At 38.1% G+C, this 72,089-nt stretch overlaps 2 long non-coding RNA genes across 7 annotated transcripts; both read right to left on the bottom strand.

Annotated features, from left to right (window-relative positions):
• Positions 1–23,711: 23,711 nt before the first annotated feature.
• On the bottom strand, positions 23,712–30,233 carry LOC110390861. The gene is made up of 2 exons (XR_002433916.1): positions 30,173–30,233; positions 23,712–24,197 (listed from the first exon to the last, which is right to left on the bottom strand). It is a non-coding gene; the product is annotated as an uncharacterized LOC110390861 (long non-coding RNA).
• A 74-nt stretch (positions 30,234–30,307) lies between these two features.
• LOC110390860 lies at positions 30,308–51,554 on the bottom strand. Of its 6 annotated transcripts, none has more exons than XR_002433911.1 (4): positions 49,450–49,776; positions 37,956–37,998; positions 36,046–36,100; positions 30,308–30,365 (listed from the first exon to the last, which is right to left on the bottom strand). It is a non-coding gene; the product is annotated as an uncharacterized LOC110390860 (long non-coding RNA). The 6 variants fall into 6 exon arrangements; XR_002433912.1 differs by lacking the exon at positions 30,308–30,365 and adding an exon at positions 50,529–51,554 and having other exon boundaries at positions 34,413–36,100; positions 49,450–49,632; XR_002433913.1 differs by lacking the exon at positions 30,308–30,365 and adding an exon at positions 49,789–49,866 and having other exon boundaries at positions 34,413–36,100; positions 49,450–49,632.
• Between the last annotated feature and the right edge of the window lie 20,535 nt (positions 51,555–72,089).

Raw genomic sequence — 72,089 nt, 5'->3', positions numbered from 1 at the left:
AGCACCCAGCCTCTTAACAAATTTTATTATACCAGTAGCAACGGCCAGTACCAAGGTTTTGCCTTGAGAATTTCTTAAAAATATATATATGTGGCAATATAGCGAATATTAAAACAAATAAAAATCAGAAGTTATTTTCTGGCATCTTAATCTAAATATTGAATGTGATCCTAGCCTTCCCTATTAGCTACTGAAAAGAATATTTTGTATAATTTAGAAAATGAAGAAGCCAAACTGTTTTTCTTGGTGAAAATTACAGTGAAGCATTTTTCTTTGATTTTCTGTATACTTGCTGTACACAATCATATTTTTTTCAACCAGAATTAACCACATTGCTCCAATAAAATGTCTTTATTTCTTAAGCTGCACAAATCTCCTGAGTTACCCAATTTAGCCCAGGTGCTACTGCTTCTTCTATAATTGCTTTTTGCAGGTTGTTACATTAAATGTCACTACACAATTTGATTTCTCAACTCTTTGTTCATCTCTTAATTCCCTTTCTTTTCCTTTGCTTATTACTACACCTTTATTTAGAATTTCGTTTGAAACTCTTGAGGGGAGATATTACCTGACCTCATTCCACAGAAGAGCCTCCGTTCAAAAACATACAGTAAGAACTAACTATGCAATAATAGATTAAGTATTCTTAATGAGTTTATTTATGCTGGAAAGTAAATGTACTGAAGAAAAATACAAACAAAATATTTATAATACATTTGTGTATGTGTTTGTGCCTGTGCAAATGGATGCCTTCACCTATAGCTAAGGTCAAAAATGTCCTAATGACATTTGAGCAGTAAATGAGAAGGGAATGAGAAGGAAAAACTTTTGCTGAAGTCACATATAAATTCAAAATTAATAGGAAGAAAAAAAATTTTAATGAAATAATTTGAATCATTAAAGAAACAAATATATGAGACGCTGATAAAAAATACTCAGGACTTTGGCTCTGTTTAGCCAATATTTTCCAAACAAAAATAACCGAATACTGAATACCAACATTTTGAACTGTACAGATACCAGACAGTTAGAAATCAAACAGTGATATAGCTGTTGCTAGTACAACACTGAATTTGTAGTAACAAGCCCTAGTGACTAGACTGCTAGGCTTGAATTTCATGAATAAGTATGAAAGAAAGATGATGCCAATGAAACCATTTCTGCTCTTTTGCCCTAACTCTTTCACAAGCCAAGCCAATAAGAGGGATAGTAGCAACAGTCATCTTCCAACAAAACAAAACACTTTCAGCCAAAACAAACTTCTGTTTTAAAGAGTCTGGAGGACTTCCTAAATCAGAAAGCCAGGTATTACTGACATTAGTCAATACCAGATGTGCCTAAGACAAATTTACTGTGACTCTTCTTTTTACTACTTTGGAGTTTGAATCACATTGTCTTCATTCATCAAGGTGCACATGGTTACCAAAACTTCCAAGCTCATTATTTGCAAACATTAGCAGCAGTCAAATGCCATGCAGGCAAATTTCAGCGACAACTCATGTATTATGCAAAATAAGAGAAAAATCTTTACAATATGTCCAATATAATCTGTCGAGCAATGCAGTTTTAATTTTGAATACTCATAACAACTGTAGCATAATGTATTTTCTAAGAAATTACTGAGACAAATCTGAATATTTTATAACATTTTTTACTCCTTGTCTTTAGAGATAACCCATAAAGTGCAAGATTAATGGATAAATTATTTGGTTGGGTTAAATAATTGCAACAGCAGGTAGAGTTTGGTTACAAATTAAATAATAGAAGTAACTTTATTTATCTACTAACCCACATTCTGCTGCATAGAGATGCGATTTGAGAACAAACTGCCAACTTTTTAAATGCTGCTATGAAAAGCAAGCAAGTTTGAAAAGGAAATGATATCTTATGCAAGTAATGTTTCTGTAAATCCAGAGATGCGTAAAGATAAGCAAAAGAATACATTACCATATTTCTGAAAAATAAGTAATAAAACTATCATAATGAAATTTAGTCTTAGTCTAAGGAGAAATTCCCACAGGACATCAAACAAATAATAGGCAAGCTTATAGATAAAAAAAACGCTAACCAGTTTTTGGAAGAGTTAACTGAAGTCTATTTTTGCATGTTTTACATTGTTTAAACAGCTAAATGTTGTAATATTGCGTTTCTTGTTACAGGAATGCAAACTAAAGTCAACCTCCTAGACAGAAAGGGTTTTTTTATTATTATTATTTCATGTCACTTATCAGTGAACTGTCATTTAAAGAATGTGTGTAATTTAGGTCATATTACTTTGAAATTTCTTTTTTTTTTTCATTTTACCTTGAATCTCTTATTTGATAAAGATTTATTCAAGCCTTAATGAGTTCAGATTAGTCATAATTGGATGAGAAAGACAACCTAGAACTTGTCTTACAATATTTAATATATATGACAATATATTGGCCTGTCAATGAAAACTGATGGAAAGCCTTTTTTTTTTTTTTTTTTTTTTGGTAAATGCAGACTGATAAGTATAAGGAAGGTAGAAGAACTACTAAAATAAATACGTCAGGAGAACAAAAGCAAGTTACAAATCAGTTCAATAATTGTAAGAAAAACATTTCAAATTTCTGTAATATTATGTTTTCAGAATGTTCTTCTAACAGAAATATGTGGGAGTGGGAAAAAAGGGAAAACAAATTGAAAATCTTCAAGGCTTACAAACTGAATTGTCTGGCTGTATGTTACTACTAATTGGGTATGAATTTTAGTAGATCCCTCCATATGCTTCCCCCTATCTAGTTGACCAATGGAGGCCAGACAATGCTATCTTTTTGGATTTCAGTAGAGCTTTTGATACTGTTTCTCATGATATTCTTCTGGACAAAATATTCAGCCTACAGCTACACAAATACATAATAAAATGGGTGAACAATTCGCTGGTGGTTTGGGACCAAAGGAGTAACTGTGGTTATATTGGGCTGGTGGCCAGTCACTAGCAGGATTCCCCACGGCTTCATTTTAGGGCCAGTTCTCTTTAATGTTTTCATAAACGACTTGGATGTAGAACTAGAAGGTGTTTTGAGCAAGTTTGTAGATGATACTCAATTGAGAGGAGCTGTTGTCTTCTCCGAGGGTTGAAAGGCCTTGCAGAGAGATCTTGACAAATTAGATAGTCGGGCAAATACCAACTGCATGAAATTTAACATGAGTAAGCGTCAGATTCTGCACCTGGGAAGGATCAACCCTGATTATACAGACAGACTAGGGGATGAGGTGCTGGAGGGCAGTCCCTCTGATGACCAGTGTTAAAACTCAAGGGAACAGCATGAAGCTGCGATCAGAGAGGTTATGTTTAGATATAGGAAAAGGTTCATTACTGAGAAGGTAGTTGGGCACTGGAACAGGTTCCCCCAAGAAACTGTCATGGCACCAACCTTGTCAGAGTTCAAAAAGTGTATAGGCATGGCTGATAGAATAGACATATTGTCAGATTTTTGTGTGGTCCTGAATGGAGTGAGGAGTTGGACTTAATGATCCTTAAACGTCCCTTCCATTTCTATAATTCCGTGATTTTATGCTTTTGACTTAGTGCTGAATTTTGATGTAAATGAATCACATCAAAATTCAGCACTAAGTCAAAAGCATAAAAGCCAGTAGTTTGTACAGCATACAAAGAACTAAAGTAACCTGTTCTCACTTTACAAAATTTACTGAGACACTGAAAAACAGTCACTGAGAAACAGTCACTCTTAAGCTAGCTTAGACACAGTAGGTTATCATCACTTGGAGAAAGAGTATCCAGGAAAGCAAGACTTTTCATGTAACACTATCATCAACAGTTTTAGTTCAAATAAATTTAATTGTGACCATTTATTTTGATGGACACTTGCAAAGAGAAAAAGAACTGTGAACTGACTGCAGTGATTAGCAGTATAATCATAGAGTTAAATTATAGTATGTTTTGCTAAAACTGAAGTGAGCAGATGGGACATACATTACAGTTAGTAAAATGGGGTGTCTAATTAGTTCACTGCTATTAGTACCTACTTTATACAAAATATAATTTGTTAGAGTTAAGGATCCCTAGGAAGCCAGCATTTTTTTTTTACATAAAACTGTACTCATTCCTAAGCTTCTTGTACTAGAACCAAAAATGTACCAAGCCAGAACAATACGGAACCTGTCTGCCCATATCAGCCTCATAAATTTGTCCTGGTTTTAGCTAAAATATTGCTAATAACACGCCGATGAATTGCTAAGCGATTGGAGAACAACCAGGTCTGTGCCAGCCTGGGCCACTCATTTGGAAAGCACCACTACCTTTATGGCACTGCCAGCTTAAATCACAGCAGCGCTTTTGGTACCCAACATGAGGCTCAAAACTTTTGAGATAATAATAGATCTGACCAGAGTAAATTAATACAAAATTGTTTTAAGTGTTATATGAATTTAGTAGTTGCTGGTCACAATGTTATTTTTTCCATTTTTGGAGATCTTTTAGAATTTTTTTTGTTTTTACTTGCGAGGTATGATCCCTATTGCACTGTTCACCATTTCCAGGGGCTGGATTAAGGTTATCATTTTCCTGCACGGAAACTGATCTGGTATTTGTATTTGATATTGCAGTCATCTTCATATTTTGAAATCATATCCTGGCAACTATTAATATTTTCACTCTTTATTTTCTCTCCTTAGGGAGTCAGGATATGGGGGAGACAAAAGAAAATGTACAAACCAGTGTGTTCCTATTGCTATGCCTACTGAATGTGTTTCAGGTTTTATTTAAGGTTAAACAACTATTTATGAATACCCTCCAGGAATCTGCCCCAGGACTGGATAGTTATAAGCGACAAAACCACCCCACTGTGACTGGCCCAGAAGCTCTGTGCATCACTGTCATAGATAACCTCTGAAGAGGGTACTTTAAGGAACCAGAATGGTACAGGTGAGCTTTTGGTATTGTTGCCTTGGAGATGGAGGACAAAAAGCAACTGTCTATCTTGCCTGGTCTCTCAGAGGACCCTTCTGTTGGGTTGCTAAGAGTAGAACAGCAGGTAACAATCACTACCACAACAGTGCACAGGCAGCAATATCACACCAATCAGGACTCCCAGAGTCCCATTTGTATGCTGCTTATTCAACTGGTGAGCCAAGGAGTAATGGGCAAGACTTGTTCACCCCACAAAAAGTCCTGTATGGTCAGTGTGAAAGTCCAGTGGAGTGTGGACTACCATGGCCTAAACAAAGTCACACCACTGCTAAGCACTGCTGTGCTAGCACACCAATATGAACTTGAATCAAAGGCAGCCAAGTGATATGCCACAACTGACATCACCAGTGCATTTTTCTCAGTCCCTCTGGCAGCAGAGTGCAGGCCCCAGTTTGGTTTTACTTGGATGGGCATCCAGTATACCTGGAATCGACTGCCCCAGGGGTGGAAACACAGCCCTGCCATTTGTCATGGGCTGATCCAGGGTGTGCTGGAACAGGGAAGCTCCTGAACACCTGTGATGCACTGACAACAGCATTATTGTGTGGGGAACACGGCAGAAGAAGTTTTTGAGAAAGGGAAAAAATAATTTAATCCCTCTAAAAGCCAGTGTTGCCATAAAGCAAAGTAAGATCAAGGGACCTGCACAGGACATCAGGTTCTTAAGAATAAAATGGCAAGATGGACATTGTTGGATTACCACGGATCTATAAAATAACCTCTATGTTTCCAGCAACCAGCAAAAAGGAAACATGAGCTTTCTTAGTCTGATTGTAAACATTCTCTACCAAGTGACCTGGAAGAAGAATGATTTCACATGGAGCCCTGAACAACAACAGCTTTTGAACAAACTAAACAGGAGATAGTTCATACAGTAGCCCTTGGGCCAGTCTGAGCAGGACAAGAAAAAACATGCTCTACATTGCAGCCAGGGAGAATGGCCCCACTTGGAGCCTCTGGCAGAAAGCCCCAGGGGAGACTCAGGTTCGACCCCTAGGGTTTTGGAGTCAAGGATACAGAGGATCCGGGGCCCACATACTCCAACTGAAAAGGAGATACTGGCAGTGTACGGAAGGGTTTGAGCAGCTTCAGAAGTGGCTGGTACTGAAGCACAGCTCCTCCTAGCACCCCGACTGTGCTGGTCTAGATGTTCAAAGAGTCCCCTCTACACATCATGTAGTTGATGCCATGTGGAGTAAGTGGGTCACACTGATTACTCACTGAGCTTAAATAGGAAACCCCAGTTGTTCATAGTTATATTGTTATCATTAGAATTTTGTTTCCATTTTCCTCTTTTGTCTTACTAAACAGTTTATGCCTCTACCCACAAGTTTTATTTTCTTTCCAGTTCTCTCCCTCATCTCCCTTGGGAAGGGGGAGTGAGTGAACAGCTGTGTGGTGTTTAGAAGCCTGCAAGGTTAAACAACATCTTTTGGTTTTAATAAGCAGTGCCAAGAAGATTAGACGTTATATTTCTCAAAAACATGGCAATTTTTCTTTTGATTCCATACTCTTAACTTTTAAAAACAGCCAGTGTTACTGAAAATGGATAAGGCTAAGAAAGCAGAGTAGAGTTTTTAATTTTGAGCAGAGTTCTTGCTAGAAAACTGTGAGGTCAGTATGTACATTCTGAAAGACACGTCCCCACAGTTTCATTCTCTATCTCTGCACAAAATTTGGGACTTAGACGCTGATGTTCTCCACCAGCAAAGAGTTCACAGAAAGTTTCTCCAGCATGGAATTGCTGATTTACCTGTTCAGTAGTCTTCTCTGCAAGAAAAACTCTAAAGATTATCAGAAGAAATAAAATCTTGCATTCTAGCTCACGATGTGAAATCTTCTCCATACTCACACTGATGGCTTTCTAGATCTGTGTCAAGCCAGCAGTGTGGATAGTCAGCAAAGGTGGTTAAGAGCACCTAGACAATATGAACATCATCATAGCTAGTCAGCTGAGGGAAAGGATTATCCTGCCTCCTCTAAACAGTTTAATTTTATGTTTCTATAACTAGATAGATCACTCAGTGGATAATGTATTGGTTGGGTGGCCACAATCAAAGAGATGAGGTAAACAATTTAATTTCCAGCTGGAGAACAGTGACAAGAGGTGTTCCTCAGCTGCTGGTATTGGGACCAGTACTATTTAATATATTTGTCAGTGAAATGGACAGTAGAATTGAGTGAACCCTCAGCAAGTTTGCAGACAATACCAAGCTGTGGTATGTGATTGACACTCAGGAGGGAAAGAATGCCAGCCAGATAAGCAATGACAGGCTTGAAACATGGGCCAAAGCAAATGTCATGAAGTTCAACAAGTCCAAATGAAAAGTGTGCCACTAGTGGGTTGAGGCAATCCCAAACACAAATATAAACTGAGCAGAGAATAGTTTGAGAGTAGCCCTCAGGAAAAGGACTTGAGGATACTGATTGAGGAGTGATTCAACGTGACCCAGCAATGTGTGCCTACAGCCCAGAAAACCAACTGTATCTTGGGCTGCATTAAAAGAAGTATGGCCAGAAGTGTGTGGGAAGTGAGTATCCCCTTTTACGCTCATGAGATCCCACACAGAGTACTGCATCTAGGGCCCCCAGCATAAGAAGGACATGAATCTGTTGGACCAGGTCCAGAGGAGGGCAATGGAGATAATCAGAGGGCTTAATACCCTATGAAGAGAGACTGAGAAGGCAGCTCAACTTGGAGAAGAGAAGGCTCTGGGGAGGCCTTATAGGGGCCTTCCAGCACTTAAAGTAAGCTGATAAGAAAGCTTGAGATGGACTCAGGGAATGTAGTGACAGGGCAAGGGGTAATGGCTTTAAACCAAAAGAGGGTAGGAAACAATTGCAAAAGACCTTTCTTTCAGGTCACTATAGAGTCTTCCAGAGCTTTCTCTTCTCTAGGCTGAACAAAAGAGACTCTTTTAGCCTCTCTTAACAGGGGAGGTGCTCCAGCCATCTGATCATCTTTATGACCCTCCTGTAGACCTGCTCTAACAGGTCTATAGTAAAATATCATCCCATTCATTGTATTTACTTGCAAAAATGTTATTTTCTCTTTCACAGTTTGATTTATGTTGTCAAAGATATTTCTAGTCCCACTGTGATTAATGTGAGAGTAAAGATAAACTGTTAGACTGAGACACAGAGGATGCCGACAAAAATATATCCAATAATCCTTTTCATCTCATACACTTTTTCAAAGAGAGCTGAGAACATTATTAGGTTAATCTCTTATCATCTGCTGATAAAGCCTGATCTTCTGTCAACCGTGTAAACAGGATTATAAGGATTTTAACTGGAAGCCAATGATTCACTGCTATTATGCCTGAAATTACATAGGAAAGAAATAGCTGTAAGAGATGATTTACTGTCTAGGTTTGGATGTTTGCATACTTTGGTGTGTCCTAGATATCAGAAAAAAGTGATCCTTTTCCCCAAGATCAGTTCAGAGACTAAATGTTGCACTGCAGAAAAATATATATTCATCTGCCAGAACATTATTCTCCTCAACATAGGTACATGTATCCAACCTATCAGGTCAATTTTCTTGGAGCTATGAACAAAAACCATTATTATTATACAAAGGCAAATCTGCTCTATGTTCAACTGTCTGCTTTATCTCCAAGTAGGAAAGGAAAAAGGAAGCCAATATTCTGTAGAGCATAAGTAGCTGCAAATTTTCTGATGAAGAGGAGCAACTTTTTTATTAGCCTCACCCAGCAATTAGTTCATGAGGCTAGAAATCTGATGGGATTGCATGTATACAGATACTTCTTATTACTTATCCCCAGATCAAATCTTAGCAACATGCAACCCTTCCACTAGGATATTATGTACACTTACTTTTCTCTGTCTATACAATTTAAAGGCTACATATTACATGCCTTCTCTGGATAAGTGTTCATAAGGTTTACTCTAAAAACCTGGATAAAGATCAATGACTGATAAGACCTTGACTTCTGATCTTTTGATTCTTAATTACAGGTTTAATATTTCACTCTGTTTTGTTACAGAGCTATCTAGTCATTCTGAATTGTTAATAGCTGGTTACCATAGTAAAAATGTGAGGCTGAAAAGAATTTTATACTAAATATTAAAAAGAGGTATGCAAGTAAATTTTTAGTAATTTTTTATATACATTCATAGAGTCATAGAATCATAGAATAGCCTGGGTTGAAAAGGACATCAAAGGTCATCATGTTTCAATGCTCCTGCTGAGTGCAGGGTTGCCAACCACTAGACCAGGCTGCCCAGAGCCACGTCCAGCCTGGCTTTGAATGCCTCCAGGGACGGGGTGTCCACAGCCTCCCTGGGCAACGTGTTCCAGTGTGTCACCACCCTCTGTGTGAAAAAATTCCTCCTAATATCTAACCTAAATCTCCCCTGTCTCAGTTTAAAACCATTCCCCCTTGTCCTGTCGCTATCCACCCTTGTGAACAATCATTCCCCCTCCTGTTTATACTCTGCCTTCAAGTATTGGAAGGCCACAGTGAGGTCTCCCTGGAGCCTTCTCTTCTCCAAGCTAAACAAGCCCACTTCCCTCAACCTTTCCTCATAGGAGAGGTGCTCCAGCCCTCTGATCATCTTGGTGGCCTTCTCCGAACTCGTTCCAAGAGCTCCACGTCTTTCTTATGCTGGGGCCCCAGGCCTGGACACAGTAGTCCAGATGGGGCCTCACAAGAGCTAAGTAGAGGCGGGCAGTCACCTCCCTCTCCCTGCTGGTCACTCCTCTTTTAATGCAGCCCAGAACATAGTTAGATTCATATGTATTTACTCCACATCTAGATTCTCCAGAAGAAAATATTGCTGGAATATTACCAGAGGGAAAAAAATAGCAAAAAAGGAAGTAGATTTAGTCAGAATGTACATGCTCTTATATCTCCTCCTAGGATGCCAAAAATCAGTCAGTGGATCCTGCCATTCTCCAGAATAGCCACTGCTAAAACACCACAGTTAATTAAATCTAGCCAATTATTACATGTACTGTATTGCTAGCTAGGCTACTTAATCCTCTACAGTTGATGATCTTCTGAAAAACAACATCAGTGTTGTTATTCATTTGGAAACACATTATTACATCCCTGTAATTTCTCTGGAATTCTCCATGAAAATATGTAGAAATCTGTAAATCTCTGATGTCCCTCTGTTCACTACACAAAATTTAGTGGCAGTAACCTGCCTAGATAATGAGAGAATGAGAGTGACAATATAATGGTATGTAATCATAGCACAAAGAAAAAGTATCTTGGGGGAGGGAGGGAGGGAGGTGGGGAGATGCTGTTTTGCAACTACTTATTTGCTCAAGAAAGCTATATCAGAATGGAAGATTCAAGTAAATAGTTTGATTTCTTTTTTTAATGTGACTGGATAAAAGATCCATCTGGCAAATTGAGTAACTTAGAGCTGCAGTGACAAAGGAGAAGAGATACTTCACTGTTTCATGGCATCTAAACTTTGTGTTAAACACCTGAGTACTGTGTACAGTACTTGGGAATATAGGTATTACAGAATAATAGAACATCCTGAGTTGGAAGGAACCCACAAGGATCACCAAGTCCAACCCCTTGTTCCACACAGGACCACCTATAAGTCAGACCTTGTGTCTGAGAGCACTGTCCAAATGCTCCTTGAACTCTGGCAGCTGAGTGCCACAACCACTGCCCTGGGAGCCAGGGCCAGGGCCCAACCACCCTCTGGCCAAAATCTTGTTCCTAACACCCAGCCCCACCCTCCTTTCATGCAGCTCTATGCTGCTCTCTTGGGTGCTGTCGCTGTTTCCAGAGAGCAGAGCCCAGTGCTGTCCCTGTGAGGAGCTGCAGCTGCCATGAGGCCTGCCCTCAGCCTCATGCTCTGGGCTGAACACACCAAGGGCCCTCATCTGCTCCTCATACGTCTTGTCCTTTAGACCTTTCACCATCTTTGTTTCCCTCCATTGGATGCTTTCTAATAGTTTTGTGTACTTCTCTTACTGTGGTACCCAAACCCGCACACAGTGCTCAAGGTGCAGTGCAAAGTGGGACAACTCCCCTTGCCAAGTGGCAGTGTTGGCCCTTTTGGCTGCCAGGGCACACTGCTGGCTCAGATTCCACTCACCATCAACCAGAACCCCTAGATTCCTTCCCAAGAGTCTGCTTTCCAGTCTGTACACACATCCAGGGTTGCCCCCTCCCAGGTGTAGAATCCAGCACTTGCACTCATTATGCTTTCTGTGCTTGGTTATTGTCCAGCCCTCTAATTTGTCAAGATCTCTCTGCAAGGCCTTCCTACCCTCAAGGAAGTTAATACCAAAATGGAACACTGCAGTATGTTGAAGTATTACATTTTATCCAGGTACATAAGACAAGGACAGTGCTAAATCATTTAAAGTCTGTGCCTAATTATATTCTTGAGCCTAACTTTGCCTTACAACCTTACACAGTGCACAAAATGTTTACGTTTAAATTCCATATATCTAGTTCATCCTTACACAATGATGCTTTTTTTTTTTATCTCAATGAAAAGTACAGTAGTCAAAAAGGACTGGATTTTTTTTCCAGCGGAGACCAAATTTTCTTCCTACCTTTAAGAAAAGCTCATTGCATGAGCTGTAATTACTTACAGATGCAGCTCCTCTTAAAATTTACATGTGGTAAAGAGAATGATCTCTAATCTTAAAGTGAGATATTTATTAATCTTGTATCATGAATGAGCTCTTGATTCTTTACATCTGAAAATTTTTAAAGAATGAGAAATAAAAACACATATTCTTCCAAAACAGTTATAGAGATATGCTCACAAGCAAAATTTTTATTTTGAATTAATCCTACACTCACCATCCAAAACAATAAAGCCCCATTCTTACACTGGCATTTTACGGTATTGTGAGGTTTCTGTAAATTTTCTGTGTTGAATCAAGATTATCTCATGTATCTTCTTGAAATAATGACTAAATTCTCCATTTATATCTAAAAATATAAATATTTAAAACAAACAATGCTGTTCAAGAATAAATCACAACCTCGAACACTGCTCTGGCTATAAAATTGAAGGTAGTTAGGAATTTTACCAAGGAGTTAGAAGGAAACATATAAGTGTAGATTTAAAAGCAACCGATTTCTTACAACATAAAGTATTACTATTACTCAGATTTTGATATAGTGTAATCCAATCCACAGTATCTGTAATATATGTTTTATAAAATACTTTGCAATATAAGCATCTACTAAGGTAAAGGTAAAACTGGAATTTCCAGTTTTAATGATCAAAATCAACTGTATTCTTGAAGGTGAAAGATACACTGGTTAAAAATATAGGTCCCTTTGCAAAAGATTTCCTTTAAATAATGACATTCAATCATTAAAATCACATCCATTTAACTTGTAAGATGTATGCATGTCTCTGAAGAAGATGTTTAGTATTTTTACGTATGTGTAAACATTTGCCCAAAATGAGGACAATTTTCCAACAGTGTATGAAAATGATGATGCAGATGTCTAGACAGAAAACTCAACTACTGAGGGTCAGAAACATTTATTTCACACTTAAGGGCTCTGAAGGACACATTCTGCCTCTAATTTGATGTTCCTATATGAAAAGAGATAAGGTAAGAATAAAAGATGCAACTTGCAATTGGTTAGCAATTTTGAAGGAGGTAGAACTTCTGACATCTAAGTATTCCACACTGTGTAAGTATTCCACCCTGTGCCTCGGCTGAGTGTGCACCTTACCATGAGAGGTCTGGTGGCAATATATTTGGTGATCATCCTGACCCTACAACTGCTAAACAGCTTTCAGACAATGCATTCTTCTGCCTTTCACAGATCACAGTTCTTCTGGGAAAGCTAGCATATTCACAACTGGTTTTAGATATGCATCTAAAACACTACCAAGATCTGCTGGTAAACAAACAAAATCGAGGAAAAAAAAAAAAACCCAAGCTCTTCAACAATGAAAGAGCAAAATAACCAACAGCTCTTACTTCCACTGTATTCCACTGTATATATTTAATTCCAAACTTAAGGTCACTGTGTTAATGCAGCAGATAATGAGTTTGATCCAGGTTGCGTTATCTTCGTAAGAATTTTCAAGCCCTTCATAACAACAAAAATGACAACATAATATCATAATTCACTTGAATTATACCATTATTCAGTGGTGTAATTAAGGCAGAAGCAGTCATGACAAAAGGCCCCCAACACTCATTAGCGTTGCTCTGGCAACATTTTTGATGACTATAAAAAATGTAAATTTTTTGTAAATGCAGAAAATTACGCTCTCGCAAGTAGCGCTTTCAGAAAACCTCAGCAAACAAACCTTAAAAAAAACCAAGCAAATAAATGAAAAAAGTTACAGAAAAAAAATGGAATGCTGTAGACCACTATATTACTTAAATTATAAAAACTGGTAATAGTATCTTACACTAACGCTGCTGACAGAGCCATTAATCTGCATTTCTTGCAGCTCACCATATTGTGGTATTGAGTAGAAATATCAAGAAAATAACTGTTTAGCATAAGTATTGTCTCATATCTGGAAATACTTTACCAGTGCATCTGAACTGAAGAAATGGCATTGTCTGAAATAAGTACCTTGCATTCTTTAGCCATCTGGTCTTTTATGAATATTCATTTTGTCACCAAAATCCATGAATAAAACCTGCTACTCCAAATGACAGGTTAGAAAGCTGACATTTCTTTATTGCAACAGTGAGTGCATGGGAGAATCACTCCTCCTAGCATGCACACACAGGAGCTGGAGCACACAAATTATATACATTCAGCTTGTGAATATTCATGCAATTTCCGACAGTGCCCACCTATTCCAAGAACAGTTTAAAAAGAGATTGCAGGTAATCTTTAATATGGGGTTCTTGCAAGTCATCTTTGCTGGTTGCATGATCCCTCTGATCGTTGTTATCCAGCCAAAAGGTTGTGTGCTAAGTTGGCCAGGTCCCATTTTTGGTCAAGAAATTATTTACAAAAAATCAGCTGCAGACTAAGTTTCTAATATCACGTTGACCTTGTTATAGTGTCTATACTGTCAGCCCCAGCACATACAGTGTACCTCCTCAAGGCTTGTGGGATGCTGAGACTCTGCTTTTAGGCTCCAGACATTCAGCTTATCTAGGAAAAACAACCTTCCCTAGACAGAACAGCACTTTGCTGAAGGCTGTGAATTAATTGCCAGGTATCAATCTAATACCTAATTTGTTTGCCAGAGGAAATAAGGGCTATTTTACCAACCATTTAACTAATTCTGAATAATGTTCTATTTACCTTTAATGAGGTCTGATGTAACAATCATATTATCAGGAATGTCTCGAATAATTCTGAGGGTCTGTGATCTGATTTTCTTTCTTTCTAAAGGGACTAGTGAAATGAAAATTCAGAAAATTTAAGGAATAAACACAATTAATAGGCATTTCTCATCAGAGTGGAGTCCATTCTTGTATTTAGAATCATAGAATCTTAGAATTTTTTAATTTGTATTTTTAAACATTAATTTTACAATGCCCAAGAAGTTATTCTAGCTTTGGTATCTTGCAAACTTTGTATATAACTAAATAACAGCAATAATAAATTTCTAGAAGCATGGAGATGGAGAAATTAATCTTCTTGTTATTCTCTGTACTGTACCCCCATGGTTGTCAATATATAATGCAATACTGAAATTTCAATTGAATAATGGAAAGCAGTCCTTAACTTTTGTCTCAAGATTGTGCTTCACTGAGGCTGAGAAAAGGGGATCTGGGTTTTAAAATATCATGTTGGTCTGGGTTATTCGTTATGCAGCTGCTATGTCAGCTCATAATAATGTAATAGGACCAGTAGTTACCCGTGCTATCTGTAAATCAAACCTGTCAGATTCCTAATATTAGTTTTACCAAGTAAAAAGCAGAGTTTATTGAGGAAATTACTGTATGTTGAATCCACAAATTACCACTGTGTCTTTAAAAGTTATTTTAGGTAAGCTATATTCGGGCTACTCATCAAATTCTTAGAAAAGAAGCGAGTTAGCTAAATGTGTTATTTAAGTCACATGAAGGAACAATAAATCCAAAAGCTTCTAGCATAATCACAATTTTAGATAGCATTTAGACCAGCTCTTACAGAAAAACCATGGACACAAAGCTAAAAAGAGGCTAAATAATGTACGCTGAAGGAATATTCATGGAAGTATTCATAATGCAGGAGTCTGATCTGATAAGAGATGTGGACTTGACTGAATGATTTAGAATTGGATTAATCTTAATGAAAACTTATATCATTTTAGAGGCTGACTGCTGACAGCTTCCCTATTTTCCAGAAACAGTGAAACAAAATTCATATCAGATGCACTGGTAAAGCAGTGCCATCACTGGCACATTGGTACAACAGAGGCATCAGAAGAATGCTTTGGCATGCTTGGGTATATTAATTACAGTTAGGACGTGAATTCTCAGGAATTTTTTACTACCATCAGTAGACTCAACTGGGAGAAAGAGTTGGAAAAACAAAATTAAAAAATGCTTTTTCTGTGCCATGTTAAACCTTCAAAATACAGAAGAGCATGTTTTAATACTTTTTTACAGTACAGACAGTATGTTTGAGAATTGTTTACAAAAAAATTCTGCAAAATGTCTTTCAGGATATTACTGAATTTATTTTTACTGATTTCTTTATTACTAACTGAAGAAATAATTTTCAATGAGGAAATGGAGACTGGTGACAAGTGGTGTTCCTCAGGGATCAATACTGGGACCAGCAGTGTTTAACATTTTTGTAGGTGATGCGGACAGAGGGATAGAGTGCACACACAGCAAGCTTGCAAGACGACACCAAGCTGAGTGGTGCAGTGACACCCTACAGGGAAGGGATGCCATCCAGAGGGACTTGGACAGGTTTGAGAGGTGGGCCCTTGCCAACCTCATGAAGTTCAACAAGGCCAAGTGCAAGGTCCTGTGCCCGGGTCGGGGCGATCCCAAGCACATACACAAGCTTGGCAGAAAATGGCTTGAGAGAAGCCCTGAGAAGGATTTGGAGGTGTCCAAACTGAGCCAGTAATGTGTGCTTGCAGCCCAGAAGGCCAACTATATCCTGGGTTGCACCAAGAGAAGTGTGACCAGCAGGTCCAGAGAGGTGATTCTGCCCCTCTACTCTGCTCTCATGAGACCCCACCTGGAGTACTGTGTCCAGTTCTGGAGACCCCAACACAAGAAGGACATGGAGCTGAACGAGGGAAAATGGTTTTAAACTGGAAGATGGTAGATTTAGACTAGATAATAGGAAGTAATTCTTTACTGTGAGAGCAGCAAGACACTGGAAGCATTCAAGGCCAGGCTGGATGGGGCTTTGAGCAATGTGGTCTAGAGGGAGGTGTCCCTGCCTATAGCAGTGGGGTTGGAACTAGATGAACTTAAAGGTCCCTTCCAACCCAAACCATTCTATGATTCTGTGATTCTACAAAATGATTCTATGAGAACTGAAATTCATATTTATCCGATATCTTTTTTTCAAATTTTTGCTACCAGTTTTATTCTACTTAATGTTGGAACAGCCTGAATCTATTCACAAGTACTACAACAGACTGTTTTTCATATGTTACCCTAGAAAATAAGTATGTGTTTTAGATCAGATAGTAAGAATAATAATACCTTCCTTCAAAAGTTTGTGGATGATTTCTTCAAAAAACAGGTTATTCAGTAACAGAAAAATGATCCAAAAGGTAAGATGAGTGACATTATAGTAATTTCTTACTGTAAATAATTTTTATTGGTTTAATTAATTATGATATATTAGAAAATTGTAGTACCTGAGGTATCCTAATTCACCCTCAGCCAACTGAAATGCTTGTATTGAACAATTACTCTTTTTATTCTGCAATTATGGTGTCAAATTATCAAGTGTAATGGAACAAAACAGCAATTTTCAGCTAATCCTTCTCTGAAATCATGCAGGTGAAATGGTTATATCAGCACATTCTGCTTTGTTTTTTTTTCTTTCAAACCAACCTTTTTTCTGTTTCAGTTGTTACTGTTTTTTTACTTCTTTGCTTTTATTTGTTATTTGTTTGTTTTAACTGAGTCTTATAGAAATTAAATAATTTGAGGTGGAATGGAACCTCTGAAAGTCTCCATCAGATCAAGGTTGGGTTTACTTCAACAGTGAATTAAGATAGTCAGTTTTTCAGTATAGCAGATATGTTTTGTTTCCTGCTGCTGCTTTTAAAACTTGTTTTTTTTCTGCCTCTTTTCTATCCCCAAAGATCGAGGTTTACTATTATTCACAATAATTTAACCACAAATGAACTTTAATGGAATTTCTTCAGTATTTAGTCTTAGTAGCTCCAAAATCACTTTACTGAGGGATTAGGGGCATAGCTAGCTATACAGAAGGTATATAGAGATAAAATTTCAATTTGCGTCTATTCTGAGCTGGCAAGATATTACTAATCAGAAGTTTCATGGAGGACCACAGAAAATATATTCTATGATGTTATGAGTTCTTCCCGAAGCCTTTTCTTCCCCATGCTTAGAAAGCCCAGATCCCTCAGTCATCCTCTTAGCAGAGGTTTTCCAGGTGTCAGGGTGGAGAAGGTGCCCACAAGAACCCACATGAGACAGTCTCTCTTCTCTACGCTGAACAAACCTAAGGACCTCAACCACTCCTCATACGTCCTGCTCTCTAGACCCTTCACTATCTTTGGCACTCTGTTGACTCAGATTCAATTTGCCATCGAACAGAACCCTCAGATCCACTTCTGCAGGACTGCTCTCTTAAATTAAAGATATACCAGTCATGATTACAGGGAAATCTGAACTCTGTGCAATGTCTGTATATTATATTGAACAGTTTAAAAAGCATCATCTTATAATCCCACTGCCTTATGCTGTGCTCAGTCTGTGGTTAGTGGTGCCATTTGTTTACAGACTTTTTTGTTAACTGCAGAATCAAACTTTTTATTAACTCATTTATCTTCAATGAAAAATTTACACAGCTCCTGCAAGCCAACTTTGAGTTAACGTGTGAGCAGCTGAATGCATCATTCTGAGGCAGGAAATGAATAATAATACTGCAAAATGTTGCTTCAACTCCTTGCTAATTGTTTCCTGATGACTTTGACAGCTGCAAGATCTAAGTTGATACAGCCTGCATAGCTTGCTGTTTCCTGGATTTATTACTCATTCTGTTTGATCCTCATGCTTGTAGACTTTATAGGAGTTGCATTTTTATCTTTAAAAATTGTTGCTCTGAATTCTGCTGTTCCAAGTATTGTATTAAATATATAAGGAAATAAACACAGTTTATTTATGGTCCTGTCTACACTGGAGAAATTTACATACTGGTGACTGAGATGCTTCTGTGAATTGAACTAAAACCACATTCCTTAAAGTACACAGAACTGTCTACCTGGAGAAAACTAATGTTCAATTGTAGCGTGTTGCATCTAACTTTATCAGTTTCAGTTTTCTGAAGACAGTTATCCTTCATGCACAATGTCATAACAGAATAAGCTGCATCTTCATAATCAGTTAGATTTTAGCAATTCTGTAGCAACTCTATATTTAACTAATTTGTTAGTGTTTGCAGTGCAGCATAGAAGTGTTAATAAAAATATCCATAGTAAACACTACAAAAGCACATAAAAAGGGACATTTAAAAAAATACTGCATGGAAGATTGGCTCCTTCTTTACTGTGACTCACCAAGCTGCTGAAAACAATACAGCCTATGCTAATGGCATTTATTATTACAGTGAAATTTAGATAAAATATGGCCAAGGAAAGCAATGTAGTGAGTAGTACTTGGGCAAAAAAATAGTTAAAATGTGAAGGGTAGGGATTCAGCATTAATGTGTTTTGTAACTCTATTCTGTCTATGCATACATCTGAGCATCCTTTTCTTGGGTGTGCTAACCAGTCATCTCAAATTCTCCTGTTGCAACAACACAGACAGAAACAATCACAGTTCTCAATCTAAGACCATCCATTTAGACACTGTGGCATTTCTTGTCCAAAGTTTGCATGCAAATGGAATACTGTTCTTCTCTTTTTATTATGCTTGACTATTTCAGGGTGTGATAACAGCATAAGGGTGCCTATTTAGGTGCATAAATATTGACAAATTCAGAAATTGTAGAAAAGTTTCCTTGATGCACAATTTTATTAAAGGACCTGTCCAGTCACAAGAAACCAAATTTCGAGTACTGGCCTTGTTTTTCCTCTTAAAGGAGATCAACCCAATATTGCAAGCCAGCATTATTTGCTTGCAACTCAGTATACAAAGACTGTTCATTCTCTGGCAGATGGATGACAGATAGTCCTCAGTTTGGAACTTAATTCTAGTATGCTAAATATCCATATTAGCATTTAGTGTGTCTCTCATTTTGTAAGCTCTACCTTGCACTGAATATTTTGCTTGAATTACTTTTAACCCAGTAATAATTGGAATTGCCAGGGATACCTGTGTTGCGAATGTTCTCTTAGTAATATAATGTTTTCTTAGTTCTTTGGTGTGACTGTCTGCGTTTCATGATGTATTTCTTAACCAAATGCAGATTTAAATGAGATTTTTTAATAAAACATGAGGATAAGTAATTTTGTAATTTCAGGCTCATTATATTGCATAACTCTCATTTACAAATTATCATCATCATCATCTTCATCACGTCAGCATATTATTGTCTTAGAGAAAATGCTTCCAGATGCATTACACGCAAGTTGTTTATTTTAAGCTTGCCCTTAAGTTCATTCATGAGTTCTGAGTTCACGTTATTTTTTGTAGGAGTAATAGAAGCAGCCAAATTTCTTACTTCTTATGACATATGTTTAAGGCTGAATCTACTACAGTCAGTTTTTTAAAAGTTTCTATGAAATAACATGCAAGAAAAGGTATTTGAAATTTTATATTCTTTTAGTTTCATCATCTACAACAAAAGGATAGGGAAATATTTGATGAAAAATGTGGTAATCTAAAAAATCATGACAGAGTTTACAAGAGGTAGCTAATAATGAATCTCTCTTAATGCTTTTTAAATATCATATTCATAATGATTTGATCATTTTGATGAATTACTGTCAATTAAAAAAATCCTGAACAATTTTACTATGGCATTACCATGCAGTTATATATCACAATATGTGAGAAATGACATTGTGGTACATGAGATAGAAATTTGGATGTTATCGTAAGACCATTTTTTTTTCAAAAAGAAAATAGTTTTACAACCATATGATCTACAGAAAGAAATTAACAATAGATCTGCATGGTAGTTTGCTCTGAAGATGACTGAGGGGAAGTGACATGTATTACCTATGGGGATCCCTGGGTATCATAGGCATCATATCTTAATTCTATTCAGCATATCTAGTCTAAAAAAATCTTTTTTTTTTACCTCTTTTCCCACAGTTTCTTTGGAGAGGAAGTTACATGAAATGATTTTCTTAAAGTTCAAAAAGTTTAATTTTTGTCTCATTCCCCTGTCTGAGCTATCTCATTACAGACCCACTCTTCTTTCTGCTGTCTCCTTGTGATTCATTTGACTGACTAAGGTGCCACAGGCACTAGCTAAATTTAACTGTGAAAAAGATTTATCAAATGGGAATTTTACATCACTGTTCACTCTTTCTCGTTTTTGCTTTTTGTCTGTTTGTTTGTTTGTTTTTGAGAACTCCAATAGTCTCAGCAGAACTCTATTGACACGTTTGTCCTTCTAGAATTGAGTCCTTTAATTATTCAGTGTTTCAGTCCTATTCTGTCGCTTCCCATTACAAAATTCCTGAATGAGCAAGAGCAAAGCAGAGGAACAAGTACATTAGAAGAAATACACATACATTCTATAGGAAAAGTACTGCAGTTTGTCATAATAGTTTTAAATAACATGGTGTGATGAGAAAAAAAAGTATTTTAGAAGACTGTTTTCACTTAATTTTGATTTTTCTTTCCATAACTTTTTAGAAAATGAAACAATTTTATAATTTCAGCATAATTTTATCTTTTGACCTTCATTTGGATCCCAGTACACAAAGGAAAACTGTTGGAAATTGTGTGTGCTTAGAAGCAATTCTGTACATTTAGTATTATCTGCAGGGAGACTATCCCACTCATCAGTGTTGAGGCTCTGAGAGCTATTAAAAACACACACTGTAAAGTACTACTACAAATCTGAATAATGAACCTTGAAGGTTTGAATAATTTAAATATTCAATTGCATAATATCTTGGAGTGGAACAAGGGGTAAAAGACATAAAAAAAGAAAGAGAGATGGGATCCTTAGAAACATTTTGGGTGAAAAAAAAAAAGCCAAAATATTCAAAACATCAAGAAAAAAGAAAAAAAGACTCAAGGACCTCTCTTCACAGGTCTAGTTGTTGTGAAGGACTTTTTTTTCCCTTCTATGGATGTGAATTACAGTTGATTTGTAAGCCCTGAAAACTTAAGATGAACATACCAGATGTCAGTAGGATTGAAAATCAGCCTACTTGCTTTTGTGCCCTAAACAGTATTTAAAAGATACTTTTGGATGCGTATGGAACCTTAGCAAAAGTACAGGGAAGAATTGTCTCCACAGTCTTTCCATTTGTGACTCATTCACTTGGCACGTCTAGACACCACCTCAGATAAGAACTTGGAGAATAAGTGAAGAAATTGTAAATTTTTGTTCTCTGACACTTTGAGGGTAAAGCAACATGGTAGCAGTACCCCCTAGCAGAAGTCAGGATTCCTATAGTTTCTGCCTACCCGGATATTACTTGTCTTTGGGTATATTATTGTTTCTGAAATTACTTGGAAGCACCTTGAAAGGAGAACAGCTCTCTACTAAGTAAGGTTGAAGTTAAACAAATGCATTGTTTCTAATCTTCCCTACTGTCCACTTTCATTTAATGTTCTATTTCCTGTCTCTGTCACGTACATTTTTTTAATTTTATTTTTTGCCCTTTCCGCCTTACCAAGGCTATGCTTGGTTTTCTAATGAGGGGAAAGGACTTCTATTACATCAGTGCTATAAAAGGAATGCTCTTGATACTGCTACAGACTCCTTCTGTAGCACAACAGGTGCTTTGCCCATTAAGGCTGTCAATGTTTTTCTCATTGTAGAGATATTATCCATTATAGAAATATATCCATTCCAATTTTTGTTGGAATGTTCTGTGAGGATGGTTTGTAAGTTTGCCTTGATAAGGTTCATGACCACCTCCCTTGCTGTTCAAAACATTTTTTTCACTGGCACTTCTAACCTACAGCAAATTATGACTTCACTATTTATTTGTCCCTCAATTAATGCTCCTTTCACTTTGCAAGCAAAATTATTGTCTCTTTCTATGCTGTTATTTGATATGATTTTAAATATATGTTATAATCACTAGCAGAGAAAATTGAAAAGACTATTAAGTCCACTGAATGAAAAATTGTTGACAAATTATTTTCTTCAATTTTTGTGAGAGTAAAAATTAAACCAAAATAACCCATAATCTTATAATGGAAAACAAAACTACATGGAAAAAGCACCACCAGCTTTTCTTAACCCACTCACCTGTGTACACACTCAAAGAACAAAACAGAAGCAACTACTGCTGGCATCCACAAGCCTCTTCCTCAAAAATGCATGGTGTGCATCAGGTTTTTTTGTTTCTTTTTATTTTGATGTTACGCTTTTATTAGTTTGCTACACATACGTAACTCAACCTATCCTTTTTTCTTATGCAATTGTTCTTTTTGATTTTAGAAGTTTCCTTTGTTATATTATTCATTTTGTCACTGACATTTGTTGTGAAATTTCTCTAGCACTTACTCCATCTTTTGCAATGTGTTAAACTCTTCATTCTTTGCTTCAATAATCCCTTTATTGCTATTCAAGTAGGAGTTGCATTGCAAGTTTTTGTGCTGTTAAGTCATTTAATTGCCTATCTTTCAATATTGTAGTCATTTACTACCCATTTATTAAAAAATACGCTGTGCTCATGTACATTTTAAGTGCTCATCATGTGCTGTTCCACTGTTCTAATAATTTAAGTAGTATCTGATGGCCTTTACTTTGCCGTTCTTCCGTGTATTTAATTTAAAACTCTACTCCTGCAGCTGTGAGGCAGGGTTAGCAAATGCCACTCTCCCAAGAACCATTCTTCATTTCACTCAATGAATGCATAACTAATGGAAAGGAGGAATCAATATTTATACAGGAACGTTAAGCAAGGACGACTGAAAGTTCCAGCTATGAATTCAGACTGTACTAATCTTTTCTTTCTTCTAAGAAAAACTAGTCAAAAGAAAATGAAAATGTTCTCAATTTGAAGCCATCTCTGTCCTCTTCACCTGAAGTAAAACTCTGACCATTTGCCCTTAAAATACAAAGGCCCATCTATGAGCTTTATTCTATAGTGCTTAAAATTTCCAGATTGAATTGTGTGCAGGGAGTGTTTAGAATGTCAGGGTAGGCAAAATCTGGAACATCCTGTAAATCTCCAAATAAAGCTGAAGCTTAAGCAGAATTCACAAGACTGTAAAGTGAGACAGGCTGCAGCTCTAGGAGAGCTTCACTGCAGTCAGCTGCTTGTATGTACAGAGCTGCTGGGAATATTACGGAAGGACAACTTCACAAGCATGTGATGAAATAGAAACCTTTAGAGAAGAAAATGGAGACAAAAAAAGTTCAAAAGAGAACAGAAGTAGAAAATGTTCTCAGATGCTTAACTGAGGTCAAATTTGAATACTGAAGGAAATGAGGAAAATCTGAGTGAGAGAATATGACCTGCCTTGTCTCACCTAGGTCTAAAGTAGAAATTACTTAGCCCATTTACAAAATGCAGAAATATATGTTTGCAATTTATTTTGTAAACTGCAAGAAGTGGGACCAAAGGTGATAATTCCATTATAGCATATATGAACAAGAAATACAGGCTGCCATAGAAGTTATATAAGCATAATGAATAGTATGCATAACAATGACAATAGGATTGCTATAATAATAGCATAGTAATTAATGTAACATAACTCTCATAGCAGTGAGTTGTACTACAGGACTGTGTCAACACATTACCTAGCACTGTTTCCCAGACTTCCTTATTTAAGCTAAAATGAAGCACTGAAAGTACAGTAAAAGTTTGTGTTTTGCTATTAATGTACCATTGCGAATTGAGAAAACAGTTAGAGATTTGTTTGAAAAGAGCATGTCCTTGAGGCTTCAAAAACATGAAGACACTGAAGTAATTCCAAGAGTTCCTCATTGATTTGAGGCTGAAAAGGGATTTATGCACTCTCCGGTTACTCACTTCCAAGGCAGCAATGAAACTGTATATAGAAACAAGAAAAATGTTAAAAAATGTTTTAAACATTTGCTTTAATTTAACAGAGCAAAACACCATGTGAGTACATTTTGGAAATATTCTACCTACAAGTTATCAAGAAACAAGACTAATATTTGTTTATGGATATCTGCATGTCTCATACATTACATAATTAAGAAAACTGTAGTACAAACACAGTCTCCAAAATTAATATCTTAACACCATCTGTCAAAATGATCAGAATTACATAGACACATTCCTCTTCATTAACTTCAAATATGCAGTGTGGAGTCATGATCTGGAGCCATGATAACTGCTGGGAAAATAAGGGAGAGCTTAACTAACAGCACTGTAAAAACACAGGCACAGGTAAGAGGGGGGCTCAGCTGGAAATATTTAGCACAGAAGCAAAACATAAAACAATTAATAGTAAAATAAACATGTCTATGGATCCTCTCAAGGATTGCATAAATCCAGCTGCACTGCAGCCTCCCTGTCTGTAGTATCTTCTAGAAGCTCCAGGCAGAGAGGCCACTCACTATTTCTCTCAAGCACTTTTAACACTGAACAATGTCCTACTTTTACAAAGGTGTGCTGAAGAAAAAGAAGGAGGAAACACTCAATTTGGAGCAGCTCCACAGTATTTAATATCTAGGTTCAGTTGAGGCCAAAGCTAACAGAAGCTACTGGTGCTTCTTAAACATGGGCAAATTGGTAAGCAGAAATCAGGGGCAAAATTTTGCTCCTACACAATCTCCCATCAGCTGAGTTCTCAGCACGACTGTACTTTTTCTGTCATTTTCTGCTGTTTCAATGAGAAGCAATTATGGTGGAGAATTAGCATCATCCCAGATTTATTCAGGCTGGGCAAACTCATTTTCCACACAAATCTAGTATGTCTAAATTTGCAGGCAGAAATGACGCAAAATACATCAAAATTGGTTCTCAACCCTCATTCTTACAGTTTCATTTTTTCATCTCGTCACTGACAGACACAAAGATAAGCAGAAGTGATAATCTACAAACTTCCAGAAATGTGTGATTTAAGATTTTCAATTTTGTTAATTATTTCTCTGCAGAAAAGTAATCTATTGTGAGCTTGTTCTAATGCTTGACAACCCTCTTCTTGAATAAATTCTTCCTAATATCCAATATAATCCTCTTCTGATGCAAATTCAGGCTGTTTCCTCATGTCCTCTCATCACCTCAGAAGAGAAACAGACACCCTCCTTGCTCCGACCTTTTTTCAAGTAACTGTAGAGAGCAAAGAGGTCTCCCATCAGCCTCTTCTCCGAAGAGACCCTGTTTCCTCAGCCATTCCTCATAACTCTTTTTTTCTACTCCCTTCACTGGCTTCATTGCTCTTCTCTGAAAACATTCCAGCAGTATCTCTCTTGAAGTGAGGGGCCCAAAACTGAGCACAGTGTTTGAGGAGTGGTCTCACCAGAACTGCATACAAGGGGACAATCATTTCTCTAATCTTAGTCACACAAATGCTGATGCAGGTCAGGATGCTACTGACCTTCGTGGCCATCTGAGCCCACTGCTAGCTCATGTTCAGCTGGCAGTCGATCAACAACCCCAGCTCCTTTTCCGCTGGGCATCTTTCCAGCAACTCTTACCTGACCCTAAAACACTATGGGCCTGTTACGATACAAGTGCAGGACCCGACACTTAGCCTGCTTGAATGCCATGCAATTGGACATTGCTCATCTAGCCTATGCAGATCCCTTCTTATTCTCATGTAGGACAACACTCCCGCCAAACTTGGTGTTATCTGCAAACTTACTAAGGGTGTACTCAATCACCTCATCCAAATCATTGATAAAAATGCTAAACAAAACTGGGTCCAAGACAGTGCCCTGGAGAATGCCACTGGTAACCAGCCACAGACTGTGGCTGAACCATTCACTATGGTCCTTTGAGCCTGGCCATCCAGCCAGTTCTTCATACCAGTTTATGCAAGACAGCATTTCCAATGATACAACAACAAAGTTTAAAAATATATTAAATGAATCTACATTTTAGTAGATCTTTTATAATTTAACAGAGCTTATATAATTACAGTGTCTTTCTCTGTTCCTGTAGAGATATACACCATCTTTGGGCCCTCTGATTGATTTGGCAACGACATCAAATCTGGCACTGTAAGAAAGCTCAACATGTAATTACATTGTACAAGATTCCTGAAAAAATCATGAGTGTTTAAACAGAAATCAAGTTAATGCTCAGTTGAAATGAATACAACACATTATTCTCACTTCTTTCAAGATACTTGAAAATCTATGTATATAAATGAGTTTTATAAATGTTTGAATTAGTAACTTCTGATTCTTTTGATTCAAACATCAATCAACCTCAAGATGTAAATTTATGGAAAACAAGTTTCTCTAATTCTGTGACTCGCTGAACTAATTTTCAAAATATGTAAAGAAAACATACATTAAAATTTTGGGAAATATCAATGTTTCTATTATAACTGAAGTATGCAGAGTGCACTGATGTGATATAAATTTAAGTTGACATGAATTTTCTTGCTCTAAGTGACAGTTCTGTGGGAAAAAGAACATACATATTTACTTAAATATTCAGTATTGCAGCATAAAGGCTTAAGTAAACATCTTCATACAATTGTTTGTAAAATTATAGCTTAAAGAGGAGCAATAAGACAGGCTTGATATTAAACTGAAATTATTACTTTATATTATTTATATTGCTTTAAACATTGCCATGGATTACTTTGGATTAAACAACAGCAGCCTGATTGCTGAAGAAGTCATGTTTTTATCAAGGCACGCATCAGTTCTAATCCTTTTGGGGATGGTGGGGAAGTGACCAGAAAATTGTAAGGTAAAGGTGGGAGGTAATGGGGGAGGTAATGTGTTCCAGCTAAACTTTTAAATAAAGGAAAATCTCTGGTTCAGGCAGAATACACAAGTAAACAGCCTCCTACCTAACAGTAACCCTATGTATAATCAACACCTTGGAATCACAAAAAGCAGCTGAAATATTTCTTTGAATAATATGATGACTGCCCCTAAATTAACGTCTCCTATTTATTATGTTGTCCTATGATGTCAGAGGTGGATGTTGGCAGTATGGCAGTACAGATGGAACCTTTGCACCAAATTCCTTTTTTTTTTCTGTGCAACAGATGGTAGCAGAGGAACGGTCTCACAAAAATGGAAATGCATATGTAGCAAAGGTATGTAACTGAATTCCTCCATGCAGAAAAAAATTGCACCCGTAGACAGTCATCAGTGCTTGTCCAACACTCATAAAGACCAAACAGTGAATGTAAGCACAGTAAGGTGGTGGGTGGTGAATTTCAGCAATGGCAACAGTGGTGTGAAAGATAAGCCATGATCTGGACAGCCGTGCAGATTGCTACAAGCATGACATGCAGGCTCTTGTTCATTGCTGGCTAAAATGCGTAACTAATGGTGGTGACCGTGTTGAAAAATGGTATTTTGTAGCTGAGAATTTGCCCTATGAGATAAACAGTGTTGTAGTGGTTGTAGTTTCCATGAAAATAAATAAGAGGCATAATTTTCAGAGCAATGTACATAACAACAACAACAACAAAAAGGCCCTTATCATGTAAGAGCATAAGCAGTCTCCATGTTGAAATGTAATCTTTAGGTTAACATAGGAAATGTGCTTTTAAAGTTGAGATGAATGAAAAGCTGCCTTTTCTTTATACCGTTGACTGAGTACAGCCAGTCTGTGTACCACTAGAAGAACTGCTGTCAAAAGGTGAACCAGCAGTTTATTTTCAGGTTTTTTCTTCTCCTCTTGTTGTTGTGGCCTTTAGCTGCTGATCCAGGATGTAACCTGTCTTGTGTGGTTCTCGACAGAGATCTCTCCTTGAGACTTCTCTGTATTCAGAAGAGCTTTTTAAAAGACCAGTACACAGATTGGTACCACTTGTTAGAAGGAAAAGACCTTGATGTCCATGAGGCATTGAATGGTAAAATACCACTCAACAGACTCATTTTACTCCTGTTATATTTCTTGCTTATCAGGTTTCTTCTTTAAAGGAATGGTGTGATTGTCCATAAAGACATGGGTCACACAACCAGATAGCACTTACAGCTTAACAACACCCATGAATTTATGGTGAATTCATGAATATATATTTATTATTTTGGTTTTGCCTTTTTTATGTTAAATAAGTAACTAAGGAGTAGTGGTATATGGATTATTTTATTCTTATTAAGGTAAGAAAATGTCAGTTATCAAGACAAAGACATAAACATGCAACTAGCAGTAGGACTATACAGAATGGCCTCAAGTTGCACCAGGTGAGACTCAGGCTGGACGTCTGGGAAAAACTCCAAAACAGTGGTCAGGTGCTGGAATGAGCTGCCCAGGGAGGTGGTGGAGTCACCATCCCTGGAAGTGTTCAAGAAACGTTTAGATATTGTACTGAGGGACATCGTTTAGTGGGAAATACTGGTGATAGGTGGATGGTTGGATTAGATAATATTGGAGGTCTTATCCAATCTTGGTGATTCTATGATTCTAAATACCATGCATATTCAGAAGAGTAGCTGAATCTACATTTCAGAGGAGATAATTCACAAGATTCCCTTAAACTACCCTGCGAATTATTAAAGTGCAAGGCATATGCTGCATCGATTTTCAAAGGACAGACTTTAATATCATGGCATCTTCCTTCTTGTATGCTTTGATAATCTTGTTTATGACAAGTCAGAAATGCAACCTGCTGATGTGTAAATTAGTATCTACTGAAATGGAAAAGATACTTAACACCTCAGTATATAGTTTCCCAAACCATATTTTGCCAAACAGTGAGCTGATTTTGTGTGAACACTAAAACTCCAGTGAAGTGTTTGATTCATGAAACAATGCATTTGTGTAACCCTGGCTTTCTCATGTGAAAATTGTTCACTGTGATACTCTCAGAATAACATTTTTTCCAAAACATGAACTATCTCCAGAGGGTTATTTAAATAAAGGATATTAAAGTCAAATTCACATGAAAAGTTAAGACATCATTTTCATATCAGACTGTTTCAGAACTTTATCCAAGTTGTTCACATTAGTCATAAAAAAATAATCTTCACAGCACCACTTTGAAGGAAGTTTTCAACCTCCATAAAAATTCAAATGGACAGTAATTATATAATTGCACCTCTTTTCAAGGTTTTCTTCATTTGCTTAATAGCTAAATGCATTAAAATATAAAACAGAATAGACTCTGGAGAAGAACTGAGTGCCTTGTTCCTCTAGTTTAACTGACACCTTTGGTGATCTTCATGTTCCTTATGTCCCAACGTCATATTCCACACTTTGGATAACATTACCCCAGAGTCTTCTTTCAAGATGTTTTAATCTCTATGATGGAATGCTAAAGTAGCTTTTTAAAGTTGAATTCATTAGGAAAAGTGTATCACAAAGAAGGCTGAGGAGGAACAGGAACCATTCTTATAAAGTTTAATGGTGCTGCATACTAATAAATACACTGCTAGTATTGTGTGTGAACAGAGCAGAGTTTGAATGTTAGTTCTTGGCATTACAGAGTATTAATTGAAATAATAAGAAATATTGAAAATTGAAATAATAAGAAATTCTTTCATGACCTGGAATGTTTCACACTTTTTCAGAAACGCAGTATGCACTGTCTGGGATAAGACAGAATTTAATTAAGGAAAACAAGCAGAATAAACCAAAAAAGTAAAGTACAAGAAATAGTGCCCTCTCATTACTGTCAGCAAAATAATATCACTTCTGAACTCAAACTGGCCACAGCACACCACACTTACATAAAAGATAGTCTTTAAATCCTGTTTTATTCAAATAAATTCAAGGAGGGCTTCAAGTTGTCTACAGCTCTCTGAAAGCAGGTTGTGGCGAGGTGGGAGTTGGCCTCTTCTCCCACGGAAGCAGAGATAGGACAAGAGGGAAGTTTGCGCCAGGGGAGGTTCATGGTGGATATTAGGAAAAATTTCTTACCTGAAAGATTGGTGAGGTGCTGGAACAGGCTTCCCAGGGAGGTGATGGAGTCACTGTCCCTGGAGGTGTTCAAGAAACGTGTAGATGTGGTACTGAGGGACATGACGTGGCTTAGTGGGGAAATATTGGTGGTAGGTGGACTGTGGGCTAGATTATCTTGGAGGTCTTTTCCAGCTTTGGTGATTCTATGATTCTAAGATTGTTAAAGAAAATTAGAACATGGACATTTAGAAAGCAAGGGGAAATGTGAAGTGTCATCACATACTTGGTGACAAATCACTATGAAGATTCAATAAAAGAGGTTACTGGATGCATTGTATACAAACCAGTGCAACAAGGATGTCAGTAAGGAGATAACCAAAAAGTTCTCTTCATGGAACATTCTGCTATGTACTAGGCAGAAATTGTCCTCACTGCATAATATGCATTAGAAACTATATCAAATACTTATCACCACAGCACAGAACACTGCTCAGGCTGAAGTTCCAGTTTAAGTTAACAAAGCTGAAGGCACTACAGAAAATTTTGCCAGCTTCTCAATCATTAAGTGGTGTTTCATAAAGGAAGAATATTATTTCCCAGAGTTCTGGCTCGAAGTTGTTTAGTGGTTGTTGGTTCTAACATCTAAAATCTGTAACAGCTTGGATTGTCTCTATATTAAAATTTGCCTGTCTCTTCTATGCCTTTGTGGAGCTTGTCAGTTAATTTTCTTATTAAAATGTGAGAAGTGTTCTCAAAAAGATACTTTTAAAAGTACATTAGTAATGAAATCTTCCACTTGTATCAAGTTAATTTCAGTTACCACCCTTGATAAAATTTAATGATCTTCGGAGAATATTCTAATACTTAAAATCTTAGGCAGATTTCTGTAGTTAGACCGTGCTTTCCTTGAGCATGCCTTTCAGTAACGTACGCGCAGTTTTCTAAAGAGGGAACATATTTCAAATACATACATGAAGAGAAGAAAAATGAAAGGAGGAGTACTGCCATCATACAGAAATCTGTCAGTGCTTTTGTTTGTTTGGAATGAAATATACCATGACATCTCATTAACTGTTCCATGTTTACTGTTAGAGGTCCCCACTGAAACAGACTTTCTGCTTTTTCTCTAAAAAGAGAGAGAAAAGCTCATTTGTTTTAGATGAATTTCTGATTATGCACAATCATAAATTTATGCAAGCAAAACCCTTAAAAGGATCTTAGTGTAAAATCCTAATGTTTAACACCCAGTTAAGCTGGCATATAATAAACATGGGAGGAGTTACTTCAGAAATCACTGAACATGTATTAGCCATAGAAGACATACTGAATGGAAACCAAATGTGACATAATAATATTTCTGAGTAGAAAACATACTGTTTTCTTGGTTTTCCTTCCACATGCTTTATTTTTGGCTAAGCTGTCTTCAAGTAAGTTTTCCTGTTGAAAAAAATACTCATTGCTGCATTTTGGAAAGCTTTAACAGATTTATCATCTATAGCACAAGAGTAGTCTGTGCTATTTTATTTCCACAGCCACAGCTCTAATACGGATTTTGTATTTGCTTAAACTCTCTAAAGTTTTTCAATATATTCCGCAATACTACTGTGCCAGCTACAGAAATAGACGTAGGTACCACTTAATATAAGGTTTTCTAAGTGTTAAACAAATTAAAGATATAACATCTCCTAAGGCTTGAGGTTTGTTGTTGAATTTGGAAGGGAAATATTTGTCCAAAGGTTAAAATTCCATTTTAACACTTCATAAATCTACTGGTTAATATGAAAGTTCAATAAAGAAATGTAGGAACTCTCATAAGAGAAGTTTACAGATATAACAGTTTAAATGGACACAAGTTCTAATTTAATTGTCCGAATATCCAAGTTTCTTGGAAAAAAAGTCATAAAAAATAACAACAACAACAAAAAAGACTTTTTTTTTTTTTAAACAGGCTGACTGGGAGCTTTTCCTTTAATTACCTCTCACTAAGATGCAACTGTACAGCAATACAGGCTTTGTTGTAGTTGCCTGAGTATCCACAATGGAAAGAGATCTCACATTTAGAATTTAGCTGAAAATTGCTTTTGGTATGGACAAGACTGTGGGAACCCACCATTGCCTTTTCTCTGAGAAACCTACTATTCAGGTATAGCGTGGGATGGCCTGCTATGTTGACAAAGGACCAACCACCAAGTAGCATTTGGAACTGTGAAGGGAGAAACATCTTCAGCTAATTCCTCTGGATTTTGAGTGGAGATGTCTGCTTGAGAATTACACTAACATTGCTCACAGATGGACACTCTTCTGTCTTTCGAACATTCATAGGCATGGTTCAGGAATTGTAATCAACAGGTTACTCTAAAAACCAACAGGAAAACTCTGTGAATGAGGGAAGGAAGGAAGAGAAACCAGGGTATTCTTAAATGTTTAGCATAGTCTCTTTCCACAGGCATTTTCAAGGTTTTCAAAGCTAAGTATGTGGTCACATTTACAGCCATAGAATAGACATATCTGCACTTTTAACTCTGTTCACAAGCGTAACATGCAATTTACTTAAAATCAAAAAGAAGCCATAGATGTTGTGTTTGTACAGAAGTTTTATGAGCAGCCCATGCAACAAATCATAGAATATTGACATGGAATGATAGAATGGCTTGTGTTGGAAGGAGCCCCAAGGATCGTCAAGCTCCAACCCCCCTGCTGCAGACAGGGCCGCCAACCTCCACACATAACACTAGATCAGGCTGCCCAGGGCCACATCCAACCTGGCCTTGGACAGCTCCAGGGACGGCGCATCCATAGCCTCTCTGGGTATCCTGTGCCAGCACCTGACCAACCTCTCAGTGAAAAACAATTCCCAGAAACATAGGAGATCATGAACACACAAATACTCATTACACAAGAATTATCATTCCTTAAACAAGGAAGTTATGAAACGACTAGTTATTTCTGCAGACTAAAAATATCTGTCACGTCCTGTAATTAGTTTATAAAGTAGTCACTTTTTCTAACAAAATTACTATACAATATGATTTTTGATTAGGAAAAAAAGTTTTACCTCACTGCCTATAAACACCAATGACTTAGAAAGAACAATTTACAAAATGCACTTATAATCAGGACACCTGTGTGGATGTGGCACTTTGGAGAATAGTGCCCATCTATTCAGAATATAACACACATCAACTCTGAAAGGCATTTCTCCTGACTGGAAGGATCAGACAGCTATAGCCATTTGGTAAATAGTTCTTATTTACTTTACTATTTACTATTTGAAGACAAAAAATTAATTTGAGTGAGATTACCAGTAGCTTGTACCATAAAGACCGGAGCACTCCAGTAAAATCCTAAGATTGCACATGATGGTGACACACTGAAAGTTAAGGATTTTGGGACGCCAAGAAAATAATTTTCCTAAGGTCTAGTTTTCTTAGACATCTTCCCTGTCAAAAGTTCTTATATCAAAAGACTCAAAGGAATTCTTGATACTGAGGAACTCTTCCCTCATCCCCACACACTGTAAGAAATTTATAGCTGCTATACCAGGAAGTCTCATCCTCGGCACCAGGGGCTGTGCTCAGCGCCCATATTTAACAGCCATAGGTTCAGTTCCACCAGCTGTGTTATTCAGCATGGGACAATGCCACAGATCTAACATTACGTAGACCACTGCAGACTCAATTCATTGTGAATCACGTTCCAGTGTAGTTTATGACCACTTCAACAAAGTCTCTCTGAAATGTTTTCATTCTGTTCTCCCCCATTTCCCTTAGAGAGTCAAGCTCTCATTCTAAAGTTGCTCTATCTTTTTAAAGTCATTTTCCTCCTCTTGTAGCTGAAGGAGACGGACCAAATCAAACAAATAAACAAAAAGACTGACACTATGTGTATCCTTTTTCCCAAAAGGAAAATGAGGATGAGTGCCAACATTTCCCTGGGATCTAGCTCCAGATTTCCAAGAATCTAAATACATTCTTTTAATTAATTATCCTCTTCATCTTGCATATTCCATATTAACTCCCTATTTTATTACTGTTGGAAGGAGCTCCACTATAGTCAAGGCTGAACTGAATTATTCAATAACAAAATCATATAACAGTGAATTTGACCACCTAATAGAATTTTATGTTTAGTGAATTAAATAAATTTTTAAAAAAGTAAGTTGCTTAACACTTCATTGCTTTTAATGTTTTGTGCAATGGGAAAAGTGATAAGAAGAACAAAGAAAATAATTAATTATTCATTTATTTGAACGGCCTTTGAATACTTTGAGGTACAAAAAGGAATCCAGGAATTACAGACTTTAAAAATGTATAGAAAATAGGCAAAGAAACAAGCACTCTTTCAGAAGGAAATTGAACTAGTGCACGCAAATCAGACCTGTATGATAAAACAATAAATAGCAATTTGTAAAGCCAGTTCAGTTTACATGATATAACAAGGACCAATTAAATTTGATTAACATTCATTGAGACAGCAAACATCTCTAAAAGTTATTACTTGACGACGTATGCTCAGCTAATCAGTATCCTAATCTCATACAAGAAGCGTAGCTGTGGTCTGTACAATAAAGATTTCTTGGCACTAAACACTTCATAATTCTAAACATAAAGATCTCATTTCCAATAAAAGTTAAGTTCATTGAGCTGGGTTAAGCTATGATAATTAACATCCTATTGACCAACCAGAGGAAAATTGGCAGTCTCATTGAACTCTCTGCTGCTCCATTCATTTATTCTCTGTGGGCAGAAGGGCCTGCTTTAGAAAGCAATTCCCTGCCGTTCCTGCTCAACCGTGATACATAGACTGCGTGCTGCTAATCTCAAAACTTCTCTTTGCCAGTAGCTGGTGTTCGTGTCAATGTCATTATTGAATGTCATTATTGAATGTAGCAAATCAATATATTCTAGAATAAAGGAATGGGAAAGAGAGGGGAAGAGAAATTGCTAGCACTAGAAAATATTGAAAAACTTTCATGCCAGCTTCATCTTATTCCCTCTAAAGACAGAGCTGTTTTGACTCGACTTCTCACCCAGCTCTAACCCCTTGGAGATCTTCGTATCATATCTACTTCAGTGAACTTCCAGTAGTAAAGGAATAACTTAGGCAAGTTATCCAGAAAACTGTATTCCGCTAATAGTTTGGCTTCCTCCACAAGCCATGAATGCGGTGACCTTCATGGGCCATATATTTTCCCATAGCTTGAAATGAATGCAAGCATGCTTCATAAGAGCTGAAGCACTGCCAGAAGTCTAGACTTTTCCTGCTTCACTCTTCCGTTCCCCACTCATTGCTGATCACACTCACAAGCAGAGGATGTTGAAATGCTATGCTGCAAGCATAAAATTAAAGTAATTTTTGTTGGATGGCTGCCGCATCTGTAAAAAAGAAGGTAATGGAAAAACCTTCCTTCAGTTCCGTCTGACTGTCTGCTGATAAATGGATTTGTTTGCCAGCAATTACTGCTTCATGCAGGGAAATAGAGTCAGCCAGATAATTTTGAGTTAAAGAAAATACTCCCAGGTGCCATGAATTAAAGAGGCTTTTAGCCTATCTCAAGAGAAGAAATTTTGAGTGAACGCTGGATAACAAGATGCCTGCCTGAACTTACGTTTTCTTGAGGTGACACTTTCCTGTCAGATTTCATAACATTTGATGTGAAGCAACTCAGCTGGGTGGTATCATACGTTATATGAGGCAGCTAGTTATCCTCATGTGGTATTGCAAACAAGTTTCCAAAAAGCCAGCACCATCTGAACAACACTTACCATCAAATGCATTTTTTAATTGGGATGCAAACTTAAAATTTGAATATCCTAGCATTTCAAATATTTTAGCTATATTCTAATTAATTTGAATCCTTTCATCATGAACCAGGATGAAAATATACTTACATTTTCAATTTTGGCTCTGCCTCAGTGTAACATAATCCACCTGACTTAAGTATATCTAGAATTATTAAGAAAGACCAAAGATGTTAGAATGGCTAGCTGGTAAGAAAACAGCAAATGTCTCATGCTAATGTTAAATAAAAGCAAAAAATTTAAGTCTGTAACTGTTCAACACAGGTGATCTCTGTGGGAAATTTTCTTAGAATTTGTAAATAGTTACACTGAGAAATCAGATATAGTATGATGATACACTAACGAGTAAATTTCACGTTATCTGGACTTCCTGAGAAGATTGCCATGAAGATATTACGTATTTGCCAAAACTTAAATGACTGCATATTAGAGGATTTCCTATTACATCTGCCATATTCTCAATTAAGAAATGATTCAACGTGCAATTCATACTATAGCTCTATAAAGTAATTAACCCTTCATTACCTATCAACCTGGCTTGTCACCAAACTTCAGAGCAGAAATTCAAAAGTGAGATCGGTTTGGGAATAATTGGATCAGCAGTTTGGAGGAGGGGAGGGAGGAAAAGAAAAATCACTGCTTTATTTTTAAAAATTAAACAGATTCTATTTTTACTGCTTATTAGGAAAAAAAAAGGATTTTGCAAGATATTGTTACTACCTAAAATAACAAGCTGTTTTATCTATAATGTCGATAAATAGAAGAGTGGAATATCTTGTAAGTTCCTTTTACTGTGGAGTAATAAACTTAAGTGATAACTAACAAATTTGATTATAATTATACAATTTTATATAATATATTATATATATATATTGTATAAGTTTGCAAGTTTTATGTATTTTAATATATATCATATATATATACAATTTATAGATTATATATTATAAATTGTAATATTTATGGGTTTTATTATTTATAAATATTTATAAATTGTACTATAAATATTGTAAGTATAAATAAATAATATTATAAATTATAATATTGTAAATATATACTATTTGTTTGTTAATATTTGTTAATATACTGCATATTTGTTAAATATGAACAAATATACAACAACTTGCCAACTTATTAAAGATCTAAAGCAATGAAATATGGGACAAGAATAATATGAGTCAGTTTTGCCTGTGGTTAAGCTGGCCCTTGTGTGGTTCATAGTGAAAATGTACCTACAATTAATTGTCTAGTGGTCTAGGAACCACTGAAGTAGTTGACATAAAAAGTTGGAAAGGGTCTTTTCAGTGAGTGGGAGCAAAGAAAAAAAGTATGCCCCTTTCCATGTGGATGAAGACCATGACTTGATGAATCAGCTTATTTCCTCCCGTTCATAAGAATGGGGTTGCTACAATAAAGCTTCAGGAAGAATTTAAGTCCAGAACATGTTTGATTCAACTCTGCAGTCAAATAAGTATTTTAAATTCATCTGTCTAGACCGAGAGACTTGACACCCTCCACCTTCTTGAGGTGAGGCCATGCTGCTGTTATAGTTCATAACTTTTGACATTACATGACTCAACCAAATGGTACAGTCCTTTATATAATGTATAAAGTTTTGCAGTACAAGAAGCCTGCACCACCAAGAACAGTAAACACGAGAGTGGCTCAGCTCTGTGGTCACACAACTATTCTACACCCATCTCTTTGTCTAGAAATCCCTGAGAGCCTTGAACACTCTCTACTCTTGAATACTTTAGCTGAGAATATCCTGGTAAAAAAAAAAAAAAGCAGAAAACCAATCAATCAGTAATAATATCATTACATAATGTACAGGAGCTTCAAAAAACACAGGAAACACTCTTAATTCATCTGTGATTTCAAGGCTCTTTGAAGTAATTTGTGCTAAGCTCAGTAATTTGAACCACGCTGACCTCAGTGTTTTACTTCCAAAGGTTAATAGCTTTCACTATTACACAACATTTAGACTTAAATCAGAGTTTTACCTGCCTTCAGCTTTCACACATTGGCACTGAAGAATTCTTTATCCTTGAAAAGAAAACAATAGGTGAAGAAAAGATGAAAAATTGGTATTATTTTCCTCATAATAAAAATTTTCAGCCTCTCTACAAATACTCACACCTAGAAAAGTGAAAGTGGCAACAGTTCACTTGTTTTATGGATTATTTCAAGTATCTACAGATTGTACCTTTACTCTCCCAAGCATATTCTAGTGGAAGGCCTTTCATGTTTAGTTTTAGTTTGTTTCTCTAGTGCACTTTTGATTGCAGTTCCCTTGGTATTCATTGTATTCAACAGCTGCAAGTTTAAACATAAGCTAAAACTCCTCAACTATATGCTTTCCTAAAAGACACTAAAGAATGTAATCATGCAGTTATTGATTGGGATTTGCCTAAAGTGTATTATTGCTCTTTCTCGCTCTCCAGACAGAATAATTGCCAGTGGCAGCCATGGAGATTTGTTGCACTCATGCAGGTCAATGTTACAAAAAAATCCTCTTCTCATTAAAAGTGACAAATTTAACTTTGCAATGGCAAAACTTAACTTTCTTTTGAGGGTGCCTTGAACTGTTCAACACGATGAAAGAGGAACAGCAATTTGGAGCAGCAGGTAGTAATACATAACAGACTGTCCGAGACTAACATACGCGCTTGGGAAATTTCAGTGAGTCTCAGCATACATAAACCCTCTACATTGGTGTAGTAGGGCCTCATAAGAATAGAAGTGTAGGTTGGTAAAGCTTTCCCTAGGAGAGCCTCAAGGATCTCAAAAGTGGTCGCAACTATCAATTAATAATCACTAGGAGAAAGAAAACAATAAATCTGCAGAACAAAATTTATAATACCATTAATAGGAGAAAGAAAATGTTTCCCAAGTATTTAAAACAAGCTCTATAAAATCAGGAACAAACAGACTAGAAAAAGTGGAGTTTGCTCCAGCACTCCCTTCACCTGTAAGGACAGAGTGCATCATCAATTGACGCTGCTCATTACAGCAACTCCTCCCTCACATCCCATAGACAGTGGAGAATATTTATTTACTATCAGCTGCATATTGCTACAGCAAATCAGCAGTAGATACAAAGTATGATTTTTTTAGAATATATTTTAGCTAAGTAAATTTGGCTTTTAAACGGCAATGTGTATGTACATGTGTGTTTTCAATTTCAGTGCTACCAAGTGACAAGAAGATTGAGTCAGGCTAAACTTCAACATAGCTCACGCTCACTTTCAACTCTGTATGACATTTGCATGACAAGAAAAGGTTTGATTTTGGCAGATTGGTTGGACACCCACGAGTTAGAGCACTGGAAGGTAAGGGAGACCAAAAGAGCTGGTTGACGTTCAAGCACCGCTTCTTCCAAGCTCAGGATCAGTGCATCCCTAAGAGTAAGAAATTAGGCAAAGGTGGCAGGAGACCTGCATGTATGAGTAAGAAGCCGACTGAAAAATTAAAATGGAAGAAGAAAGTCTATGGAACAAGAAAAAAGGGGTCTGGCCACTTGGCCACACCTGGGAGGAATACAGGAACATCATCAGGGCATGCAGGGATGCAACAAGAAAAGCTAAGGCCCACATGGAATTACTTCTTTGGAGGGATGTCAAGGACAAGAAGAAAGGCTTCTATAAGTATGTCAACAGCAAAAGTAAGACCAAGGAAAATGAAGACTAGGGCACACTATATGAGATAGGTGCTCTGGTAAAGGAGGACACTGAGAAGGTAGAGCTACTGAATGACTTCTTTGATTGAGTCTTCACTGCTAACACTGCCTCTCTGGAATCCCAGATCCTGGAGGTAGGACAGAGTCTGGAGAAAGGAAGAGTTTCACTTTGTCAAGGGGGATCTGCTCAGAGATTGTCTGGGCAAACTCAGTACACACAAATCCATGGGCCCTGATGGGATGCCACTATGTGTTCTGAGGGAGCTGACAGAAGTGATTGCTGAACCACTCTCTATCATCTTTGAAAGATCATGGAGAACAGGAGAGGTGCCTGAGGACTGGGGGAAGGCCATTGTCACTCCAGTCTTCAAAAAGGGCAAGAAGGAGGACTCAAGAAACTACAGGCCAGTCAACTCACCTCCATCCCTGAAAAGAACAGGTTATTCTGGATGTTATCTCCAAGCAAGTGGAACAGAAAGTTATCAAGAATAGTCAACATTGATTTACCAAAGAGAAATCATGCTTGACCAGTCTGGTATGATGCCATGACTGGCTGAGTAGATGAGGGGAAAGCAGTGGATGTTGCCTATCTTGACTTTTGCAAAGCTTTTGACACTGGCTCACATTACATCTTCGTAGGTAAGCTGATGAAGTGTGGTACAGATGAGTGTACCAAGAGGTGGATTAAGAACTGCCTGTCAGAGCTTAGAGGGTGTGAACAGCAGCAGAGAGTTTAGTTGGAGGCCTGTAGCTAGCAGTGCTCCCCAAGGATCTGTGCTGGGTATGTTCTTGTTCAGTATCTTCATCTATGACCTGGATGAAGGAATGGAATACAATCTCTGCAAGTTTGCTGATGATATGAAGCTGAGAGGAGTGGCTGACACACCAGAAGGCAGTGCTGTCATTCAGTGAGAGTTGGGCAGGCTGGAGAGCTGGGCAGAGAGGAACCTAGTGAGGATGAGCAAGGGCTAGTGCAGAGTCCTATCCATGAGGAGGAATAACCACATATCTTAGTACAGCTTAGGGTCTGACTTGTTGGAAAGGACCTGTGAGGAGAAGCAACTGGATGCCCTGTTGGACAAAGGCCAATGGTATCCTGGGATGCATTAAAAGAACATGGTCAGCAGGTCCGGGCAGGTGGTCCTCCCACTCTGCCCTGGTGAATCCACATCTGGAGCACTGTGTCTAGTTCTGGGTTCCTCAGATCAAGAAAGACAGGGATCTTCTAGAGAGAGTTCAGCAGAGGGCTACAAAGATGATCAGAATCCTGGAACATCTTCCTTATGAGGAAGGGCTCGGAAACCTGTGACTCTTCAGCCTGGAGAAGAGTGAGAGGAGGCTTCTTTACTTTGAGGGTGCCAGAGCACTAGAACAGGCTGACCAGTGAGGTCTCCTTCTCTAGAGATATTCAAAATCCACCAGGATGCTTTCCTGTATAACCTTCCATTGGGAACCTGCTTCAGCAGGGGCTGGACTAGATGATCCCTAGCAGCCCCTTCCAACCCCTATGATTCTGCGAGTCTGTGATTCTGTTATTTCTATAGGACATGACCTCTGGTGGATTCAATAATACAATATATAATTGTCAAGAACCTTATTTCTATCTGCAATATTACAATTCAGAAGTATTGCTCAGAATGCTTTGCAGGTTCAATTTAATTACCGCAGCACTGATCTTTTTATACTATTAGCAAATAATCCTTTAGCCTTCTAGACTAGGTTGTTTATTACATTTTCAGCCCACAGCTTACAGTCTATTGATTTCCAGTTACTGGTTTATAAATCTGCAAAGTCATCTTTGTCACATGACTTTTTTACCCCGAAACACACTCAAAAACATTTTGGGAAAGCTTTCAATCAATCTCAAATTAATAACACAAATAAAAATTTGTGGACGCAGTATGTTTACACACATCACAGAAACAAACAGAATAAACTGAAACGAATTCTTAAAGACCAGTCGCTTGCATGTCCAGGAGAAAAGACCACAGCAAATCAATGCAAAGCAAGTGTACCTTCATAAAACCAGACCTAATCACAGTGCTAAGAGGAGATTCTCCTCTTACTGCTTTTCTTCATGGTAAGACACAGCTGCTCTGTACACGACCCAGGAAGTCCCCTAGCAGCCAGAGGCAAGTTCTTGCTCTTAACTCAGAATTGAGTTACAACCAAATGACAATTTAAAACAGCCTTTTACGGGTAGAGCCTGTCACAGTCCTCAGCTGTCACCCTCCCTAATTTCTCCTTTGCCAGCAGCCATGCTGGTTCAAGCCCGTGCCCAGCAGCCTCAGTGCAGCAGCTGACAAACTTGTGCAGAGGACAGCAGACCAGCTTTCACTGTGAAGCTCAGTTTGGAGGAGTACAGGCTGACAGCCTCCTTAGAAGCTAAGCCATTACCTCATCTACTAAATACACAGTGCTCTGGTGTTTGTTTGTGGGATTTTTCTTCATGTGTTTTTTTCTAAGTCATGCACTGAGCGTAAACACTTGATTCAAAGAGGTATTTTATTTCTTTATTTTAGTCACGGGTCCAAACACTTAGGAGACCACTTCATCCTGAAGAATTGCCTTTAACATTATAAAAGCTGTACATGTGAGGAGGCTATGCCTGTTTTCCTTGAAAACCTCCTTGCAACGAGAGTTGCAAGTCAGATGATACCGCATTATCCGAGAACTGGCACATACATAAACATCTGAAGTGCTCTGCAAAAACAACATCCACTGACTAAAGGAATGGACAGCTCAAGTTCAGGTGCCTGCAGCACCAAACCCCAGCAGGACCAGTCAACACTTTCTGCATCATAAGCAGAAGTACACAAACTCCAGAGCAGCAAGGGATATTACAGCCCCAGAGGCCCTTTCCCACATATCAGGTCTAAAACCAGTCAGCCTGTCCCTCCATCAGCCTGCCTAGAGCTCCGGGCAGAACAGGCTTGCTTTCTGATCCTTCAAGCTTTAGCAGCTGCCATATCAGCATCTCAGCTTGGGCTGCTTGAGAAAGCAGCAGGGGGCTGAGCTGCAGGGGGAGGGTGATTGTGGTAGATTCATGAAGATGGGCACCAAAACACCACCACACCAGTCTGTCACTATGGACGATAGGAACTCTGCAAAAGTAAGATTAATGTAATTTACTGCCAACTAATAACACATTTAGTCTGTTGAGACTAATCCTCTGCACTGAGGATTGGCTGGAGCTGCTTGGCCCTAACACAGGGAGGTGCTGGGCTCTTCTTATAGAGGGAACCCCTGCCTGCAGCCCCCACCACCACCAAAACCTTGCCATGTAAGCACAATAAAACAATCTCTAGAGATATTTCCATCCATATTGCTGGGAGAGAGAGCACTTACAAACGCCTTTTTCCTTTTCTGAACTTCTTTTCCACTGGTCTCAGCCAGCTCCCTTTCCTCCCCCCAGGATGCAATGCTATCTAACTTTTCCTGTATATTTGTACAGCACCTACTTCTGTAATAAAAATAAGTCTTCTGAGGAAAAGCCCTCACCAAGAAAAAAGGAGCAAAGAATAGCCAGCAAATAATCCACTGAGCCATAACAGGGCTGCAAGTATTTGGAAAATCTGAGTGGCTCGTGCCTGTGTCCCAACTTTTCTTGTAGTCTTTAGTCAAATTCAACAGGCTAATTACACTATGCTCCCGTTGCTTGACTAGATTTTTGAGCTTGATGATTTTTCGATCATGATCTATCCTGTTCAATCAGAGCATGTTAATAACAACAGGAACATGAAGAAAAGCCCAGTTTATCGCACCCCACTTGGCAGATCTTCTCACAGAATGCTTTGCCCCACATCCTCTTTCCGTCCACTTAGTGTCTCTTCCTCTCAGTGTGACAGAGTTCAAGCTTGTACGTAGGAATCTGAAGAGTTACACCCAAGCCCCCACTTCTCCTATACAGAAAGTAAAGACAGAAAAAATGCAGCTTCCTCCCTTCTCCATGAGTGAAAGTGCATTATTTTCTACCATAACCTCTCCCGTGTCATTTGCTAGAGTGCCCCCACTGAGTTTTTACTCTCTGCAAAAAATCACAACAAACTAACCAATGTGAAGTTTCTGCTGGGATTTTTTATAAGGAAAATATATTCATATTTCAAGGAAAATCTTTTACTGGCAAAGTCAGCGGTTACAGATAATTTGCTATGTTAGGGCTTCAAAAAAAAACCTCACACATTTCATTCACACACTATTCATCTATTCAATGCAATAATTTACAAAACATATTTATATATGCATATATGTATGTGCAACAGAGTTACTTGTAGTGTACTGTAGGTTTATAAAAGCTAGATTTAAACCTTCTGATGAGAAAACTGCTACAGCTCTACCCGGTGTGAGCTGCTTTGCTTTGCTGCAAGAGCTGAATTCTGTGACCACATTGCAAATGAACATTTAAAGAGCTGCCAGATTAAGAACTCTGATTGCAATACATGGGTTTTCTAATCGTGTGTTTATTCACAAGCCAAAAGATTTTAATTTTAAAACGTATTTTGAGAATGAAAAAAAATCCTGCACTTCAAGGAGAAATTTCAGTAAAATCAAGGTAAATAAAAGATCCTGTTTTAGTGGATTGTTTCTTTGAGACACGGTAACAAGATTGGCAAATTATTCCCAGCCACTGACAAACAATTCTCACGGACTCAAATAGAATTATATATGCCATAAATATCTAAAACCAAGGTAAATTTATATTTCTAAAGAAATCATACAAATGATTTGGGGCACTTAGGTGCTTGAAAGATCTTTGGTTATTCATATAAATCATTCTTTAATCTTGGCAAGATTAGTTCTTGTGATCACAGTGATCTTATTACAGATACTGAAAAAAGGATTTTTCTGCTTGTAATGTGATATTAACTGAAACCATTTTTACGTTTTCATAAACTTCAGAAGGTCTTTCAAAACGTAAAATTGCATAAACACCTCTGACCTGATGATTTGCTGAGTAATTTTGCCAGCACGCGGGTCTTCTTCTCTCTGAAGACATTTACCTTTGTTCAAATAATTGTTTGAAAAGGGATTTCTGCCTGAATTATTGAGTTAAATAAAGGCGTTAACCAGCATGTGTGTGCAGGTTTCTATAAATACGTATACACAGGTAAATGTGTGCATGATGTGTTGATACTGAAGTCCTACATGTGTGTGATCTGTGTTCAAACTGTAAAGTTACAGTGTCAAAATATGCTGCTTGCTGGTAAGCTGGACACTTATCAGACTGTAGCTGAAAAAGCTGCAGTACGGGTTGAGCAGTGCAAGTATAAGAAAAGGAGGGGACGAGTGAATCATAGGAAAGTGCATTTAGTAATTGCAGAAGCAAGAGTACAGTGGGATCCCGATAAATGGGATGGAGATGTTCGGGATTCTATGGATTCTGATGAACTTGTGTCCGCAGATGAACTGCAGACGTGAGACCAGCACTGAAGTGAAAAATGGAAGTAGATGCTAACGGACAGCCAGTGAGGAGGGATGTGACAGAGGACTATACTCAGCATGAAGTAAATGATATAACTGAGGTGCTTAAATAAAGACTGGAGCAACTTCTGCGTCCCTGGATGGTGCATTTGCTTGACCAGGGAGCACTGGGTTAGCCTGCACCCAGGAGATCCTAGGAACTTTTTAGTGCTGAGTTCAGATTCATAGAACCAAAAAATCACAGAATGGCTTGGGTTGGAAAGGACCCTTAAGCTCATCTAGTTCCAACCCCCTGCTGTACGCAGGGACAGCTCCCTCTAGACCAGGTTGCTCACAGCCCCATCCAGCTTGGCCTTGAATGATTCCGGGGAAGGGGCACCCACAACCTCGCTGGGCAACCTGTTCCAGTGTCTCATTCCTTTGTGCAAAGATGCATTTCTAAATAACACTTGTGATACTAATTGATTAGATTTAGCTGCTCAGGGTAGTAATACTAAATACCCCATAGAAAATGACTGGCCAGAATCCAAATGTCAGTGGTATACTTTGTGGGATTGTATACAACGAATGAAAGAAAGAGGGATCAAAGTAGCTATTCTTACAGGAGATGCTAATACTATGATGCGGAATATCTGTTGTATGAGAAATGGGCTGGTTAAAACTGCTCCACCAGTAGACAGAAATGTGATTATGAATCTCCTAATTAACAAGACGGGAAAGCCCCTCAGTGAGGTAATTGAAAAAATACAGCAATTAGGTGACCTTGGAGAGTTGGCCCCCCAACAAATGCAGGAAACTGAGATACTCGAGATAATCCTAAAGGTGGTGAAAGCAGGATTTCTTGAAAATAAGTATTTACAGCTTTATTAAGAGACTGTATGTCTCATGATAAGATTGATAGTGTTCCAACTCCTGAATTATGGAGGATATATAAACAGAGAGGGTTAAATAAACCTAGTAAGAAAGCGCAGAATTCTAAAGCGAAAGAACCAGGAACGATTCAGCTTACATCAGCTCCTCTGGAAACTCAACAGGACTTCACAACTGCTCACAGAAAAGGACATTTACTGTCTAAATAGAACAGACACTAAAGGGTTCCAAGTGGGAAAAGGCATATGTGAATGGACTCTGTTTCAAGAGTTCAATAAAGGTGATTCACCATTCCCAGGCATAGGCAGATTTCAGTAGGCATGGCACAATCAAAATGGGACTAGGACTTGTTTCTGAAAATTCTGGTCTGGATCTAAGCAAATAATGTTTGGGGATATCAGTAGAGGATGTAACGCTACATGGTGGCCAGATGCAGGAGCCTGGAGGTATGCTCATTGTCTCAGTGGTCCCTTGGGATCAGTAAGCAGACCCACAGGACCCAGAAATATGTTATATTATGAAGAACCAGCCTCAAACAATAGGAAAGGTCCTTTTTCTAATAACACATAAGCCCTAAAAAGCCATTGCTGGATTTGTGGGCAACATACCTACTGAAGGTTATCTCCAAAACTGTCAGAGATATGTTGCATATATTAGAATCAATATCAAATCAGAATATATTAGATCAATGTTCTTCTTGTTAAGACAAGTACAGGGAAACAAGTTGGGAAAGTATAATTAAAGTATATGGTGACTTAAATGATAAAAATTGACACCTCTTTGGTTGGGGATAGTGCTCAAGCATGGCAAAAGGATGAATGGCTATCTGAAATAATCATACAGTACTATGGACCAGCTATTTGGAATTCTAAAGAGTTGGCAGAAGGTGCTAGAGAAGCTATTTGTAACTTGAATAGGATAACAGGATTACAAGCTGTGTTGGAAATCACAACCAATCAAACAGCTGCAGCTCTTGACCTTCTAGCCAATCGATCCACTCAAATGAGAAATGCACTGAATTGCAATGACATTGCATTCTTTTCAGACTATCTCTTGGCAGAAGATGGGAGAGCCTGTGGAAAACTGAATGCATCTAACTGATGTTTACTAATTGATGGCAATGGGAAAGTGGTAAAACCAACAGCAAAAGAAATGAGAAGGTTAGCTTAAGTACCCATCCAAACATGGAAACGATGGGAACTGGATATATTTTCATGACTGCCAGGGGGACTATGGGACAAGTACGCACTTTGCTTTCTCCTTTGTGCAGCCACCATTTTAATTTTTGTTCCATGTCTAATCCCCTCTTTCATGCAACTGATTAGACATGTATTAAGAGGAATGCAAATTACAGCTATGACTGATGAGCAGAAGTTAACTGAAGGACCAATGGCGATGCCTTTATGCCTAATACCTAAACTTAAGGTTATATTATCAAAAGAGATATTATGAAAGTTGTGAATCATCTATAGGTCAAAGGACCGATTGAAGTACTAAGGCCTGAGCAATAGACTTCAAACCAAAGTTGGCCTCTAGATGAACCTCACAAGCAAGCGAAGGGGCCTACAGGAAAGCTGGCGAGGGATGTTTTACAAGGGCAGATAGCTACACAACAAGAGGAAGTGGTTTTACACTGGAAGAGGATAGATTTAGACTAGATATTAGGAAGAAATTCTTTACTGTGAGGGTGGTGAGACACTGGAACAGGTTGCCCAGCAAGGTTGTGCTTTCCTGGATGCTCCATGTACCCTGAGGCTTAATAGGTGATTTTTCAGAGATGAGGTATTGGTGACAAGAAATGAGAAATATGAAGAGAGCTCTGACACAGCCTGGTATTTACCTTGTGATAAAAGTTAAATGTGAGATTAAAGAAAGGCTGACTATATTTGAGAACACTTGTACAAAACCACAGCTGGCAAAAATACACATCCAGCTGGTCAGTGCTATTTCCCCTCCGTAGCAAGTACTGTGGATATCAATTGTCTTGGCCAAGTTTTACACTTCCTTAAGAATGCAAGTAACCTCTTGCCAACATGATAGATATTTTTGCTTTTTTAAAAAATAAGCAAGGTTTATCCCACCTTCTAAATTCAAGACATATTAAAATATGATCAATATTAATTTAATAGGTTTTAGTGAACAATGTTAAAAAAAAATCCATTGGAAAATCTGATTAAATAGAAGAATACCTTTATTATAGCATTAAATTATATTTCTGGGGTATTTTTCTGATTTTTTATGGATTTTTTACCTTTAAAAGAAATCTAATTTCATCTGTGATAAAGTGGAAAGAGACTGCAAGTTATAAAAGAATACTTTTGCAATTTTTAAAATAACAATATGCTTACAGTGATTAATTAAAGTTAATTTTGACAGTTAGCTTGCCCTTCTGAAAGATATGTTACTTAAAAAAAGCCAGGACCATTAAGGAGATCAATCCCTGTGGAATGCTGGAAATTGAACACCTAAAAATTAAGATTCTTGTGCCCTTGAAAATCTCTACATACATATTCTTGCAAATGTGAGATAATGAGATAAAAGCTGTTAACTAAGAGAGAAAAAATGGAAATAAATATGCAGTAATAACTACATGTATATATATATATTTTATATATATATATATATATATATACATATATATAGCCCCTGTTGCCACACCATAAAGGCAGGGATTCTTTCCTGCTGGGTGTCCTGGTCCTGGGTGTGCTGGTTGCGTCAGCAACAACTAAAACATCAGTCTGCCATTACTGCTTCAGCTGAAACAAGGACACTTTTTAAGTTAGATTCTTTTGTTAATTTCAAATTACCTACGGAACAAAACAAATGACTTTTTCCTCTAATTGGTATTTGATAATTACTGCGTGTAATTTGAACACAATCTGCTCAATGCCTTTAAATTCCTATTAAATAGCTTTGTATAGCCCTGAACATTTCCAGATTCTGCTTAGAGAACCAATAACCAGATCAGTAACAAATGGAAGCCTCAGAGGGCAAGAAACTCAACTGACTAATTTCCCTAAATAATGCAGAACTTGCAAACTGAGTATTAAAAAGCCTGGAAATTGGGAAAGAGTGATATATTAAAAGGCATAGGGCTAACACAGAAGTCCCTTACTCAGAAAGATGAACAAAAATGTGTAAGTTTTAATGCAAAAACATAACAATTTTCATTAATGCATCTCATGTTAATGGTACTTTATTATTATTTAAATGACTATTAACGCCAGTTCCACAAGCACTTACTGCCAGTAAATGGTTTATGGCTAATTTCTACATAAAAAGAATCAGCAGTTAATATTGCGGTCTCCTTTCCTGGAGGTTATAAGCAAAATTGCTTAGCTTTTACTGTGAACTGTCTTTTATCAGTATCGAATACTTTCACGAAGAAAATGAGCGTCCTTGATCAGGATGGGTAGGTTTAGAAACTTATGTGTGTATTTGAGAGTGGGGAAAGCGATGCAGAAGAGCTTGTGAAGCAGCACTGAAGCAGCAGTACTACAGGAGACCTTATTCTGCACTGATCTTACCTTGCAGACTCTGACTCCTGCCATCAGTGATGATTTACTCTTTTGCAAACACAGCTGGATGCCGAACATGGCTAATGGCATCATCTGGCCTTCATTCAGTTCTCACACAGCTGGACTCCTCTGGAGCTGAGCCGGGCGCTCTGTGTAAATCACACAGCTGTGCAGAGCAATCCTACTGGAGTCCTGTTGTTGAGAAAGAAACATATTATTTTACCTGCTCTGCCACGGTTCTTTACTCCTGCAGAATCAGAATCCTCTAAGTAGTTTAATATAGCCATCACCAGAAACTTCCTTAAAACCAAGAGATCAATTTCAGTGTTTAAATAATACTGGTTTTACCCTAGTGAAATGAAATGAGGAAATGAAATTGGGACGGTTTTCCGAGGAACTGACTCACTGCCTTGTTTGTAGTTTCACAGCACATAACAGAATGTGTATAAACAGAAATTGGTAACTTGGCACCCTGGTTACTCAATCTAAACCTAGTACAACTAGAAAATACTGAAACTGAGAGCGTTACTTTCTCTGGATGCAGTTTCATAATGAATTGGGGAAGTTCATTACTTAAAGTGGGGGTTTTCTTTGTTAATATTTCAACTTGCAATACAAGTGAAAATAACTGACAATATAAACATCTCAAGTGACCTCAGCTTCGCAGGAATATTAACAGTTGTTTAAAAAAAAAAAAAAAAGTAGAAGAAAATATAATTAGCCTTTTTTTTTTTTTTCATCCAAAAATGGGCCGCAGAGCTTCACATCCTGTCTCGGGCATGGGTCAAAAGTGTATATCTGGGGAAAAGCATAGGAATGGGCAGGTACAAATGGAAATTCACATGCATATCTCCTCCAGCGCAGACCACCTGACCTGCCAGCTACGATGTAAGGATGTCCCAATGCTGCATGCAAATGAAAATATATATGTGTGTGTATTTACTGATCACAGCTGAACATATGTAGCATTTTACAGAAGAAGAGAGGTGAGGAGAGGGGAGGGAAGGGGAGGAAAGGATAGCAGAGAGGAAGGGAGGGGAGGGAAAGAAAAACCATTAAGAGTGAGCTTGTTTGGGTCCCGAGTGTACCTCCAATGGTTTATTTGTCTCTGTTGTCTGCTTTAATGTCAGCGCAGCTGTGGAGCCTGGAAGCAGAAAGCTGGACACAATGATGTGTGGAGCTGGCAAATGGGTACAGCTGCTGGCAGCATCTGCTTCATCTACCCAGATACCACTCACCCACTGACTCAACTCTCCACTTGGACTTCATCCAGCGTCATTGTTTTGTGCACGTCTGGCAGCTGCTGACCGCAGGTACCACTGGTGAAGTGTTCTTCTTGTCTTTATTGGATACAGTACGACTGCGTCGCTTGGTAATGAGGACACTGCCATCTCCTGTCTGCAGGTTGCCCTCGGCTCCCAGTTCACCATTCCACGTGAAATGCCCAGCTCTTGCTGCTTCCAGACTAAGCAAAGCAACAGCTCTTTGCCTGAAGCTGTTAGCTCCCTGAGGTTGAGGCTGCATGGCCTTGGAAAATACAGCGATTATCACCCCAAGAAAAGACAAAGGTGGACCATGCTGCAGTCCCCCAAAGCAAGCTTGGTGCCATAGCACAACATCAGCTCTTAATCCTGAGCTCTGTGTTGCGCTGGAGAGCAATGCACTGTTGAGAAAGAACAAATACAAGTCATCTCTCCCACAGACCAAATATTTTCCATTTATTGACACCTCACTGCCCACCACCGGAGATGCATTGCAGGCAAGACAGAAGTATGACAGTATGCTCTTCTGCCAGATTTACCTAGGCTCATGCCATCAACCCTGCCATAACCTCAGCCAAGCAAGCCTATCTCCTCTAAATGCCTTCACCTACAAGAAGCGATCACGTCTGCAGAATAATAAACCTGCAGAACGTGCTCTTGAAGGATCAGGAAGAGGAGGAGTGGTGTCCAGAGGGGTGGGGAATTGTGTTAGTCAAAATGTTTGTTTCGTTCTTTATTTCTTAACACCAAATCAGCAATATCTGATAAACGGCAATAAATTAAGTAAAACTCTCCAACTTGAAACTACTCTTTCTGGTATTTGTCCATAACAGTAGCCCTCCCGCCCTCTCCCATTCTCACTGAGCAAACAGCCTGTTGGTTTTCTGTCTCCTTTGTCAGGAACCAAAGAGGGGACCGCCCTGAGACAGCTTACTGACAGGAGTTTGACAATTAGTGTTTGGTGTGAAAAATCACCTCTTTTATCTCATTTTGCATTTGCTCCTGCTTCATTTACTTGCTCATCTTGAGTTCTTATACTGGAAGAGATAATTAATCTTGCTTTTTATCCCTTTTAATCATGCTGTTCAGGATTTTAAGGATCTCTCTTACTTTCCCACTCAGTCAAGTTTCTGTACATCTTCCACAATTTATCAGAGATAGCCATATGGATTGTGTCAATCCCTGTGAGCCCTAACAGCCCTTAACAGCTCTGACCACCTTTAGCATGGACCTCCACTCGCACTCTGTCCGCCCTATGGGCCTATTTATGCTCAGACCAGGGAACCTCTGTGTCTCAGCATGTTGCAGGCATGCTGACCCCTGCTCAGCCATAGCTAGGCCATAGAGCCCCTGCCCATCCTGAACCAAGAAACTGATTCTCTGAATTGACTTTGGATCTCCATTGTCACCATATTCCTGTCTGGTGTCTGAGCTGTGTCTGGTGCTGTGGTCACTGCCACCGGGCTTGATCTTGGCTCTGCAAGATCTGAAAATTGACTTCTCTTCTTGACCTTAGACCTGCCTCACCACCCAAACATGGCCTTCCGCTGAACCCAGGTCTGCTGGGCTGGTTGTGTTATCTTGCTCAGATCCTCATTCCTTAGGGAAGGAACTCCCTCAGCACTCTCTAACCAGTTAAGACCCCCCTCAGAAAAAGCATTTAAAATGAGACAGCATTTCACTGTTACCTTATGTAATTGTAATGTAATGAATATTGCGTCTTCAGACTTCTAACGTCGTGGGGGAAATTTAAATAAATTCACCAGAAAATTTAGTTTCCTTGTGGTTTTTTTTTTTGTTGCCAAATGTAAAATCAGTGTTCTGTTGTGAATATTAATGCACTCAGAGAAGAGAGGAGAACACATAATGAGCTTTTATACACAGCAAGATATTCATTGTCTACAGATGCAGTGGAACAGGGCTCTTACATATTTAAACAGCAATTAAATTTACAAGACAGTGTAACATGGGACAAAGGATGTGTACAACTCTGCACATTGTATAGAGCACTGCTGATTGGTCTAGCAATAGGTACTGTGTAAAATGCCATTATGTTATCAGGAAGTTTAAAAAACGTCTTCCTCGATGTGCAGTTCTCACTTGCTTACCAATGATGATATCACCGCCTACAAACTCATTACACACATTCTAAGTCTTTGCAGTATTATTTAAAATTCTCTGTCATTTTTATATGTTGTTCTGTTTCTTCCTTCAGTATAGCTTTTGCATTTGTGAAAATTGTGGTAGCCTTCACAGTAGTATCTTACCCAGCTAAAAGCACTACTGACATCAAGTGCAAAGAGTTGATAACTCTGTAGCGGGACTACGGTGGGACTGTGCTCATCTCTGCACTTACATCACATAAATGAACAAAATGCACAGAAGTGAATACAGGGAGCAGCAAGCATCCAGGGAGCAATGTGATAAAGAAGATCTTGCTCTGCCCTTGTGAAATCAGTAGGATAGGGAATTCATCTCAGCTTTCCACACGTGAAAGAGCACAGTACAGGAGGAGTTAGAATAAGCTGCACAGCAATGATCTTTCTAGGATTACAGAGAGATTGAGGGAAGGCTTGCATAGTTGGGGTGCTGGACACTGACTTTCCAGGAAAGGAAAAATGGGAAACCAGCAAGGAGATGCTACTGTCACTGCAGAGGAGAGATGTGAGTGCACTGAGCCTTGCCTTAGGATCGCTGAGAGGGCAGGTAGGAGTTTATAGATAAAGATCAGGGGACAGACCAATCTAATCTGCTATAGCCTACCTGACAAAGAAAGCATGTTTAAGAAGGAAAACAGAACACAAGGAATACTCACCAGTGCAAACGATCAACAGACCTAACAATTGGGTTGCTGTTAACTGAGAATACATTCAAAAGCAGTTATTTTATTTCCAATTTATATTTTCGTTACACGATAGGTGCTAAAAATACAATACAAAGTCACTAAATATTGAAAATAATTGTGGTTTGAAAATTTCTGGAAAAAAAATTTGGAACATTTGCTATCTAAGAAGTAAAATTTATAAGGGAAATCCATATCATCGTTAACTAAAGCCAGCTCAAAATATACATTTGATACATATGATTGATTTTCTATAATAAATGTCAGCACTGGAGGACTTCCATGTTAATTCAAAGAAAAAAAAAATCTGAATTTTACCTTCTACTTTTAGTGTACTTCTTTATTTACAGCTAAGAATTTTCTTTCTTTTTTTATCTGTCTTTTCAGTAGAGAATATGACTACACCCCACTTTTGTAATACATACTGAAGGTCAATACTTAAAAATATCCAAACAGCATTATTGTCTGCTGCACTAACAGCTTCTCCCAGTGAAGAAAGGGATGGCACAGACAGTAAAAAGGAGTTAAATCTTCAGGAAGAAAGACCATGCTATTCACACCTCTCCTTTGATGTCAGTTCTAGAGGGAATTTATATCAGTGCCATGAATTAACACAGATAGACTGTGACTTCGACTTGCAGTATGAACAGCAGCCTTCAGAGCACCGTAATTAGTTTTCAGGCATTCCTACCCACCTCACACAGGGGTATACATTAAACTTGGATTTACATCTACCATGCATCTAGGCTCATGGTACTGTACCAAGAAATGTGCAATGTGGTAAACTGAATTTGATGCAACTGAACTTAGTTACTTTTCCATACTACATTTTTAATTAAAAAAATTATATTGAAAATATGCTTAGCAGTGCACGTTTATTTGGCTCATATATCCTCCTTCCTTCCCATACTTTCTTTCTGGCTCTCACATATTGTTTAGCTTTAGATTCTTATGTTAAATAAAACAATTTAAAATACTTCCATACTCGTCTTTTGTTGGTTTCCTTCTACACGTTTCACATAAACTTTCAGAAAGATCAACCTTGTTGAGATATCGGTTCCTTACAAAACTGCTTAAAAGTGAAGAATTTCAAGAGGAATAAATTTAAGTATTTCCTGAGGGAAAGGCAAAGCTAACAGATAAAAATCTTCTAAAATTGCCTCTTCTGTAGATAAGCAGGTTTTCAAGACACATAGGTCTTATACCATAAAAGTTTATATACCTAATTGTGACAAAAACATTGTTTCCTTCTCATTGCAAAAAACACTTGTCTCTAAGCACACGTAAAATTATTCTGTTGAGTCAGTAAACCATTAGCTATACATGGAAATATTTTCAAAAGATAGGCTGCAGGAAAAGAACATCTACATGACCAAGTCTCTCATGCAAACATATACATGAAGAAGTCAGGAGATCATGGTCCCATGGCACACACCATTTTCCTGGGATCTTGCTGTAACTATTACTCAGGCACAATCCATAGGACTTGTAACTCCAACCTGCCGAAATTTCAGCTGTAGCACATTAATGAGATCACACTCAACAAATGCAATACTGGGTGTACATGCTGTTCCTTAAAATGTTTTGCACGCTTTGAAACATGTAATAAAAATGATGTCCCAGGCAGGAATGTGCCAAACTCTCACAATAACAGAAGAAAGAATTTTTCAATTCTTTAAGAGATATGTTTGCAGTAATGTCATTACTAGAAGTAAATAAAACTCTAGTGAGTTTGACAGTTTTCACATTTAAACAGGAAGTCAAGTCAAATCTAATGGCTGGAAATTAAGAAAGGATTCTTACTGTATACATTGTGAGAGACAGGATCTTATTTAGTCATTTACCAAATTTGTGTATATATGAAAGAATATGTCCTTCAGATAAAGAAGGGATATACGAAGACTAACTTAGAATGACTGCCATTTAGTTGTTTTTTAAAACATACTGCGGGGAGAAAATGCTACAGGTGAAAAAAAACTTATACAAGCTTTCCAGTCTCCAGTCTATTGAAATCTTCTATATTGCCAAGCCTCTTAAATCCCATTATTTAGAAAAGAACGGTGAAGAATTACAACCACTCCATGGCTGCATATGTATGTATTGTAATTTGTTAGTTTGATCTATGTTTTCATGATTGATTGATGTCAGCCTGATTTATGCTTTCGTATTTGGTTGATGCTTTGAGTACTTCATGTAACATCTCCTCAAAACCGGAAAAAATCATGAAAAAAAGAACATGAAAAAGTTGCATTTCATTTCTGAGGCAATAGTAAAGAGGTGAGGCAACAGCGTATACTCTGTGTCATAGCTGGACTAAATCATTCACTGAACTAAGCAAAGGGTGGTGAGATGGCACTGGTTGTTTTTTTTTTTCAAAACAAGCTACCTTAATGAGGAGGACAATAACAAATGTAATTAGAGTTTTAGACACTCTCTTAGACCAGTTGTATGCAGTAAAAGGAGCTAAATAAAGTTCATGACTTGCCGGGGTGTATATTTGGGTCGTCCTGTGGAACCAGATATTGGACATCCCTGGAGGCATTCAGGGCCAGGCTGGATGGGGCCCTGGGCAGCTCGATCCAATGGGGGGCAGCCCTGCCCATGGCAGGGGGTTGCAACTGGATGGGCTTTGCCGTCCCTTCCATCCCAAGCCATTCTGTGATTCTATTATGATCCTGTGACTCTAAGGAAAGAAAGTACTCCAGTTCATTTGCAGGTTTCCTGGACTAATAAACACTGTCACTGAAATCTACTTCATCATGAACATCTCTGTTACCAAAGGTAAACTGTTTTATTTCAAATTCAAGTGAAAGTTCTGCAGATGCTTTCTTGACCAAACTGGGAATGACAGCAGGCTGGGTGTGCTGACATCCATCTTGCAAGTATCATCCCCAACAACTGAAAACTGGAAGTCAGCACTGTAGCCTGATTTTTATTTTACCTGCTAGACCATCCCCTGTCCTCATGCTCCTCGGTGGATAATTCCTTGCTTTTGTCTTCCTGAGCTATGTAATGTAGAAGCCTGACTGTGGGAGAGTCAGAATGAAGGTCTTTTTGTGTTGTCATCTTACTGCTCTTCCCACCAACTGACATAAATCCCTGCTACATAAGCCTATAATCTGTTAATGTGTTCCTTACAGTATTTTGATGTTTACTCAAAAAGCCAGATAGACAATCTTTCCATTTCATCATTAGCATGTGCCAAGACTGCAATAGAGAGAATAGCATCCTTCATGATATAAGATTGCCTAATGAGCAGGAAAAATCCCAAAAGCACCTCCAGCTTTATAGACTAACTCTTCTTTTTCTTGGTCTCATGTTCCTAAAAGATTTGGAAAATGCAGCCTTGCACTGGAAAGAGAATATCTTGCTAAACTATATACTCCAACAAAAGACTGAAAATTATACAATCATTCTTACCAATTTGACAATACCAAGTTGTTTTTGATGCTAGCAATCTGACAGGGAAGAAAGTTAAATGACAATATTCCAAGACTATGCTGCCAAATAAACAGCAGAAGATTTTACAAGTGTCTGTTTTGTGCTATTTGCATGGCCATGCTACTCACAGCAGCATGACTAGAATATTTAAGACTAGAGTATTTCAAAATAGTGGGAGTATCTGTTGAGGGATTAGAGTTTGTTAGCTAGTGTTCATTATAAAACCTACGATCACTTAAATATTGTAATTTACTGTAATTACTGCGTGACAACATAGAGGAAAGCTGAAGAACTTCAGAATTTAAATCCCACTTAGTGAGTTTTTTGCTCTTAGCTTCTAGGATTTACATCATTCAAATGCACAGAAGAAAGCCTATAAACACCAGCAAAGCCACAGGACAATAGGGCGCATGAGTTAAAGGATGCATGCTAAAGGAAATGACAACAGAACTGCCAAACTGCTTGTTCTCCAGAGACCTTAATTTTAATGTTACTAAATATTTTCTACAGCAATTAAAAGTAGAGAAAATTGTAAATGCTCAGTACTTCCAGAGATAAGTTTACAGCAGGCTCTGTAGTCTCATAATGCCTTTCACTGCTTTTGTTTTCCATTTTAAGATGCTCTTAAGAGTGTATTCAGCAACTGTTACCCTAGGAAGAATGAGAGCACAATCAGGTTTCCAAATGCTGTGCCACACTTCTCTGTGTTATCAGAGATTCCTGGGTTACCCCATTTTCTACACTGAACAGCACATAAACCATGCAGTAAAGGGCACAAGGTTTCGTGTGAGAGTACATTATTGTTTCAGTGGAATTCCTGTAAAAAAAAAAAAAATCATATAAAATGGGTAAAGGAAAACATGAAAACAGACTGAAGAGAACAGTAAATTACTTTGCTACTGCTGGAGGGTGGAAGCAGGAAGCAGGTGCTCTGCTTTCAGTGCATCTCAGCCACTGTTATTCTCTCCTCCTGCTTCTAAGATGCATCTCCATGATAAAATAAAATTTAGATTCAGAATTGAGGTTTAAAGGGTTACACAGCAGCGATGTAATGGAAAACACCTTATTTTCTTCTGAAGAATATTAGCCTCATCCCAAAAGCACTTAGTAAAGTACTAAAAGATTCATTTAGATCAGTTGCTTCACGTTGTCCGTCTGTTGCTATTGCATGGTCCTAAAGAATTCTTCAAAGAATTGAATCCTTGAAAGAGTGGCTGCAGTATTTTTTTTCTTTTAATGCATAAAACTTATGCTTTGGCAGAAGCAGAAATCTCCTGCAGCTCCAGAAAGACTACTTCAAGCAGAGCAGGTTGCATTATTTATAACTCACAAGGCGCTGCGTTTTTTTCCTATTAGCTTATCATAATTTCCACAATTATTTCAATTCACAGTTGCCTGAAAAACAAAGCAGTTTGTGGATCACCAACAAGTGAAACGCCCAAAGGGGCATTACACATGCTGCACATGCCCAGAGCACAAGATGAGATTTCTCTTCTTTCTTCGATTGACCTTTGTTTTCTAATTGAAAGTATAGCTTTGCAACTCTTGAATAAAAACAATAACCAAGCCGGTCGGATGAGAGAAGCTTCAGTGACTTAGTAGGTTTTAGAACAGAAAGATTAGTCTTTTGAAACACATATTTCACCATGCATGGGAAGAAAACACGCTGGTCAGGTGCTTGCTGTTCTCTCAATCATTAAATGCAATAATCTCTAGCTTACTGTTATCAGAAAACACCAGAATCTTATCCGTGTCTTATTGCTCAGTGCTTCTCTTCGAAGCACAAAGAAATCAAGGCAGAATTTATGCTCTTAACCCCTAGCATTTCCTGATAACTGTGGCAATAGTTACAGTCCATATTTATCACTGAAGCTGGGGATTTTAAAATCAGAGTGAAGCAACAGAAAACTTCTACTTTATTTGTTGTTACTCTTTTCTCTATCTAGCAGTGTTATGTATCCATACACAGCAGGTTTAGCTGCAGCCTTAAGAAACAATCCAGCTGCTCGATTTCCAGAAGCACTGAGGACTGATCACCACAATAAACACGTGGTTCCCACACGTAAGCTGCTGCAGCTCCCCTGACAGATAAGAAAGAGTAGATCTGCTGCACAACCAGGGCTTGCATAAGGAGTGTGGTTTTGATTTTCCCTGCCACAGCCCCTTCACCAGCAAGGATTTGCACAGGTCGGATTCACAAATCCCTGTGTGCCAGAGCCCTTCAGGACTTTCACAGACATTTAAAAAGAGAGATGATTTATTGAAGCAACAGACTGAGGAGGCTGGGATTGCTGTTTATCAAGGCACTACCATGCAGCAGCACAAATGCATGATAATAGTGCTGGCGAAATACACCCTGTCCCAGGTATTCTTCACCAGGAGGAGAGGCACAGTGCTTACTAAGGTGTCACTTCCTTGGTGGAGGAAAAGAACAGCTTCCCATCTCTTATCTCTCTTCTCTCCTTCAGACTCTTTTCTCTTCTCTTCCCCTTCTTCTCCACTTCCCTCTGCCCCTCAAGATACTTTTCCTTCTATCCTAAATCTTACCCATTTCCATCTCTGGAGTCTATGTTTAACGTGACTTGGGTAGATTGTTCACTATATAGTCATATGTGTTTAGTACGTTCTTATCAGAGCTTATCAGCATGCTCAGGGGGGTTAAATTTAATATTAATTTCATGGTTGGTTAATGAAGAAGAAGGTCTCATTTGGGGTACAGTGGCCTTCAAAATTCTGTACTAACATCTTATCTGCTCTTTTGCCCAACTTTAAGCCAAAACAGGACCATCCTGCTACTGCAAGACTCCCTCCTTCAGCTGCTTTTCATGCCAGCCTCGTGGATCTTCATCCCTAAAACTGCATTTTCAGAACATCCATTCCCGGTTTGTATTCACAAAGATTACGTGCTGGACAAATTACATTTGAGAACATAAGAGGTTCTTAATACTTCACAGACTCAGAACTGACCTTTGACAAGGAAAAAAACACCAACAACTTGGACTTACACCTTGCAATTAAATGGCTGATAGTAACACTACAATCTCTTAAATAAAAAGCAGATTTCTGATAGAAATATATTCATGCCTGAAGGTAAAAACCGTGGTTATAAGTCTTATTGGACTGATGTGTTTACTTCTTCTTCAATAAAACAGTGATCTACGAATTACATACTTTATGTGATTCAGTGACTTTATGGGACTGGTTATAAGAGATACAAACTTCTCCATGAAACCACACAGGATGATATTTTTTTTGTAACAGACATCAGAAATGAAGGTTCTTGTAACTTGGGTGCTTGGTTGGAAGTGCTTGGCAGTGGACTCTGGAGAGCAGCAGGTCCATGCGCTCCCGTTACTGGATGCACAGCTGCACAAAGCCACAACTGCAGGGTGACTTGCAGCCATTCAGTTACAAAGGCAGTCTCTTTCTTGGCGGTTCTTACAGTATGTTTTCACTTCTTGCCAACTGACTTGCCCATCATCAGTCACTTGAGAGTGCTGTAAGGATGGTGGCTGTAAAGCACCAAGCACGGCACTTGTGTTTCATTTACCCAACAGAACGTGAACATTCGTGCTGGTCCTGAGGAGTGAGATGGTCTTAAACTTTTTTGTTTGCATGCCATCCAAACACCTCAAAATTTTGCCTGCTCAGAATGTTTAAATTTGGCTCACAGAAAATAATTTTTCATTATTATTGTCCTCAAAATTAGTGTAGCAAGGGATTAAGTAGCACAGAAGTGGACAGTACTTTAAATTTCATATCGATAAATTACTGACATAGTTGATAATTGTACATTTCAAAAAAAAAAATGTAAATAGTCTTTGTGAATATCACTCTAATACTTCTTAATTTCAACAGAAACAGTGAGGAAGAGAAAATAAATTTTAAAAGAGCTGTAAATTCCTAAATAAGCAAATGTTCTAAACTCCCTTCAATGCTATGCACAGTTTTGAGTCCTAAAAGCTAAAACAAAAGCTAAAGCTGTTTTACTAAATCAATGTCTAATACTTCTGGACAGATTTGTTTTTATACTGTATTATGAACATGATGGAAAAGGTACCAGCTACAGTATAAATTAGGATAAACAATTACTTACATCTCATGCATTTATCAAAAGTGCCTAGTTTTGAATGCATGTATGTTTTTCCAGTTGGCTTGTTTAAAGATGCTCCAAAAATATATATAGGAAAACACTGTATATTTAGGCTTCCTAGACAGAATGTTACTTCCACTGACCTTAAAACCCAATATTCCGAAGATAACCTCAAGAGTAATTATATCTAATATGGTCATTTTGCTCACAGGAATTAAGAAATCTTGCACACAGTCCTAGAATCTGAACAAGCTCTGATGAAATAGTAGAAAAGCTAGCCTCTGGGAACTGCCGTGCACTGCTGTAGCAAACACTAATGGACTGTTAAAAGACCAAGGATATGACAGGCTTTGCCACTTCTGTGTGCTGCTGTACCTACATAGAGTATCCAGGCAAAAGAATTGCAAACAAGCTGGTTATCACCTGTCTGCTGCCTCGGGCTCTCTCGGTATCAGCGATGAAATAAGGTTTATCTGTGACACCTTCAGGCGTCTTTGAGTAGGACAGTGGGTGCTCCAGGATTTAAAATATATATTTTTAATAGTTATTATAGATTCTCTATCAGAAGCCAACAACCAGCTATGTAAATAGATGCTAGGGATGACAGTAACTCATCATGCAAGACATCTGCAGTACATTTTCCAGAAGATAAATTGCAAAAATAAATTTGAATGCTATACATACTTTTTTCACGGGCAATATAAAGGATTTATTTCTCATTTCCCCGGTTTATGTCTGCCTGAAAGATGGATGCTGGTTGTTAGTGTTAGCACACCATCTTGTGGATAACTGGTCTAATAGGGAGTACTCTGTTATGCCTAGCACAGTGCCCAACTGCAATTGCATCCTGTTCATACAATGCTGAGAGTCACAGCAACTCTTTATTTTTTGACCAATGGGGACTCGGTTCCAGATATGCTTGTGAAGAATAAAATATTCAAATGTAAAATAGAATTTATATACATACGAAGAATTAAACTGATATTTAAGTACGAATTACTGCTAATTACTTCTCTTAGGATACACTTACTATATTAGGAAGGAACAAAAACTGTGGAGCATTCAACCAGAGTTATCAAACTAAGCATGGTAAACTGCTCTCCTTAATTATCTAATCTACTCTATGTATGATCTCATTGTTACCACTGGGCTCATATTGGGTGCAGATCATTAATGGAATAATGATGCTTGGTAAGAAAGCAAAGATGCTAACTAGCTTTCCTCATTGATTAGATATTAAATCCAAGTGTCTCCCATGAACTGTAGTGTTTACAAAACATCTTTCATACCAATTTCAATATCAGTTGAGATCACTGAATATTATTTATTCATTCATTCATTTATGTAAATGTAGGTGCTTTTTCATTATTTTTCTACACCTGTGATTAGTGATCCCTCTGTTTTGTTTTTGTTTTTTAATTTATTGTATAAGTATAAGGAGAAGCAAATCATTTCACTTGAATTCCTAGCCAAGATAATACAGGCACATCAGTGTACACCAAACTGGAGGTCTCTAGCTTTTTCAGTTACGTGTATTGTGGCTTTCTTGTCCTATTTTACTCTGCAGCGAAATACAAAGAACTTGAAAAGGTGTTTCAAAACCCCTGTGCTGTGATTACCTTCCATGAGCAATGACACAGCTATCATTCTGAAAATAATTTTTATCAGAAACAGTGTAAAAGATAAACTAGCTCTAGGTGGTTTTGTTGACAAGCTCCCTGAGGAGCTGGAAGTTGGCTTTCCTAAGGTTTAGTGTCCCAATTTTACTCTTTGTCTGTTGCATATCTCTCAAGATAGAACTCCACCATTGCATGGTCATGACAGCCCAGACAGCCTCCAACTCTGATGTCACCAATCAGTTCACTTGCTTTGGTGAGAAACAGGTCCAGTATTGCATCCTCCTTGGTGGGGCTGTCTATTGGCTCACAAAGTTATCCTTGATGCATTCCAGGAGCCTGTGCTACTTTTCCAGGAGATTTCAAGATGGTTGAAGTCCCCCAGAAGGACAAGTCTCCTGTAGTGGGAGGAAGAAGGCTCCTCTGGTCAGGCAGCCTGTAGTAGACACTTGGCCATTCGTTGCCTCAGTCTCTAACTCTCACCCATAAGCTTCCTCCATGCACATGGCGAAGCTTCAGACTCTCTTCCTTTCTTGATGTAGAGAGCAACACTTCTTCTCCTCCTTCTTGGCACATTCCTTTTCAAGAGAGGTAGCTGCTGATTAGAGAGAGGCAAGGTCCCCAGTCAGAATTCCTAGGAAAGCAGATGATTTAGGCACTAGCCTGAAGATATGAAGGCTGGATTCCCACCTCAGCAGGTTTTCAGGCTCCAGACCTCCCTCACTTTGCAGCCCCTGGATAGCACAGCCAGAGCAGGCACACACCAGAAAGCTGAGCTGCAATGCACGTTTTACCTCTTTTTACTCTTGTTCTATTTGTTATTATACTTTCACATAAATAAGTAACAATATAATTTTGGGAAGGAGGAGAGGTTGGTTGTTACTTTACCTTTGTATACTGCCATTAGTGTGACTTTACCTCAACAGAAGACGTGTTTTTTTAAGACATTTTCAAGACTCCTAAGACACTTTTAAGACACTTCTACTATAGCTTTAAGGTCCTATTAACTACAAGCCAAAAAAAACCCAACCAACACTGAACTTCAGAATATCAGAGTACCACATAAAAGTGATAGAAGCATGACATTAAGTGTACTAATGGAAAACAAATAGGTTTCGGAAAGTTTTCTTTCTGAAAAAGTTGAAAAATGTGTCACTAGATTTTACAGAGATTGCTCTTAATTTTCTTTAAGTAACACTTTTTTTCTGGTATGTCCCAGAGATGTTAGTAGTACTAAATATCAATCTTGCAAACTGCTATTCCAGCATGAAAATGTGAGACCTAAGCAGCAGATTTACACAAAGAAAAATCATTTGCTTTCATGTCTCTATTAATTATGCTGAATCCTAAGAGACAGTGATTCCCTTGAGACAATGGTACCTTTCTTTTCTCCAGCTGTGAGTTATTACTATTTCATAATAGGAAGTAGTAAATCCTCTCCCCACTGTGTTTAAAATGTTTGATGAAAACACAGTTTCAGGCAAAGTGAAATGAAGTTCTACAATTTCCCACTAATGGAAGAGTTGGAGAAGCTCAAATTTAGTCAGTAGGAAATATTTCTAAATATCTCTGACTAAGTAACTGGAAGTGATGCCAACACTGGATTAGTGCTGTACCTCCCGCATCTCTCCTTGACATACACCCAAGGATACACAGAGGGATGGGAAAAAATTAAAGTGTAATCTTTCTGATGTCTGTCACATTTCAGTGCTCCCTATGAGGTTGTCTATACGGACTTGAAACAGAAGTGGTTTAACTGCGCTGAAGCTCCTGCAGAGATCATATAGAATTCTGTCTGCTTCCAATGGATACCATTACTTGACCAGAAAACCCCTAACTTCCCCCAAAAGCAGTGCCCTGCACATTTTTATGCATCCTGTGACCAGAAGTCAAATCATCGATAGCCTTACTCTGGGGCAAATACAGATTCGCTTATGTTAGATGGAAGAACTGTTACTCCCTCTAGCCCTGTTCTAGATCTTGCCAAAGAACAAAACAGCGTTATTCAGTATTTATCATCAATAAAAAATTAAGACGATTTTGTTCCTTTATAAGCCAACAGGAGCTGGCATTGTTACAACACAGAGTCCCTAAAATAGCAGTAATAAAATACAGTACTGCCAATATTACATACAGATTATTATTTTCCAGCTATCAAAATGTTTAAAAATATAAGCTGAATATGCACCAGGTGAAGATATGCTACAAAGACACTGGGACTCATTCTCATTTTAAACGGGTATCAAGAATAAGTGCAAAGTGAATGGAATTAACTAAAGTGGCAGAGGAGAGGAAGTCAGCACATAGATACGTACAAACCACTGTATGTAAATCATTTAATGCAATCTGTCATACAGTTCTTAGGTGTACCAGTTCACCAGGGGAGAACAGCAAATCAACTTGACTGTGTTTGACTGATGTAGCAATGGGTGAGAATGTAATGCATCTACCAGCTCTACAGATGCTGGGCTCTTATTGCTTCTTCAGTACCCTGAGGACTGTGGCTCAGTCCTGAATCAGTCATGAGTTACTCAAAAGGGGCAACTGATACCAAGCTCACCTCAGAAAAATGTCATGTAAAAAATCAAATAAAGCGCATTAATCTTCACATTCTTTGATATGGAGAGCTGTTAATTTTAAAACTGAACGAGAATTATGTAAATGACTATATAATTAACTGTCTATGTCTGAATTTTGGCTTAGTTGTCCCCAAAAGAGAGTCCTGAAGAACATGTTTTAAATTTCAGATTCGTGAGGAGCATATTTTTTACAGTCCACGTAGAATTTCAATAATGTTAATAAGAAAAGAATGTGAAAAGAATGCAAAAGCTACTAAAGATGACATTTTGAAACATTAGAAGCAGCAAGACAGGAGAGGAGAAGCAACCATGCAATGTAGTCAGTGACATTACCATGCAAAGTGAGAGGTGAAAACAGAAAATCCAAATACATGACATCTGTTGCTCAAATTAGGAAAGCCAGGTGAATATCACCTCGAAGCTGCTGACAACATGATGAAAAGAAAAGACAGTCTTCAAGCGTAGCATTACAGAACACTGATAAAACAGATTGAGAGGTCTGCTCCAAACGGCATTTCAAGTCCAGTGTAGCAATGATTTGCTGGAGAAGGAGTAAAAAATTGCTAAGGTCTGCTACCTGGTTCTTAAGGATATGAAAACATAACATGTCCCGATCTGCCATCAACAGTGAAGTCCATCAGCTAGCAGCAACTGGTTCATATGAAGAATGAGAGCTTGAAGAACACTTCTCAAACTAATTGTTAAAAATGCTGCTGAGAAGCTACTCCAGGTCGCTCTATCTAAAGTAGGCCGAAAGGCCAGAGAAGGACACAAGAAGTGTTTATACTCCAGGTAATGGAGTGTGAAATGAGTAGGCCCATTTTGCATGTGCAATTATTACAATTTCTCCTGCGTAGAAGCTGTTTCATTTTTTTTGTCAGAGCACCATTTACAAAATTTGAACGTCGTGTTTGTACACAGCCAGATCCATGCTCACTCTATGCAGTCATTAACCTGCAAATCTGTATGTGTGTTACTCAAGTTACTGAGATGAGCGACAAGTTGCTTCAGCATGACATATCACATTTTGTTGCACACTGAAATACAGTTGAAAGGTTTAAGATACGGTGTGGTTGTGTTTGTGGGGTTTTTTGGTTTGTTGTTTTTTCAAAAATGAACTATCTGCTTTGATTTCCTCCATGCATGGGACAAACTAATTTTAAAAAATGGAACTGGTTGCAAACTGGGGGGAGATTTTAGTGCACCATTCCTATGGTGCTCCACAGTTAGTATCTTACGCCATAAGCATCTGCCAGATTTTCCAGGGGGAAATTAATTCAGCCTTTCCACAGTGCATTATTATTACCTCTGTTGATGTCAATTTCTTCATCAAAACCTTCTGCAATGTTCTGCAGCTTTCCCTCACAGCAGAAGAGTGGGGCACCCCAACAGAAAAAGACATCTGTAGGCTGGAAAAAGGCACAAGTCCTTGCTACCATGATTTTCACCGACGGGAGGGCACATAGGAATCTGCCCGTGTTGCCATTTGTTTGTTTGCTTGCTTTTGTTTTCTACTGCTGTGCAAAGTTAAAATGCTCATCCCATTTTCTATCCATACACAAATGTTAAAGTACCTGAAATTCTGAGTCACCTTCTCCAGAAATCTCTGCTGCTGGAGGGCAGGGGATGGTAAAGAGGACAAGAGACCAAACAAGCCATCAAAGTAAGATTACTTTCTTCTGTCTCTGGCAACCCGTGGCCATTTCAGCATCAAATGGGAAAACCTAACTTTCTTGTTTCTCCAGTGAGAGGTTTCACACTATTGTCAGTAGGGTCAGGCTTCCTTTCATTAACAATGGAGGTAACTAGATACTTACAGAACGTCAGAGCATGTACACAGGTGAGAAGGGAGAGTACATCATACACATGAAAAGGCTTTCGTTAGGTCTTTTCATTTCATTTTAGAAAGATGCTACTTTTATTAAGAAAGCTTCTCTGCTGACATTCATTCAGCCTAGTTTAGTTGACACGCATGGAACTGAGCTAAATTAGACCAGAGGGCATGGCGAAACGATTTTCCAACTTCTATCATTTCAAGTGTCAGAGGGAAACATTGTTTTGTAAACTGTCAGGACAGATGTCTCTGTGGTGTTGTCCCTATAAATGGGAGTTGAATGCTTCCATCTTGCTAAACAAAAACAGAAAGGTCAAGGCCATTCAAAGACAGAAATGACATTCGTGGAAAGTTTCACATTTGATAAAAGAAGAAAAAAATACAAGCTAAGGAAGCATGACTCGAAGCAATAGATGCTAAATTATTTTGTATATTATGTTGCTATTCAGAAGCATGAATTAGCTGATGCTCAAGGCAACTGAACTATTGAAGTTTAATGAGGGAAGTTCTGCCTACTGCTATTAATAAAAATTGTCCTGACAAATATTTCTCTCACACGCAGAATACATCCATGTAAAGACGCCCAGGAGGACATGGATAAGAAGTAATTAACTGCAACCACTTCTGAAACCTACCTTAATATAAGCCAAGACTTCTCACAATTCTGACCTTTACTTTCAGAAAATGAATAATACATAGTGATGAATATGGCTGACAGCCTCAGATGTAGGATTAACCTCTGTTTTCAATGCCCTATAGGGAGATAAGACAAGGGCAAGAACCATTAAAATGATGCACATACTGTAGTGGCAAAGCAATGAGATACATCATATTCTTACATCCCATCTATCAGTAATGGTACATTAACAGTATTTTTTGTCAAACAGTAATCATCTGCTACAAAGGAAGCAATTATAATATATACCAATTGTTTGAAAATCTTCCTCAAATTAAGAGTTATTTTAAGCAAGGGAGTACCATGAACCAAATGCAGGTTCTGCTTATATTTTATTTATTTTGTCTCAACTTTTAAACTGAAGTTTTATACAGTAGTTAGCTTCTTTTATGAAGATTTGCATGAACAAATTTGTATACTAGTTACATATTTCAGCATAAATTTCAAGCCAGATCTAAGTTAATTCTATTTTACTTCCCAGAAAGACTGTTTCTCTTCGAACTTTTGGCTCAGTTTCAAGTAAAGCATGACACCGACTGAGCTCATCCTCTATTCAAAACTCCCGTGTGAGTGGAGTGGAATCTCTTTATTAAAAAGATCCTGAGTATAGCTAAGTAAGCTTTGCTATTCACCTCACAAATTTTGAAACATTTTTTGTATCCGTCTAGAAAGCAGATGGATGCAAAAATATTGAAACAATGCTATCAGATAAAAACTATTATGCATTTTTGATATAAAAATCAAAAACAGGGAAAATTACTTGAAGATGTTAAGACAGGTGTCCTGATTGCTAAACGAAGGCAAGTTTCTCTACAGGGTGGAAAATAATAAGCAGTTATTATACTTCCTCTATTTTCTCTTGGCATTAATTGGCTTTTTTATTTTGTTAAGATTAAGATGCCTCACTGCTATTGTTCTTTGCTTATTCATTACTTGAAAGTTTGGTAGTTAGTTTCATTTCTGCACTTTATATGTTGAGCATTGACAATAGCAATAACAAGGAGGAGGTTATTGATCAAGAAAACAAATAAAACTTGTCCTACACCAGCTTATATGCAGGCTGTGTCAAGAAGACTCATTTAGGCGTAATTCTGTTCAGCATAAAACAAATGGCAAAAAAAAAAACAGCTGCTTCAATAGGCCAGGTCTAATTAACAAGGCAGAAAATGTTTACACTATTATTCAAGAAGTGATCATTGAAAGAATTCATAAGCAATGAAAGACTACAAATAATTCCTTAAGGAATAAAAATGTTTTCTGAAGAAGTTACAGTTGTTAACTTCTAATGCACGTACTAGCCACCCTCTGGCCCAGAAATGAGTGACACAGCTAACATTAGCAAACTAAAAGAGAATCGATTTAGGTTAGTTCATTCAGAGGGTGGTGAGGCACTGACACAGGCCGCCGAGAGAAGCTGTGGGTGTCCCATCCCTGGAAATGTTCAAGGCCAGGCTGGGTGGGGCCTGGGCAGTCTGGTCTGGAGGGAGGTATCCCCGTCCACTGCAGAGGGGTTGGAGATGCATGATCTCTAAGGTCCCTTCCAACTCAAACTACGTTGTGATTCTGTGATTCTGTGATTATTCCCTTATTCTTTCACGTGCATGAAATTTCTTGAAGTTTCACTGTTACTCTGTTCATAGAATATACATTTTTAAATATTTTTCATATCATAGAATCAAATCATAGAATGGTTTGGGTTGGAAGGGACATTTACGATCATCCAGTCTCAACCCCCCTGCCATGGACAAGGACACCTCCCTCTAGACCAGGTTGCTCACAGCCCCATCCAGCCTGGCCTTGAATGCTTCCAGGGAGGAGGCATCCACAACCTCACTGGGCAACCTGTTCCAGTGTCTCACCACCCTCACAGGAAAGAATTTATTCCTAATACCTAGTCTAAATCCACCTTCTTCCAGTTTAAAGCCATTACCCCTCATCCTTTCTCTACAAGCCCTTAGAAGAAGTCTCTCCCCAGCGTTCTCCCAGGCCCTCTTCGGGTATTGCAAGGCCCCTTTCTTGAGGTTCAGTGTCTTTGTTACTAATCTTTTCACATCTTTACAGGTTGTTTGCAGTTTTTTTCCAAAAAGTTCAGAATTTATTCCTTTTTGTCTGCTGTTAATTGTGTCCTAGATTACTTGTAATACCTTGATTTTCTCTATTGCATTTACTGTGAACTCAAAATAAATTTGTATAGCAATCTACTGCTAATATCCTTGCGAATATATTATTAATTAGTACTGAAATACACAACACTGGAAGATACTTTTAAAAGCAGGCAATTCAGGAGTTCAAAATCCTGCTTTAGATGTCATTTGATGGATGGAAATATCTAACAGTTAAAAGGAGTTAGTATGCCTCTTCCCTGAGAAAAGGAAGTAAAGTTTGGGGAAGAACGTCTAACAAAATATACTGCTAACTCAGTACATCATTATGCACCTGTTAAAACTACAAAACCTCCTCCACTTCACCATTATATAGGCTTTCCTGGGTCTGCTTCTACTCCATTCAATTTTCTCCTTTTTGGATTTGGGATGTTATTTTGACTGATTTTTGAGCAGCACAACTTCACTAGCTTCACTGACACTGAATCTGATTTACAGTGGTGGAGTTAAAATGGAGTTAAACCAATGATTTGACATACTCATTGGCAATGGTAGTCTCATTTTACAAAAATCAGATTTTTTTTCTGTTTGCTGTCACTATAGCAACATCTAACGACTTGCTCTGACAGCATGAGCAAGGGGGGAGAGCTGTGAAAAAAAAATTTGAGCCATAAAAAATTTGTCTTAGCAACAAATTAAGTCTGAACTAGAGTCATACTACTATTTTTTGTCCATACATCTATCTTTTTCACACTGTTTTTCCACCAGATTGTTAAAAACAATTTGTTGCTGCCTCTAAGCTGCGCGATGCCTAAGATTTTGTTTTAGCACTTTTAAGATCAGAGAGTGCTGATGCAGAGTTCTCAGGCTAGTAAATTCAGGATTTACAGTTTACCTTGGCTCTTTAAGGCAATATAATACTTGTAGTAATTACAGAAAAGTCCTGAAGGGACCATGAGTGATGTATGTAGCTTAAATATGAATATTGATTCAGTTATTCAATCAGTCAATTCAATCATTATTTTACATAGTACATCTGCCTTTCAGAGCTCATCTTTGGTTATCACTATGGATAAATAATGAGAAAGGAATTATAACTACAAATAAAGCTTCTGCTCAGGAGGCACAGTTCTAACAAAAGATGTAATACATAATAAATACATGAGAGCAACTTATTGGTAAGGTAACTAGTATTCAACCTGCTGTAGTTGCATTTTCAGTTGTGCCATGAACCAGATGGCAACCACATTCCCAAGAGGCTGGCTATTAATTCCTTGGCTAGGCTGCAGTATAAGCAACATTACTTCAAACAAGAGCTGTTTCTCCCTATTCTTTAAGTATCCCACAGTGCTGAAATTGTAATGAAAAGAGATACGAACTCAACCAGACAGTCATTTGCAATCCAATCAAACGGATAAAACTGCCCAGAGACAGGTTTTCCTGTCATGATTTTATCAAACTGAAATTGAATACACCCAGTTTATTTAAATTCTTCCTTTCATCCCTGTAAGTAGATGAACTGAATGATCTTGGCTGGATGGCCACAGAGTTGCTGTAAATTGCTCCGTGTCCAGGTGAAGGCCAGTGATGAGTGACTGGTTCCATACTTGGATTCATATTGTTTAATATCTTTATTAATGACACAGATGATGGAATTGAGTGCACCCTCAGCAAGCTGGCTGATAACACTAAGCTGAGCAGTGCAGCTGTTTCAATAGAAGGAAGGGATGCCAACCAAAGTGAGCTGGACAAGCTTGAGAAGTGAAGCCATGTGAACCTAATGAAGTTCAACAAGTCCAAGGGCAAGGTGTTGCACTTGGATCAAGGCAATCCAAGATACAGACTGGAGGAATTTCCTGAGAGCAGATCTGCGGAGAAGGACTTGGGGGGCTCTGCTGGACAAAAAGCTTGACACAAGCCAGTAGTGCACACTTGCAGCCCAGAAAGCCAGCTGTATCCTGGGCTGCATCAAAAGAGGGGTGGCCAGCAGTGATTGTCCTTCCTCTGCTCTGTCCTCAGAGGCCCCACCTGGTGTGTGCAGGCCTGGGTTCTGCAGCACAAGAAAGACGTGGAGCTGTTGGAGTAAGTTCAGAGGAGGTCATGAAGATGGTCAAAGGATTGAAGCACCTCTTCTATGCAAAATGGCTGAAAAGAAACTTCTGGGGAGATGTCATTGTGGCCTTTCAAAACTTAAAGGGGGGATT

The sequence above is a fragment of the Numida meleagris genome, unplaced genomic scaffold, assembly GCF_002078875.1.
Source record: "Numida meleagris isolate 19003 breed g44 Domestic line unplaced genomic scaffold, NumMel1.0 unplaced_Scaffold239, whole genome shotgun sequence".
Taxonomy (NCBI): Eukaryota; Metazoa; Chordata; class Aves; order Galliformes; family Numididae; genus Numida; species Numida meleagris.
This window is presented reverse-complemented; position numbering and strand designations above follow the sequence as displayed.